Source organism: Coffea arabica, chromosome 2c (assembly GCF_036785885.1).
Source record: "Coffea arabica cultivar ET-39 chromosome 2c, Coffea Arabica ET-39 HiFi, whole genome shotgun sequence".
Lineage (NCBI taxonomy): Eukaryota > Viridiplantae > Streptophyta > Magnoliopsida > Gentianales > Rubiaceae > Coffea > Coffea arabica.
Window position 1 is genome coordinate 12,485,026 of NC_092312.1, and position 71,252 is coordinate 12,556,277.

The following is a 71,252-nucleotide window of genomic DNA, read 5'->3' on the forward strand; positions in this document are numbered from 1 at the left end:
TTTCTGAAAATATAGAGGAGCAAGGAGCACAAGTTTTTCTCATTGGAAACAGCAACATGGCCATCTTAATTTAGAGAAAATTGACAAAGCTTACATGCCATGCCATGAAGGTAGATGAAAGAAAAACAGAAATCAAGCGAATGTAGGCAGCTGATAGGCTGTATATGAACAATTCCAGATCAGTCTCAGAATCTAACAACTAGTATCAACTTCAGATTGATCCAATCATTATCAAATCGGTAGTCTGGCAGGTTTCTTCAGCATATCAGAAACAGCTTCACCAAAAATCTCATCCCCTTCAAAAGCATCTTTTGGGACAGATTCAAAATCTTCATCATTATCAGTAGCTCCCGCTTTCAGTGCTAAAACAGTCACCCCCTTCATCGCATTGCCTGAAAAAGGCAGCCTAAATAACCACAGCGGCACTCCACACCTTGAGCTTCCCATCATTTCGGGTCATAACCGTACTTCTACTCCGCAACTCAGCAAGCCTTTCCGCCCCCAAAACAACCTTCCCTTGTTTCATTGAATCAGTAATTACAATGCTTTGAAGCTGTTCCGCCAGAAAAGGAGCGGCTTCTGTAAACGGAATCAACCTGAGAAGAGCATCTTGTACAGCATCCTTGAAGATGCACAGGTGTTCGCATGCGCCTCGTCGGGCCGTCAGTTCTTCTCCATGATTATGATTCATGCTCACCACCACCATCAGCCACAGGAGCAAGACCCTTTGCAAGAAACATTATAAAGCTTTCTGAGCTTTGACTCTTGAACTCTCTCCATTTCGTGCAACTCTCTCAATCCTCACGGGCAACTGCTTTCTGATTTTCTTTGCCATGGGCTGGAAGTGGAAGAGACTAGCTGAGACAATCTTTGTTTTCAGATTATAGAGTATAGCGGGGCTAATCGTGATTTGGTACCCAAGAACATGGTAGGATCATGGAGTGGAGAGGTTAGAGCTAGTGCTACAGCGCTGCTCTGTCATGTTTTGAGGGCGTTGTTGGTTTTTGTCTCTTCTCAGGTGTCAGTTAGTCCCCGAGCTACAAATTTGGATAATTCAGAAATGGAAAGCTAATATGCGACTCATGCTATTTTATCAAGCTACGCTATCATAACCGCTTGGTACTTTCACAAAAAGACTCGAAACAAGCGACAATCATTTGATTGTGCTTTGCAGCTAAATGCCCATGCAAAACAACCCGAAAAGAAAGTTGACTTGTTTTCTCCTCTCTTCGTTAAAGTCCACGTCTAAATCACAGGTGACAAATCTACAAACTTGGGGAGAAGAAAGGTTACGAAGAAGCAAAACTTGGATGATCCGAATACAGTAGTGTGGTGAGCTAGCAATTGTAAAATCCGTTTCATCTACTTGAATGGGTTCAGAATACTCCTCGTGTGTTTTGCTACAAATTAAAAGAGGAAAAACAAGATGAACTCTTAATACTCGTAATGAGACGGAATCAAAATTCATCTGCTCGAAACATTTCCTCAGAACTCCCTGTTGAGCATTCTTCACTGTATAGCTAGCTTCTCTTATCAAGGACATACAGTTTTAGAAAAGGCGAGCATGTTTATTTCAATCTCATCTATCATGACCATGGATCGGAATTTTTTTGAGAAATATATTTGCAACATTTTGTATGTACGCTCCAATTCACTCTAGTAACTCACGTGCATCACATTTTAAAAAAGTACTTGGAAAATGCAATTGAATGAATATCAATCATCAGGAGACGCAACTGGAGTTTATATAGACGTCATTTGTTGAAAGACTTGAATCAATGGCCTATTGATTTCTGTTATTAAAATCCCAAAACAGCATAAAAGCTAATTTCTTTTTGTACCCTGTTAATAAAACTTTTTCAACTTTTTGATTAAGCATATAGCACCTACTAGGTCAAGAAGATGAAAAGCATACTGTAGTAATTTGACATACATACATACATATATATATATACATATATATATATATATATATATAAAATAAAATAAAAAAGTGATTAAAAAATATATTAACAAAAAAATATAAAAATTTTCTGCAAAAAATCACAATTCAAGCAAGGCCTTATTTTCTGGCCCACTAAAAGTTCACCACATATATTTGCTGCACAAAATGACTAAACAGTCCACGAAATAGAAGCTCCAAAAAAGTTCGAGACTCCTCTCTCAGTACAAGCTGAGACGAAATGAAAAGTCCTGTGCCGGCAGAACTTCATGTGAAATCAAATCCCTCTTCATCATTTCCACTGCAGCTTCCACATAAACTTGGTGATCATCTTCCCCATCAAAAGCTTCTTTGGCAATCAAAAGATCATCATAATCGCTCCTCTCGTTGCCTTTGCTAATAAAAAGAGTTACAATCTTCATCACACCGCCTGACGATGGAAGCTTCAGAAACGGTGCGTGCCACACTCTGATGCTTGTCTCTCCATCCCCAAAATTACTATTTCCATTCCTCATCCGAATAATATCCCTTCGTGCAAAACGAACCTTTCCTTCCCTCTTTGAGTCAGCGACCACAACTTTTTGAAGGGATTCTGGCAGCAAACGAACCAGCATTTTCACGAAGTTGAAGCGCCAACAGGCCATGTTCATACAACAATTGAAAAACCGCCTAAGCAAACTTATTAGATCAGGATTAACCGCATTGCCCTGATCATTATCGTCGTCAGTAGTAGTTAATCGAAGGCTTCTAGCTGTAAGGACGATGAAGCTTGCAGATTCGGAGTCAATCTTCCACTTAACTACTGGTGGGTCCACGTCGACGGTGAGATTCCGAGAATAGTCAAGTTCGACATAGAGGGATTTTATGGAGCTGAATTTAGCCAAAAATTTGGCAGAGGTTTCGAAATCGAGGACTTGCCCGGGGGCCCTGGCCCAATAAAGATCAACTCTGAGGGAAATAACCTGGGTTTGGTAAACTAGAGAATAAAAACGCCTGGAAACTAATGAAATCAAGCAGAGGGACTTGGCCTCAGAGATTTTGTCCAGAATATGGGAAACTATCAAGTCGTCTGGCAAGAGTTTGAAGGGATTCTTTGACGATTCTTCTCGTTTCAGAATCGAATGTGGCGGTTCTTCAGCTGCTAGCACAGTCTGGTGGAGTGAATCCTCCATTTCTCACAGAAATTTGAGTCTGAACTCTCAGATTGCTGAAGCAGAGAACTGATCTTGCAGCATTTAACTACACTGATGATTTTTGGAGATTTTTTAATATTTGTTGGTTCTCGTGCCCTAGGTGTATCGTGCAGTATAAGGCTATAAGCCACGGACTGACCAATCCCGGTCACGCAGAGGAGGAGAAGAAGGGAAGAGGAATTAGTCAGTCCGGGAAATTGAAATGAATGGCGGGAAAAAAGGAATTCTACTATCTCTCTGAAACAAGCTTTGCTTTGGGCTCTCTCTATGGGGACTGGGCTCCCAGCTAAAGCCTATTGAGGAATTTCCACTTTGACCACCAATTGTAAGATTCGAAAGGGCAAATGCACTGCAATTTTCTTAGTGTAACTAAAAATTTAATTAAATTTTCCTTACCATTGCGCATTTTGCGTACCACAAGCGATCCCATTGCAACCAAGCTCCTGTTGTTAAATTAGGGCAAATAACATTTTAGCTCCTGTTGTTAAATTAGGGTTTTTTCCCACCTAACCAAATAAGCAGCCAATGCAAAATCTTGCGCCTTTGGGGGTGCGGGTGGTGATCTTCTGAGAGTAGCATTCTCCCCGAAGAAAATAATTCACTTTGAATTATAAACTATACAAGAATTACGTAAGGTATAAAAGTGATTAGGAAATGCAGCTACAAAAAATATAAAAAATTTTCTGCGTAAAAAAGATGACTAATCCTTTTCTCTCCCATACATAATTTCTCCGAAAACATGAAATCTTCTTTTCTGTTTTATTTTGGCGAAATTTTCTCATCTTTTTTACACTCAAATCGAAATGTTCTCTTCTTTTGTTCTCTTTTCTGTGCACAAGTGTATACCCCCAAGTTATAGATCACAATTAACATATCCCGCCAGATCAGATAAAGTGAAGAAAATCACGAAGAAGCGTATTAGAATATTACAACATGGTTGAGCTAAAAATTTTAAACTCAGGTGCTTAGAAAATTTCGGTGGAGTGGATGTAGAATTTAATTTGTTAATGTATTCAAAATTGGTATTTTCAAGGAAAATACAAGAAGAAAATATGAGACACAACTAAAGCTTCATTGTTTACACTTGACATTTGATAATACAGCTGTTACATGTTTTGAGCATCTGGTGAAAGTCATACTTCTGTTATTCAAAAGTTGTGTGCAAGAGAAGTCGATAGTTGCATCTTTTGTTGAAGTAGTTTAACATAGTTGTATTATCTATTAGAGCTGTATTATCTATTAGGGTTAATACCACTTTGTCCCCCCAAACTTTGGACGATTACCCACTTCAGTCCCTAAACTTCAAAATGGGACACTTAAGTTCCTAAACTTATAAATACCTCCCACTTAAGGAAAATTGTTAACAAATCCTGAATACCGTTGGTGGTCGAAGTGTCCCATTTTATAAGGGTTTAGGGATTTAAGTATCCCATTTTATAAGTTTAGGGATTTAAGTGACAGGTATTTATAAGTTTAGGGACTGAAATGGGTAATCGTCCAAAGTTTGGGGGGACAAAGTGGTATTAACCCTATCTATTATGTCCTTAATTATACTTTGTCGGAAGAATGGATTATAGACCACCAGCCTCAATTAAAAAAAAAAAAAAAAAAAAGGGTTGATGTTCAAGGGTTTGACCAGCCCCGAATGTCATCAACACCGCGAAAACAGGTTAAATTAATTCTAAGCCCAAGTCATCGTATTACTCGGACATGATTATGATTTACTGCAAACATTCGCAAACAGTCTTGTAAATGTGGAAGAATGACTTGCACTTTATTCAACCTAATTTAAACTGCTCATCAAGATTCAGTTTTAGATGATGAATTGGTCAGTAATTTGCTCCTACAAGAAATTTCTGTTAAATAGAATTATGTCTTTGGAAGCTGCCACCAAATTATGTTTCTGCCCCAAAAGGAAATTGCTTGCCGTGGCTGCTGACCAGCTCGAGCCCAAGCCAACGTAATTTAGAAAGAGTTTTCGGGCAGCTTCCCGTGCAACTTCGAGGAAGGCCTACCACCTGACGCCGCCATGTAACGGCCAAGAAATTTAACTGCAAAAGCGCCCCGAATCCAACGTAAGACACCCTCATCTGTACATTAGTTGGCATCTCCTTCGCCCCTACCACTCCTTCCACCAAGAAATTTCGCTCTTTGATCGATCTTCTGCCCATCCCTTGTTATTTAAAGCCCTCTAGCACCATCCCTTCCTTCACATCAACTTCTTGTCTTAGGCTCTTAGCCTCTCCTTCGTGCATCAATATTTGGTACCGAAAATAATGGCATTAAAAGGGTATCTTGTCGAGTTTGAAGACTTCTTCCCTACAATGGTGGAGAAACTTGGCGCAGAAGGATTCTTGGATGAGCTAGGCAATGGGTTTAGGTTGCTGATGGATGAAGAAAAAGGGCTGATCACATTGGAGAGCTTGAAGAAAAATTCAGCCTTGTTAGGTTTGCAAGACATGAAGGATGACGAATTGCGATCTATGTTAGAAGAAGGGGATTTGGATGGCGACGGGAAGCTGAATGAAATGGAGTTTTGTGTTCTTATGTTTAGATTGAGTCCTGAACTCATGAAGACTTCAAGAGTGTTTGTTGAAGAAGCTATATTAAATGAGTTATAGGCTCTAATTTAGCAAGTAATGGTACTGTAGATTAGTAGATAAAGCAAGGGCCTCCATCCTATTGCTTGTGTTTACTAGAACGTACTTCTCGAATTAATTTTGTTTACAATAGGACTAATTACTTTCTGTAAATTTTGTCTCATGAATTTTGGCTCATCGGCAGGTACATGAAATCCTAGATCAAATTGCAGTAACGGCGTGACTTTGGAGTATATATTCTATAGTAATGTGCATATCGGAAGCCTGATTGATTAAGTTTAATTAATTGTTTATCCACCGACAAAGTTCGGAGTAGCATCTTCCCAAAGAAAGCACAGCCAAAAAACAGAGAAAGATCGTCCAACCATATTATGCTTTGTCATTTGAAGGCAGTCCTATTAGGCGCACTAAAATAATGAGCCATTTCTAAGCTACAAACACGTACATGTGAAAGTTGAAACCATTTTCGTCATTCAAAAAGGAAAACGAAGACTTGTGAAAGGAGAATAGGGAGATTAAAATTGACCATTAAGGTATGCACATAATGTTGCATGACGTATAAACGAGTACTACTATAACAAGGAAGCTCGACTTTGATCTTTGGCTTCACTATCCATTAGTTTACAGTTAAGTAGTTTTCTCGAGTTTTCGTAAGAAGGAAATTATTCGAGTAGCCACTAAACTTTTCAAATAGTCGAGTTTTGGGTGTTCAATTATTAATAATATATTTGTACCTACTAAATTATCAAAAGTGTAAATTTTAGGTCATACAATCTATTTTGTTGTTAATTCTGCCATACCTAACTATTAATAATACGTCTCATGAATCGTGCAAATCCTTGAATCTAGCAGAGTTAACGGTGCAATCAAATAAAATTGTCCAAAATTATACTTTTAAATTTTAATAGTTTAATGGATAAAAGTATACTGTTAATAATTGAATGGCTAAATCTTGACTATTCAAAAAATTCAATGATTATCCGAATAATTTGCTCTTAGTTTTCTCGCACGGAGTTTTCACTTTTTTTTTTTAGGTTTTTGTTATCCCATTAACATATGGTTACTTGTGTCAATGTAACTGATCATCTTCTTAGCTGTCTGACTTTAGAGGTTGTACTTGTTTGGTATAGTGTGCAAATGAAATGTGTAAAACTCAAAATGCATAAAAAAAAAAGATTCAAAATGTATAAGTGAATCTTAAGAGATGCACGAATAAGATTTATATTGTACAAGCGAGACTTGAAAATAACTGTCAAAATGGACTAAGGGTCCGTTTGATTCAATGTAAAATATTTTCAACGAAAAATGTCTTCCATGAAAAATTTTATCAAGGAAAATAATATCCTTCTCCATGTTTTTTCCTGTGTTTGGGAGGAGATGGAGACTACAAACCTTTAGTGGACTATTGCACAAGTGGTGGGTTTTGTTCTGAAACTTAAGGCTGGTGGAAGAGCTTGAATGGATAGTCTCACGACTAACGATGCGGACATAAAAAATAACTTCAATTCATTTATATGGGAAGTCATTTTACACCATCTAATGTAAAATATTTTCGACAGGAAAAATTTTTCCCAAAACAATAACCCAACCAAACAATAGAAAATCAAGAAAACATTTTCTGGAAAATATTTTCCTTCCAAACAAACAGACGCTAAGGGTTTATTGATTGCTGTGCAATCGCATCCCCGTCTCTAGAATTCAGAGTTTTTCAAACCACCAAAGATGTGTGAGCAAATTGAAAATTATCTTTTTGTTTTCTTCTCCCAAGTAGGGCTGCAAACGAGCCGAGCCGAGTCGAGTTTTGAGCTAATCGAGCCGAGTCTCGACTAAATTTTACCGAGATCGACGAGCTGGCAATTTTCGAGCTCGAGCTCGACTCGAATCAAGTCGAGCCGAGCTCGAGCTCGAAAAAAATAAAAAAAAATTATTTTATTTTTAAAAAAATAAAAAAAATAATATTTTTTTCTGAATAAATAATAAAATATTAAGGATATATACGTAATTTCACTATGAAAATAAAAAATTAAAATATATTTATATATAATATACGTAATTTTATTATTAAATAAAAATAAAAAATATATATAAATATATATACTCAAGCTCGCGAGCCTAACGAGCTTAATATTCTGAGCTCGAGTTTGACTCGAGCTGGCTCGAGCTCGATTAATCACGAGCTCGACTCGAGCTTGACTCGAGCCGCTCGCGAGCGGCTCGATTCGTTTGCAGCCCTACTCCCAAGTTACAGAAAATTATCGATCTATTCACTTAAGGGAAGTTCTGAGACACGAGAGTAGTTTATGATCCAATTTCTTCTTCTTCTTCTGTCATTTTGTTTTTTTCATTTTATTTGATTTAGGGTCCAATTTTTTCTTTCAAAGCTGTCTAAGCTCGCAATCCATTCTAGAAATCGTCACGATCATCATCATAGCTAGCACTTTTATGTCCATTTCACATAAACAGAGTAAACCATCTACGTAACTGAGCCAGATGATGGCAGTTTTTTAAGTACACCAGCATGCCTTAGTCTGATCCTCCTCAATCCATTCTAGAAAACTTTACCTCCAATTCGATTCCTCGTCTCATCAATTTCAATTCCATCGATAACAAGCCTACCATGCTGCTCTGAATCAGTGACAACTACATCTTGAAGGGATTTTGGTAAGCAAAGAACCTCCACTTGGACGAACGAGAACCAGAATGCAGCCATCTTCAAATGAAAACTCAAGCAAGTCCAGAGCCAGTCAATTTGGTCATCGTCAACATGACCATCATCCTCTTGTTCAGTGGTTAAATCATGAATATAACTAATGTCGCCAATGGTTAGTAAAGTAAAGCAGTTGGATTTAGAGTTATAATTCCACCTTGCTGGTGGGTACTCGTTCATCAAAACTGAGATCGTCATGATCGAATTCCACAACAAGGGATCTTAAGGACTTGAATTTCCTCTACTGCACGAGTGAGCTGAAGCACTCAAGTATGAATTTCAGGGGAGCTGAAAGGAGTTGAAGGAATTTCACTTTTCTGGGGAAAGAAGGAAGACAGAGATGGAGAAAAAGGGTACTCGTCTGTTCTAGTTCTTTGCGGGAATGGAATCCGACGAGGGATGGTGAAGAAAAGAGTATGAATTTGGCAAACAAGAGAAGAAAAATGTTCGGAGACCAACGAACATCTGTACAGGGACTTGGCCTCCCCGATTTTGTTAAAAATTCATCTGGTAATCTTTCGAAGGGATCTTGTTCTTTTTTCTTTTTTTTTTGGTCCTGCTTCTATTATACAAAATGGAGATTTTTGTTCTTCTACTGGCAATATTTCATCAGCCAGAGCTTCCATTCTGTTTCACAAGTCCGGAGGAGTACTTTGCAAATATCTGTTTGCTTTGTGTTTTTTGGTCTAGCTTAGTGTCAACACTGTGAAGTCTTAACTTTGCTTGAAAATTTGGTATGCTCTGACGTTTCGTCTTTCTGGGTAGCCAACTTGATATGGGCTCTGCCTGGTGTTTGTTTTTCACTGGAAAAGGAAAAAAAAAAAAAAACTTTTTCACAAGGCCTAAGCAATATTATAGCAAACAAAAATGGAACATGTTCAAGAACAACACAAAAATTATGTATTCAAACAACTCGATGGATGATATTGAGAGTGACGGGCTTCAAGAAATCCCCCATTATAAAGTGAATGGCTAACTCCACCATGTTGGGGGGGCGGAAAATGCAAGTGGGATTTTACAGGGTTTAGATTTTGTCACTCTTGATAATATGTGTTTCAAGACTGAGACAGGCTCGCGTGTATTTCGACACGATTGTATGAACCAAACTCAAGAAATTTAAAAACTAACGTGAAAACGTGGCGAAATCACCGCCATCAAATTCCTTGAACGGGTTGTTGCCTTGGCATAATTATTCTACTCTTTTGTGGGTAGAGGAAGACAACATTTTGGAGTTCTGATAGAGTTTAAACTATAAAGTGGCGAAGCAATAGGCCCAAGGCCCAAGGCTTCCACACGTCTCAGAAATGTGAAGCACGGTACATAGATAGATTGAATGCTTCATCTTGGAGAAAATAAACCAGCACTGCATATAAATAATAGACACTAGAGCAGTACTGCTTTGGATTGTGATTTTTTGACAGAAAATTTTTTTTATGTTTTTCGAGAAATGTATTTTTCAATTATATTTTTATTTCACGTACATTAAATTGTTATAATATATTTTTTTACAATAACCCCTAACAATAGCAATCCAAACAGGAAGGAAGGAAGATGATACCCAATGCTAATTCAGACAGAACGCCTTTGCATGGATTAAATTAGTTTGAACAAAAGGGGACACATTGTAAAACAAGTAAACAACCGCAATGTAATTCTCTGTTTCACACTTGATTTTCATTCTTCACTTGATTTTCATTCTTGTCTGTCCTTCCCTAAAAATACAAGCATAACTAATGACTAAACTTGAGCCAGAGCAAATATGCTTACATGGTCAGGTACTGACCACTAGCTCTAGAAGATGGAATCTGATGCTTATCCTGACTGATTCAAACGATCAACTGAGTTGCAACCTTTCTGCTCATGTCACTCAGTCCAAGTTGAGATAAAATGAAAAGTCCCGTGCCGGCAAAACATCTTGTGAAATCAAATCCCTCTTCATCGTTTCCTCTATAGCTTCCACATAAACTTGGTGATCATCTTCCCCATCAAAGGCTTCTTTGGCAATCAAAAGATCGTCACTATCGCTCCTATCGGTGCCTTTGATAATAAAAAGAGTAACAGTCTTCATCACATAGCCTGACAATGGAAGGATCAGGAATGGTGCGTGCCAGGCTTTGACGTTTGTCTCTCCAACCCCAAAATTACTATTTCCATTCCTCATTCGAATAATATCCCTTCGTGCAAAATGAACCTTTCCTTCCCTCTTTGAATCAGCGACCACAACTTTTTGAAGGGATTCTGGCAGCAAACGAACCAGCTTTTCCACGAACTTGAACCACCAACAGGCCATGATCATACAACAATTAAAAAACCGTCTAAGTAACCTAAAATGATCAGGATTAAAAGCATTGCCCTGATCATTATCGTCATCAGTAGTACCCAATTGAAGGCTTCTAGCTGTAAGGATCATGAAGCTAGCAGATTCGGTGTCAATCTTCCACTTGACTACTGGTGGGTCCACGTCACCGGTGAGATTCCGAGAATAGTCCAGTTCAACATAGAGGGATTTTATGGAGCTGAACTTAGCCAAAAATTTGGCACAGGTTTCGAAATCGAGGACTTGCCCAGGGGCCCTGCCCCAATAAAGAGCAATTCTGAGGGAAAGAACGTGGGTTTGGTAAACTAGAGAAGAAAAACGCCTGGAAACTAATGAAATCAAGCAGAGGGACTTGGCCTCATAGATTTTGTCCAGAATGTGGGAAACTATCAAGTCGTCTGGCAAGCGTTCGAAGGGATTTTTTGACGATTCCTCTTCTTTCAGAATCGAATGTACCGGTGCTTCAGGTAGGAGTATAGTCTGGTGGAGTGAATCCTCCATTTCTCACAGAAGTTGAGTCTCAACGCTCAGATTACTGAAGCAGAGAACTGTTCTAGCAGTATTTAACAACTGATTTTTGGAATGGGGGAGAAGCTAAATGATGACAGTGGCCAGAAGCCAGATGAAGTTCGCTTTCTCTGTTTCTTGTGGGTCCTCGTGCCCGAGGTGTATCGTGTAGTATTAAGCCACAGACCACTCCCGGTCACGCCGACAGAAGAGAAGAAGGGAAGAGGTATTTGTCAAATCCGGGAAAATTAGATCGTTCTCAATTATATAATTGATTTAGAAAGGTCTGAGATTTACTGCCGTTAAATACTAGGATCATGGTGGGATCAGCGATGACCGGTTACATACATCCTATCCTAATCAACATATCTAGTCTATGCGGGAATGGGGAGCTTTTCAATCGAGTTCTGATTGCTGACGTGGCGAGCTTCCATTGGCCGATTGGTGGTCGTCTGCCTCGTGTGAATTCGCTCGCGTGAATTCGCTCGCGTGAATTTGGTCCGTCCAGCCGATTGTTTCTTTCTTTTCTTTGTTTGCTTGGATGTCTACATTGGAGCCTGCCGCAAAATTGTGGTCCCACGTCCTTTGGTTTTTTTTCCCTTTTTTTTTTAAAAATTGGATGGAAGTGCTTGTTAATAACCTTTTTTTGGATGCTACAGCCCCTCTCATTCCCTTGTTGGTTTAGAATTATCCCGGCAGAATTATCCAATAATTCCCTTATTGAATTGGAATTATCCCTCTTTTTAAACTATCTAATTAGCATTTTCCCCAATTGTTAGCTAAAGAATGCCTTTTGTGGTTCCTCAAAAAAACGCACATAATTATCAAATTCTTTCCAATTAATTGTTCGTTAACTGATTAATAAACTCGATTTTTACTTATTACGTAACGAATCGCATTTAGCTATCCCCCTCTTACAATTATTGACATATTTGGACTTTCCAACTAAATCGCAATTACTTATCGATTTCTTGTAATTGCCTTATATTAATTATTGGCACATGCTTTTTTTTTTTAGAATGAGAGGGGGTTTATTTGGAATCGATTTTACGTAAACAATCAACAATGTGGTGCGCTTCCGTTGGTGTCATTTATTGTTTGTCCACGCCGCGCACCGCATTTGATTATCGATTCTCCGTTGTTAATTTTTATAACTATTTATTTATCTCTTTTTATTTGGATTCCCTTTTTTTAACCAATAAATCACGTTTAATTACCAATTATTTATTCTTAATTGTTAATGACTTATTAATGATGCCATTTTTTCCCTTTCTCAACAATAGATTGTGTTGCCAAAAAACTTGATATCCCGGTTCTTTACAATTATTACTACTTTCCCTTTGTTTCCAGATAAATTGCACTTATTAATAATTACTTTTTTTTTGCAATAATTGCTTATATATTATCTTTTTTTGCAATAATTGCTTATATATTATCTTTTTTTAAAATTGCTTTTGTTATCCTTCAATTGTGAAAATTTTACACTTCAATTGATTTTACCTGGTCACGCCACACACCATGCTTAATTATTGATTCCCGACTATTAATTGTTATAATTATTTGCTTACCTATTTTTATTTGTGTTCTTTTTTTTGTTAGCAAACAAATCATATTTGATTACCAACTTTTTAGAATACATTGTTAATAACTGATAAATAATACCATTTTTTTTTATCGCCATTTTTTGTTACCCAACAACTGGCATTTAATTCATAACTTTTTTGCAATTATTAGCAACATTTCTTTTCTTGTCAGAGATATCACATTTAATTTCCTTTTTTCCAAATTTCATTAAGAAAATGTCCTCTTTTGTTTTGGGTTGCCCAACAAATGGACTTTAATTATCAGTTTTTTTCAATTACTCTTTTATTAATTCGGTTCTGATTTGGCAGTTTTATTGCTACAAAAATCACATTTAATTGCTGGCCTTTTTTAGTATTAATACTTTTTGTTACCCACAAAAATCGCATTTAATTACCAATTCTATGTAGTTATTAGCCAAGAAATATGCTTGTCTTATTCTTTTCTTTCGTTACTTTTCCTGTCGTAACCAAACTCCTTATTGCTAATCTGATTGACTCATTTTTACAAACAAGCCTGCATCTTGTTTGTTTAGTTCTAGAGCAAGCTTTCTCGAGTTCCTCATCAGTCACTACTTGTCACCAGCCTGTTTCTGCCGACAAGTGACTGTACTTGACCTGATTAATTGCTACCTTAATTTTCTATATTACCCATCCCTTGTGACTATATTTACGATTCCACTCCATGGACCTTGTCGCCTTTTGTCCTTTACTTGAGGTTATGTTTGTAAATCTATAAACAACCGTCATTTTTCGCCATTGTCTACCATCAGCTTCCTTTTGCTGCGGTTGATTGACACTGTTTGGTGTTTTGCATTTGCACAATGGATACAGAGTTTCTCTGGTTTTCCGCGGCGGATTTTCTACTGAGCATCATCATGAACAATGGTAATTGTGCACCCGCTGCATTCTTTTCTCTATTCTAAAACTCTTGTTTCTTTGTTAGCCAGAGGGAACTACCTCATACCGATTGTTCTTCGTTTTCTTTGGCTGTTTTGAACCTTCATTTTCCCTAATTTATCAGTTTGGTTTTAATTTGCACTGGTGCTGTCGTTTTTGCTTTCCTGGTGAGCATGTTGGTTTTATAGTTCGGCTTAATTTGTTGTTCTTTAACTGTTTATATATTTCAAAGATTGCTATCAGGCTGCTTTGCTTTTTATTTCTTCCTTGCTTCTCGGCTTTCTAATGCACTGGTTCAACTATTTTTTCCCTTTTTTTGTCTGCCCCTTCTAAATTATTATCACCGAATTAGCTTCTATTTTTCTCTCCCATTTTTTTCACCTTTTCTTATGACCTCTTACATGATTGCCATTTCTTTGATAGTTTCTGCTGCTATTCACTTCTGCGGTGTTGAGCTTCTTCGTGTTCACAGGTTAGCTCTTCTGATTTTGTTCTCGTTTTACTCTTTTCTCTATATTTTATCCTTAATTTATGCATCTTTGGGATACATTTTCTGATGCATCAGCACTTATGGCCTGCTCCAGCTTTTCCTTTTTTTAGTTTGGGACTTTTTGACTTCCTGTATCTTTTGTGATCCTTATTCTTGCATATACGTGTTATTCTATTGTTTCTGCTGCTATACTTACATGCCTGATTATTTTTTATGTAAGCATTTGTTCTTTGCTCGGCTGCCGCTATTAACTCCTTCATCTCTTTGTGTTCGCTTGTTTTTTGCCTGCTCTGCTTTCTGCCAGTTTTCGATTTACATTCTTTTTTGCTAAGTTAGACATTCCTTTCTTTATATAGTCCTTCGACATTTTTTGCTCTTACTAAAAAACGATGGATGGAAATGCTACTCGCCGCAAAAAATACGCAGAAATGCCATCTTCGAAAAAAATGCAACTTCTGCAACGCCGGAAAGAAAATAGAGCTGCCAAGAAAAAGAATGCGCATTTACTCCCACGTATTCGTAAGGTTCCACTAGGTTATATGGAATCGGGTGTTTCTTTCCCTGATTCGCATCATGAAACCCTTGATGGTGCGAATCACTCTTCTATACATAGTGAAATCTTAGGAGCCGAGGCCTTGAAGAGCGGTAATGACAATGCTGCTGTCATTACTGAGGCATTACAATATATGTCCTCTCATGAATCCGCTCCTTTTATTCCTCGCGTCCATTCTGCTCCCTCTTCTCAGACTGCAAACGACATAGCGGGAATCTGATATTTGATGTTATTCACTTTTGTGAACTACAAAAACAAGTTCTTCTGCCTTGGACCGTCCCCCTACCAGATCTATTGCACATGAATGCCATTGCATCAAGAGGTCAAAATACCGCTGTACCTATCTCATATCCTCATCTATATAGTATATTATTTTTAATGTAACACAGTCATTTGATGACAGATGATATCCACATGGCCGCTACACACCAGCAAGTTACTTCCTCGCTAAGACCAGATTTCTGTCAAGATCTATCTGATTCAGTGTGCTTTTATCAAATCTTTAACTCCGCAACTCCAAACAGCTTGGTAAGCTATTCTATGTTTACCTGCATTCTCTTTTTTCATCTCAACTTTCTCGCAAGCAATTTCCTTTTGTTTCTGCATATCTTCTAATCTGCACCTTTTGATGATAGAAAATTCCGCGCTTTGTTGATCACTTCATCAATGATATCAAGACTCCCATGTTACTTATCAACACTGGACAAAAAACTACTCAAATTGCTGTAAAGCATAAACGCCTTCACCGAAACTGGAGAGATTTCGTTCTTCAACATCAATTGCAACACAATGAAACTCTGGTCTTTGTTCCGGAATCTGAAAATATATTTACAGTTTTAATCTTCGATGATACCGGAGTTGAAAATATTTTCCTTGGTATCACATATTCAATATTTATTCGGATGCTTAATGAATTTAGCTGAACCGTGCAGTGTAATTTACCTATCGATTGAATACATTACTGGTAGTTTCTACTTCTTCTTAGCTAAACCAAGCAACCACTACCCCCACGATCAGTGTTAATGCATTGATTCTTCTTTGAATTAACTAATTTTACAAAATTAATTATTCAACTGGGCATTACTGGGCATCACTGCTTTCACCCACCGCGCATAGCGCGGTGATCCCCTCCTAGTCCTATAAAAGAGCGAATGGTCCTAGGAACACTGATTTTGGTCCCTCATTGGCACCTTAAATGTGTGGGTAGTTTTGTAATTTTTGAACAGGGGTGGTGCGGTTATTGTGTGCTGCTTTGAGGAATTTATGGCTGGCATTTGTTGTTGGGTTGGCTTTTGACGGTGGTGCCCTTATATGCCGATCCTGCCCTTGGTTCACCTATTTGAGAATAGTGAATTTGGTCCCCTATTGGCACCTTCCGTGTGTGGCCGGCCAATTGTGGAATTGCACAGAAACATTTGGTCATCATCCTAGGCTGGTGCTGGACAATTGCATGGCTGTGAATGATCATTGTATCTGGACAATGGCACCTTCCGTGCGTGGCCATCTGTGGAATTGCACAGAAACATTTGGTCATCCTAGGCTGGTGCTGGACAGGATAATTCAAAAAGATGCATATATTAATCATGCAGTGCGATTAAGCGATATTAATCATGCAGTGCGATGGTGCTCTGTTGTTAGACCAGTTCTGCCTTTCCTGATGTTAATACTACTTTTGTCAATGCAGTATCTTTTGCAGTGTAAATACACTTTGATCATGAGTTCCAGCAAAACTAACAAACTAACCCCGTTGCAGAAATAATTTATGTCTGGCGGCGCACATCAACTCGTATCTTAAAGGGTATGAATATTCACCTAATCTATCGCGCGCATATATATATATATATATATATATATATATATATATATATATATTATATTAATAATTATTATTCTTTTTATTTAATGTTATCTTTCTTTCCTTGTATTTATTTAACTTTTTTAATTAATCTTATATTTTTAAAAATATAGCATTTAAAATATATCTTAACGAGTGTCCTATGATTAGAGCACCCATTACATAAACCATATATTAAAACTGCCTGCATGTATCGTTTGGGAATTTAAATAGTGGAGACACTGACTAAAACTCAGGTATAAGGAAATAAGATAATAATATATTTGCAAAAAAAATTTAGTGGTTAAGGGTGATTTGTAACTTTTAAAATTATCACGATATAGCCTTGCAAAAAATAATGACTAAGAGTGATTTGTTAAATCCAATTTTAGAATGTCTGTAACATTTTTATTAAGTTTCGATTTTCAAAAGTGTAGAACCAATAAAATTCATCAAAAATATGTAGGAGATATATTTCATAAAATCAATTTATATGGGGAGGCAATTCATACACATAAGAATATGTGTGGGACAAGAGGAATAATACCAATAATAATCTATTAATCACATCATAAGAACAAGACTCTTAATCCTTCACTCTTCTCAATTAAACACAATAATATGACTCCCTATTTAGAGATTAGATGACTTGATAATTAAGTCTTACAACCATAAGAAATTTCCTAATAAGATACTAATTCCTAAACAATAAAAAATTCATCAAAAATATGTAGGAGATATATTTCATAAAATCAATTTATATGGGGAGGCAATTCATACACATAAGAATATGTGTGGGACAAGAGGAATAATACCAACAATAATCTATTAATCACATCATAAGAACAAGACTCCTAATCCTTCACTCTTCTCAATTAAACACAATAATATGACTCCCTATTTAGAGATTAGATGACTTGATAATTAAGTCTTACAACCATAAGAAATTTCCTAATAAGATACTAATTCCTAAACAATAAAACTACATAACTTAACTCCAATAGAATTACTAAAATTCTAATTTGACTAAAACACTACTAAATAATAATATGAAACTTTCTAATTGTGAGCCTTGATTGAATATGCCAACAAAAAGAATATGAAATAAAAAAAAATGTGGTTAGTTTACTAAGTTTAGTTTGCATTGAATTTCTAAGTGGGGTAACATGGAAAAGTGTACATTCCCGGTAGAAAAGTGAGCAGCCGGGGAAGTATTGTTTCATATGGAGTAAATGGGTGAGAAATCATTTTTTCTCATTTTCATATTTCACCCATGAAATGGTACATATTTTTTAAAGAAAATATTTTATTGAATAATATTCAAATGAATATATGACCACGGGAACATTAAGTCCTACCTCCTTCATTTAAGAAAATATAAGCGTGAAATAAATTTAAGGAACAAAAAGGTTCAAATAAAGGCTTTCCGTATAGTATGGTCCAGATTGATTATATTGTGAAGGTACATGAATTGTGGAGACTTGCTCTTTTCTGCCATGAAATAAACTATTCACATTTAAGTATAATTGATTTAAATACTGAGTTGGTCCGGTGATTAGAGGAGAACTCTTAGGTTCTTTTCTACCTTCAAGTTCAAAATTCGAATTTTATACCTGCTAATTAAGAGTGTAAAAGGTGTGTGGAAGGATGGGAAGGTTAAAAAAAAAAGGATTGTCTTTGTTCATTTAATTTAAAGTACATGGAATTGCAAATGAAATTAGTTACGATATTGATGTGGCTGGTTGTTTCAATAAATTAATGTTTCTTAGTCTTTAAGTATTAGTCATTTCTTATTCGTTTATTTGTCATTTAGTAGTATTAGTCGGTTGTTGCTGCTCAGTTGGGTCGATTGGTGACGCCTCTCTATTTCTCTCTCTCTCTCTCTATATATATATAAAGAGAGAGGGTGACCAAAGAGGATCTTTTTACTGAAATCGGCAAACTTAACATTTAAGCTAACCCCACAGGAGAACTCCAAAAGACGCTAATTTTTGAAGCTTCCTATTAAACTTAAATCCTAAACCCACAAACCCCAGCAGATCGATGTGGGGCGCGGGACGGGGAAACAGGAGGTTGCTACTAAACCCACTAATGGAACCCACCCCACTTTGATTTTTAGCCCTCGCCACTAGTCAGTTTTCTTTCCACTGAAAATCGATAAACTTAACATTTAAGCTAACCCTCGACAATAAAGGATCAAAATGATCCATTTTAGTGGCACACATACCATACATATGATCAATTTTGTTATGATTTTCAAATTTTCATTAAAGGTTTATTGTACATAAAGAATTAAATTAATTATAATATAAAAAACGAGGGTCCAAAATGACCGTTTATTCTTTGACATTGACTAAGCCAGCGTCTTCCACGGTTTTGACTATATGGTAATTTATCCCTTAACAACGGATCAATCAGCCTCATGTTTGCGTGTCCGACAACAGTGTGTGTTATCTTCAAAAGCTCGAAGATAAAGTATTAATCCTTTCATACTCTTTCGTCTTGTTGCAGACATATGTGCCATCTGCCAGTCAAAATTTTGGACTCAGAAGATGGAGTTGGAGTATTTAATGAACTGTAACATAGATATGCAAATTCTTAAAGAAGTGAAATACCGAACAACCACAAAAAATTTGACGCGAAGAGAGTAGTTTATATGGGGCCAATTGCTTCACTTTGGAAGCTTTTGCTCGATCTGCATCATGCAGGCATCCGTCATATGATATTTGTTTCAATTTGAAGCTTTGGATGAAGCTAGGGGTGGCAATTTTCGACACGACCTGAAAACACGACACAAACCTAACACGAAATTAATGGGTTTGGGTTGAGATTTCGGGAATTCGGGTCAGAATCGGGTTGAACCCGTTGAACATGAAAAAAAAACATGCCGATTTCGGGTCAACCCGTGGTGACCTGATATGACCCGTTTACGAATTAAAAATAATTTAATAAATATAAAAATAATTTTATCTAACTAAACTAAGTTATTCTTTTTTTCAAAGGCATTAATTACTTAATCCTAAATGAATTTATTTAATTTGTGTGAAGTTGAAATTATTATATTTGGACAAATAATATATTATATTATTTTTTACTTTTATACTGTTTTAATTTATTTTATATTTTATTAGGGATAAAACACTTTTACGGTGTTTAATTTATTTTAGATTTGGTTTGGAATTATTTATTTAAATTTTTATTACTTGATTATGTAATTAGTTTTGTGAGAAATTGATTTTATTAGAAATTATAGTGATAAATTAATAAATTAAAATTAAATTTCGAGTCATTCCGGGTCGACCTGCCAACCTGAAATTTTTGAGTTCGGGTCAGCGTACCTGACCCATCACAGGTTGACGGGTCGGGTTCGGGTCAACAGATTTTTTGACGGGTCAGGTCAGAACCTGATTGGACCCGAATTGCCACCCCTAGATGAAGCTATGTGGCTAATTTTTTTCTGGGGATCCATCGACATTACCAGGCAACTCTTTCCAAGTTTTATCTTATTTTCTTGTTTCCAAGGGCAAATCCAAGTAACGCAAGCAGGAGTAGTGCAACAAGTAGCAAGAATCAGAAAATAAAAATTTAGTTCATTACTGCAAAAAGAAGCTGATTTAGGGTCCGTTTGGTTGGACTGAAAATATTTTCCCTAGGAAAATATTTTCCATCGAAGTCATTTACCTGGAAAATCACTTTCTTCCCCATAATTTTCTAATGTTTGGTTATTAAGTGAAAATATTTTTCAAATTTCTTTTTTCATAATTTTCCGGTGTTTGATTTGTCAATAAAAATATTTTCTGATATATTTATTAATATGTTGTAAATATTTTTCTACTCTCAAAACATTCATTTTATTATAGGTTAATTTTAGTTTTTATCAATTATAATCATATTCTCATTTTTATAAAATATTTATTCATATTACACCATGAACTCTTAAATGGAATTATGAATGATACTAATGAATTGGCTTTTTACCTTCCTTCTAAAAAAAAAAATCATTAAGGGCCGAGAGTCTCTTCATGTAAGCGAAGAGCAAACATCAGTTTCTGAAGACCAAGATTTGGATATTTATCGGCTTCTTGGATGATAATATCCATTCCCAAGCATATTAGCATCCTCTTGACAGTCTCCTTTCTGTTGTCCTCATCATCGTCAGCCTGCTTTGACAGACACACCCAAATCCTGGGGAGGAAATGATCCCTCACCTTCCTATTGTTGAAGATTAGCTGACACAGGGTCGTCTTCCCGACCCCGGTCATTCCAACTATTTCAAATGCCTTGAATCCATTTTTACCCTCTTTCCTGAGAAGCAGCCTCTCCAAGAATCTCTCTTTGTCCTCGAATCCATGGACTTTGCTTGGATCCACCGTTCGCGAGCTCTACCGATATGTATCCAAATTCTCTATTAAACTTGCGTCTGCAGCATCCTGTCCAGTTGTAGCAGCAGCAGTAGACCCTGCTCCTCTTTCACTGCCTTCCCCACCTTCTAATTTCTTAATAATCTCCTTGAGTCTCTTGTCAAGTTTATAAGCGAAAGCTAGTGCATCAGGACTGTATATACTCTGGCCTTTGACCCTCACCTAATTGGAAGAGTTGCTTACCTCTGAAAGTGGGTCTTGGCCGGAGCTGGAGATGCCGCCGGCGAAGAAGGGATTGGTTTGCCGATGAGCTGTTGCCGGAGATGGTCTTTTATCGCTGCCGAAGAAGGGACTGGTCTTTTGTCGATGGTTCACCATTGGAGCTTGTGAAAAGAAGACTGATTTTACGGAAGGAAAATAACTTCACAACGATGGATGAAGAAGTTATTTTCCTCCACTTGGTGTAACTTATTTTCTGTCAGAAATTATTTTCCCAAATTAATTGACAACCAAACAACAGAAAATGTGGAAAATGTGTTCCGGAAAACATTTTCCATCCAAACAAACAGACCCTTAAAGGCCATCCCTTACACTGTGTGCACTTGATCATCTGAAGTTTCAGCCTTTCAGGAAAACTGTTGGGCTTATGATGTTTAATTAGCTTTCGATTTTGTAGTGTATCTTTTGAAAGAAGACCACCTTCATGTGGTGGAGACTAGATGTGATGTCCCGCATAGGTGGAATAGAGTTAAAATGATATGTACAAGTTGCTTGGTCTAATCCATACACAGGTGTACTTCAGAGTTTGATGATGCAAAGTAGAAGTGATTGCGATATCTCACATTCATGAGATGGAGTATTGAATGCAAGTAACTCCATAACTAGAAGTAGGTGTGTGAATCGAAATTAATAATTTGAAATTTTGAAATCGAAATTTTGGTATCAGAATTTTTGAAACTGATACGAATCCACCACGAAAGTATGAACTCGTATCCCACCAAACACTGGACCAAGATGAAGAAATCAAGTTGGGATGCGGAATAACACTTGATCCGTCTAAACCTTAATATTATGAATCTTGAATTAAATCTCAACCCATAATTAAATGATTAAGTGAACCAATGTTATTAGTAGAAGAACGCCACAACTAAGGTGTGTACTTGATTGATAAGTTCAAATTGAATAATTTAACAAAACTCTCAAGTATTCAAGAAATGTTCTCTTGGAGCAAGAGAAAAGTGATAACTCACATATTTCTGAAAATTTTCAATAATAATAAATATTGGAAAAACTAGGCTATTTTTAGCCTTACAATGACTCAAACCCTGATGTGATTTGGACTAAAAATCCAATTAAGATTCGGCATCTTTGAAAACTAATCTGGCCGAATATTTAACTTTATAATTAAACCACTAAAACAGCAATTAAATTGACAATTAAACCCTTCATTTGACACTACCACTAAACAACATTATTTACTAAAACAACTAACTAAACTAACTTGCTTCTACTCTTTATGAATGATAACAAGTTGTAGTAAAGTAACATTACCAATTCAGTTTTGAATAATCTTTATAAATTTGGAAGGGAGCAGGTTCTTCATGTTTGCATCATTTTTCTTCTCTTAAAAGTAATTTATCCACAAATTGACAGTGCGCTTAGAAGATAGTAACGTTGGAAATAGATGAAGGATCATGAGCCAAGCCATATGTCGTTTGGTCAGCCTCAGGTTGCTTTCGAACAAAGATATTCGCCAAGATAGGAACCAACTTGTATATAACTTGTGAAAATTCCAAATTGCACTCCAAAACTCTCTTGTCGACCTTTGGTCATGGATTTGCACATTGGGACTTTGATTGTGCAAAGGTGTAAAATCCATCACTAGTTGACATTGATTTGGATCATCTTGCATGGACAAAACGTGGAGCAACTTGTTGTATGGATGAAGTGCTAAATAACTCGTGGAGGACAGTTTTGGAATCTTGCGTGACACACAAATTCTCATTTTCTAACATATGAAGCAGCGAACAATTGAATTCTACTTCATGAGGGTTACTCGAACTAGTACAAATTGAAGTTGACAAATTGAGCGCTTGGCCACCAGCTTTTGAACGTGTAAATAAGCATGAAAGATCACCACTTTTAGTTGGAATAAGCACAGAATTTTGGTGTATATAAACAACATTTATATAAATAATATATATATGTAATATAATTTTTATATTATAATAATTTTTATATTCTTGAATTTGGTAATTCGGAATTTATTATATTTCGATTTCAATTTCGAATTGTGAATTCGAAATCGGAATTTTCGATTTAAAAAATCCCATTACCAAATTCGACCCAATTTCGTCTAATTCGAAATTAGATATTCCAATTTTCATTTGCGAATTACCGAATTCAAAATTCTGAATTCGATGGATAAATAAAAATTTTTCGATTTTATACACTTCTAAGTAGAAGTGAAGGTCCTTTAGAGTTCGAAAACACAAAGTAGAAGTGATGGTGATATTCGAAAAGTAGAAGTGACGGTGATATCTCACATCGGTGCGATACAGTAGAAATTTGACCTATGTCGAATGAGATAACGTCCCCAATTATGTTTGGACCTATATGTTTGCAAGTAATTTGAATTAACCATTTTGAACTTATAGTTTCATTCATAAGTAACTTGGGTCAACCCCTAAACAGTAATATAAAACCCAAGTCCCTTAAGTTGGGGTTCTAAAGAAAATAGAGAAACTCTGAGATTGAAAGTTAAAAGCCAAGAAAATAAGAGAGACTTAATATACAAATAGGAAAACTTTGTATATATGTGTGTGTGTGTGAAAGAGAGAGAGGTTAGTGACATTTTCTTATTCTTATTAGTAAATGAAAGTCTTACAATTTAGGTAACTCAAATTATATTTAAAAAAAAAAAATTGAGAACCGGGCAATTGAGCCAAATCAATAGTTTAATTGATTTTTTTCCGATTTTGATTGGTTTTTTACGAAAGCAATTTTGTATTGCTAACCAATTCAAGAAGAAAGTTAGTTCGACTGGTCCGATTCGAGTCTAACAATTATGTATTGCATCTCTGACACTTTTTTTTTTTTGTTTACCTCAACTTCAAAATGTGACGGGATTGGCCATATTCTATCTAAATACTAGAAAGAGTTGTAGTAAGATGGTGGACGCTGTGGGATTAAATCTCATAGATGTCTTCCCAGCCGGCTAATGCTAAAAATTTGGGGGTTAAATATTCTTTTTCTTAATGTAATATATGCAAAAGGCAAAAAAAAAAAAAAAAAAACCAACAACCATTCCATGCATCAACACCGGCTCACTGCAACAATAATTCCATTGTATCCTAGTTGGCGGCCACGCCCAACAACAACACCCTCGAAACATCCAACAACCACCAATATAATCCCAAATCAAGGTAATTTTCCTGATTCTCAACCCCTCGCAAACTACAGATCCCAAATTTCAACCCAAATTAATAAATTCTCTAGCCATCAAACTATAATAAATTGGCATCCAACAAATTTCATGCCAATCATTTCACTTTAGCAGCGAGTCTAAATTAAATAATGGGCTTACGAGTGTGTCTCGAAAACGGATCACAAATAGGAACGAAGCCAAACTTCTATGAATAGTTTTGCTTTCTTTTGCTCCTTGAATTATACAAGTTGTTTTCTTTATTCGTTTATTTATTTATGTATCAATTTTTTAAGGGGGGTAAATAAATTATAGAAGTTCTGAAAAAGAACATTAATGGGAAAAAGAAACATTTAGGAGATGAAGTGGAATATACAGCAGACATGAATAATGTGGTTGTCCTCGGAGAGATTAGTCCTGGTGGTTACAGAATTCTGGTGCAGAACCGTGCCGAGCAAAGGTGTTGATTCAAAAATAGAGAAGGGCAAATTAGATATCCATCCAGGAGATAGTTGCCAGCTTCCCAGTTAGAAATTAGTGGTGATGATTTGTCCATCACCATCTTATTTTCTCTTGAGGTGATTTAACAGCAGGCGGCTGTATCACCAAGTTTTTTTTTTTTTTTTTTTTTTTTTTTTTAAAGGCTTAAGCAAATAGAGGAAGAAAGTAACTACTAATAGTTACAGTGTTTCCCCACTTGGACTTCACCTTTTCCCTTGCCTTTGGCTTTGGGCTTGCGCAAGAAAAAAGCAGCCACCTTCATATCAGGAGATGGTAATAGTGCCATAGCATCGCACATTGCTCCGTTCATCTGAAGTTCCTCGAGGGTAGATTCCTCCCATATTTTCGGCAAAAACTTGCTTTCTTCCTCTGGGGTCATAAATGGCCTTACTTGACTAGCAATCTCCAGAAGATCCGCTTGTCCAAAACCAATCTTGCCTTGCTTCTTCGAATCGGTGATTACAACTCGAGCAACGGATTCAGGTAAACAACGGAACAGGCCTCCCATAACTATGCAAGTGCAAACAAATATCCCAAAATGGATATCAAACACAACCTTGTGCAAATCAGCTTCCCTAGCTTAGATGTTTTTACCCTCTTCGTCAATGCTTCTCGGGGCCATTACTAGAATAAAGCACCAAGAATTTGAGTCAAACGTCCACTTTACGGCTGGCTGCTGGGTGAAATTGAGGTCATTGTTGTTGCCCCCGCCGGAAGCGGAATAATCGAATTCTACGACAAGGGATTTCAACCGAGTAAACTTACGAAGAAATTTTGGCAGATAATCCAGCACTAGGAAGTGATCGAAGGCACAATAGGGTGGCGAAGATGGCCGCATGACGAAGTCATAGGCTGCCGTCTGAAGAAACCCCATAGGATAGGTGACAGCATGGACCAGTTTGCCGGGAAAAGCAGCCAGTCGGGGTGTGGGATCACATTGGACGAGTGGGATCTGAACAGGGATTTTGAAAGAAACAGATTCGGATTTGTAAACAAGAGAAGAGAATCTTTTGGAGACTAAGGAACACCTGCAGAGGTATTTGGCTTCAGAAACTTTGTCAAGAATGAGGGAAACTATTGCGTCTGGTAATCGCTTGAATGGATCAACAATTTCTTTTCCTCGATGTTCTTCTGCAGCAGCTGCTCCTAGTGTTGCATTAACAAACCCCATATCATCCATTTCTTCCCCTTTTTTTTTTTTTTGATGGGCAGATTTATGAGTGTGAACTGTGAAGTAGCAGCTACTTAATGCTCTTTTCCAAACCAAACTAAGAAAATTTCCTTTCTATGGGTATGAGTTTTTAAAAAGAAAATTATTCTTGGAGACCAAGTAGCTACTACTAGTACAATAATGATAATAACGGTGTATGTACCAAATCACAAACGAGAGGCGGTTCCTCTTTTGTCCGCGTGCAATTGAAGCTCAGCAGCTTTTTATCTCTGCCTCTCGCGGTGAGGCGAGAGAGCTCATCTTTTATGGTCTTTCTGATTTTACCTCGATTCGACATGGAGTACTATAACGGTAAACAAGACATCGGCCCTTTCTTTTAAAGTGGAGGACCGCAGGACAGCTATATTAGCTTTTAACAGCGGTGAAAATAGATATTGATCACTTTATATTTCAAATTTACCCAGTCTCAAAAAACTCCTAGTTCTTATTAATTAGTCAATAACCAATTGTTAATCCGTTTGACTAGTTACAACATGAATATTAAGATATTTCCAATTTGAGTTGTAGTAGCATGATTCAAAGATATAAGTCGCTCTACTTATCGACAAAACACACCGGAAAAGGGATCTATTATTCAAGGATGATTGGTTTCGTCATAAACCGTTTTCCTAACTTTTGATTAACACGGTAAATTCTTTGTTACGTCTTTTCCAATTTTTGTTATGGATAATAACAAAAAGATATAAAGTAAAAAATTCACTTAGACGAACAAAAGAGTTCAGATTTAAAAGCATCAAGGACTAAATTAGTTTGTGCTGAAATTTCTAATGACCAAATTGGTCCATAAATATAAGAGGACTGATTCTCGTTTGGATTGCTATTTTTTTTGAAATTTTTATAGAAAAATGTATTATACTGATTTGATGTACATGTGAAATTTAAAAAAAATGATTAAAAAATGCGTTCACCGAAAATGTAAGAATTTTTCATTGAAAATTTGCAAGCCAAAGACCTTTGATTCCACAAAGTTTATGGAAGAGCCTAATGTTCATGTGCGAACAAAAATAGAGCCATGTTGGTCTCAAGTTTAAATTTAACTAATTTGTGCGTTTGTGTTAGTTGACTTCATCTATTTTGTTGCTAGCTTTTTCAGCGGAGAGAAGGTAACTCACCTAAATATATGTTGAAACCTGTATAAAAGGCATGCTATTTTCACATTTATGTCAACCAAAATATAGTGGCAATGTGACAACAACAAACATATGTTTTTGTGGTAGAAAATAAATTATTACAATAAATCTGTGGAAGAGGTGATTCTCTGACGCTAACAATGAAATATTTTTTCATCCACATGTTGGTGTATTTACATAACTTGTATGCTACGTCAATCCTGGATTCCTTTTTTTTTTTTTAAATCAAATGGCAACAGTTAGTCTAATTTAATCCTACTTCTACTCTATTCTAGCCTACACTAGGAGGGGGAGGAGAGCCCCATTGGGACCTAGAGAGATTAATGAGGATTAAACCACCATTGGATTAAATGGATGTACTACGCACGTGTACAAATTTAGAAAAAAATCGCATATAATGACACATTAATGGGACGTAAGGTTTAAACCCTTGATCTCCTATCCCACTAAGATTTAAAGTCATTGGTGGTGACTAATAGCCCAAAGGCCGTTGGTTACTCCTGCATTCTTTCGATAAGCACAATTGAGCTACAACCTACATGTCATAACCAAAATTAGACTACCCTTTCCATTTATTGCGAGATATATTATCTCGTTTGGATTGTTATTTATTGCATGCTTGGTTTAGAAGTATTTGATTAAAGAACATTGAAGATGAATAACAACTTTTTTATTTAAATTGTGTTGGAGATTTTACTAGCCTTGGATGCTTTCATATTTAATTTTCATACTTGGTGGGCATCGACCTCGTAAGTTGTACCCACCCACCCCTAATTCAAAAGTGGCATTTTCCTTACCATTGATTAAACCATTTTCCAACTTTTAATTAATTTGGGGAAATTCTATTGAATTGATTTCAATTATTATATCATGAATAATACTTAAAGGTATAAAGGACTAAATCCACTTAGAGCGTTGAGATTGAAAATATGAGGGACTAAATTAGTTTGTGCAGAAATTTAGAAGGACTAAATTGGGCAATACTATGGCAATTACAATAATATTATGATAGATTGAAGGTACTAAGTACTAATTCTCTTCAGTAGAATAGAAACTCCCCTTCCGATTTCATTCCGGAAAACAAAACTGTTTAACACCACATCAGCAGTATCTTTCAGATCCCTTAGATTAAGTGCTACTACGACTGCAAATCTCAAGAACCATACCTTCCTTTCTTTCTCCCAAAACTACCTTCCCTTGATTACACAAAAGACTAATAACAATTTAACAACCCCAGATTTGATCAATAAAAAGAACAAAAAATACAAAGAGAGAGGGAGAGAGTAGCAACAACTAAAAACCCCAGAACGAAAAAAAGCCCGAAATCAAAATAACTGCTACTAATTAACGACTTTTCACTTCACAGTTCACATCCAACATCCTACTGCTGCTATTTTTTTTTTGCTCAAAAACTTCCTCTAATCTCCTTCAGCATCTCCATAACAGCATTGAGACAGAAAGCCTGTGGACCTTGGAAGGCTTTTTTAACCTCCTGGTAATCATCATCGCAATCACCTTCGTTACCGCGGGCTTTACTTTTGCCTTTACCTTTATTACCCTTGCCCTTGCCTTTGGCTTTGCCCTTGCCCAAGAAAAAACTAGTCACCTTCATATCAGGAGCTGGTAATGATGCAAATGCTGCGCTTATTGCGTGCATCTCCTGAAGTTGCTCAAACGTAGATTCCTCCCATATTTTAAGCAACAGCTTGCTGTCCTCCTCTGCAGTCATGAATGGCCTTACTTTACTAGTAATCTCGACGATCTCAGTTTCTCCAAAATCAATCCTGCCTTGCTTCTTCGAATCCGTGATTACAACTTGAGCAAGGGATTCAGATAAAAGACGGACCAGACCTCCCATAATTATACAAGAGCAAACAAATACACCAACATGGACATCAGACACAATCTGATGCAAATCAGATTCCCTGGCGTAGATGTTTTCACCCACTTCGTCAATGCTTCTAGGTGCAATCACTAGGACAAAGCACCAAGCCTCCGGGTCAAACGTCCACTTTACGACCGGCTGCTTAGCGAAGTTGAGGTTGCCGTCGACCCCGGAAGCCGAATAATCGAATTCCACGGCAAGGGATTTCAACTCAGTGAACTTACCAAGAAATTTCGGGAGATAGTCCAGCATGAGGTCCGCATCAAAGGCACAGTGGGGTGGCGAAGATCCCCCCCTGATGCATTTGTAGGCCTTCAGCTGAAGGAAACCCATGGGATAGGTGACAGCATGGACTGGTTTTCCGGGGAAAGCAGCGAGTCGGGGAGTGGGATCGGGCTGGACCACTGGCATCTCAACCGGGATTTTCAAAGAAACAGATTTGGATACGAAGACTAGAGAAGAGAATCTTTTGGAGACTAGGGAACATCTGCAGAGGTATTTGGCTTCAGAAACTTTGTCAAGAATGTGGGAAACTATCAACTCATCTGATAATCGCTCGAATGGGTCATCATTTGCTTTTCCCTGATGTTCTTCTACAGCTGCAGCCGCTCCTAGTGTTAGATTAGCAAACCCCAAATTCTCCATTTTCCTTTTCTTCTTCTTTTTTCTTTTAAAATCAGAGAGTGAACTATAGCAAGTCGAGACCTTTTTCTGATACTTCAAAATTTTTTGTTCCTATGGGGTATGCCTTTAAAGGAGGAAGCTATTCTTGGAGCCCAAGTAGTGGGCTAATCCTATAGCTATAAGGTACAGTAACAATAAACGAATCATTCGTCCAGCATACAATTGAAGGACAGCAGCTTTAAGTCTTTTTACCTCTGCTGAAAAATTTCCCCCCCCAAACCTCTTCACTTTCACGTGATTCTCTATCATTTATGGTCCTTGCATTTTACCTCCATTCAACACGTAGCTGCATGATCGGCAGTTTCTTTTTTTCTCTTTTTTTCCCCCACAAAGTGAAAGACCGGCTGACAGCTACAGTATATTTATTATCTCCTCAGGATGAACAAAAATGTAGAAGGACAGCTATTAGCCAATGCAGCTTCTTTCCACTGCGGTGAAAGAACTGAGGAGTTTGTACTGTAATTTTATTATGAAATGTAACGGGTTTGTTTGGACAGTGTATTATTTGAAATATTATTTAGAATAATTACTGTAGCATTTTTTGTAATGTGATGTATATGAGATAAAAAAGTGATTAAAAATATAAAAAGGTAGGTTGAAAAATGCATATATAATGCAAGCGAAATATTATTTGGGATAATTGGGGTGTCCAAACAAACTGCAGTTTTTGTTTTATTATCACACTTTTATCATTTATTTTATTATATAATTTAATAAATAAAAATTACATGATTAGAATGATCGTGTGAGTGTGATTAATAAATATGAGAGTACAAATAACATTTTTTTGATTGAAATTTATGTATTGCAAAAAAAAAAAAAAAGGCTCAGAAACAGGATTTTATTTCTCATTCCAAGTGGCCACACCATTTAGACGATTTTATTTCCCATTCCAAGTCGCCACACCATTTATTTTTAGCTTTCTTGCAGTCAAAACGGAAGCAAGAGCTGAGAAAGGAAATGGGTGGCCCAATAAGCTCGCTCACTTACTCATGGCAATAAGAAGATTACGCTCCTCTCTAAATTGTCACAAGGCCCACGACTGGTAAACGAAAACAGCCCAAGAGGCGAGCGTAGTCCATAAAACGATAATGGAGAAAATTGATTCTGTGCTCCATGGATATGACTCAGTGGTCTTGTTCTCCCACAATGACAAAAAATTCACGATAGTTTCAAGGAAAATGTTATTTACACTCTAATTTTTACTATTAATTATATTTTTTTCATTTATTTTATCATATAGTCTAATAAATAAAAAAAATATATGATAAAAATGATAGTAAAAGGGCGATTAACAAAAATGGAAACGGAAATAACATTTCCCTAACATAATTATTATGTGTTTCAATTTTCAATAGTGGTTGAAGACCACTTGTGAGAGTGACACCCAATGTTGAGTATCCAATAGAATGGCGTTATGTTATTCCACGTGAAAAGAAATAGTCAGATATGAAATCATTGTGCTATCTTCTTCTTTTTTTCTCTTTTTTTTTTTTTTTTTTTTTTTTGAAAAGGAGGCATTGTGCTATCTTAGCTACAAAAACTAATATTAATCAAAATTTGTTCAAATAAGTTATGGTCTAAGATTTGGCCATATTAGTGTTCAACAGATACTAATTTCAAGAAATATGGTTGCATTAAAATTTTCGAGCTTATTTGACTGTTTTTCATGGAATCTGCATAATAACCTCAGCATCCAAGTGAAAAAAAAAAAAAAAAAAATTTGTACGATAATACTTGTTGATTTTTTAGTTTAATTTAGAACTAACATTTTATAAGTGAAACGTTATGAAATTCTCGCTATCTCAACATCTCAGAAATGAAAGCAAACTCCCATATGCTAAGACAAGAATGATCCCATCCAATTGCTGCCTCATACACAAATTTGGGGGGATCCCAAGTGATTGTGTGCTTATGCAGCTGCTCATCTCCTGATATGAAATAAATTGAGGAAGCAGTGCTTCAATCGACTAGCAGCCTTATGTTCTACCAGCCTGTCCAAAATTTACTCAACATTGCTAGTGCTAGCTAGATGTTTATATAAGAAGAAAAAAAAGGCCGATTTCAAATAACCTCCAAAAGCATGATCTGGTACTCAACAAGGACAATTGGAGCAGCAGCCTTTAAATGTTACGCCGCAAGCTGGGATTTCTTGAGAACAATCTCCCATCTAGTATAGTTTATCATTTCCCATAAATGTTGTTGCTACTCTCTATCAATCTTCCACACCCTTTCCTTCAAAAACTTACAATGATTGCATTCCCGGGATCAATCTCATGATTTTGGCCTGCAGCATCAAATCTTCCAAGCCATTCCCTTCAAAAAGTTACTCAAAACTGTTGCATTCTTCCCATATCGAAGCCCTCAAAAGATCCCACCTTCTCCATTTGCTTTCCAGAATCACTAGTGTCATCATCTTCTATCTCAGCTGATATAATGGACTCATCGGCAGCGTATCCTAGTTCTACAGACAGGGATGCGTCGAGAGTGCTGAAAGATAGTGAAGTAAGTGAAGCATCTAACGAAGCGTCTAAAGAAGGGGCGTAATGGCTCCTCCTGGCTATCTTTTTCCTGGCTTTTGCTCGCCATCTTTTCAGGCCTCTGACCACTGCCGCCGGAAATGCATTTCTTAGCGTTGATGTGCCCATCTGCTCAGAATTAAATTTCATCGCCTTAGCCATTTATCTTCAGACTAGTCAGATGGTGTTGATTTCAATGTTTCATGGTACAACAGTTGCATTGATAACATAGTAACGTTTGACTAATTCTACTTGCCTGAGTTACTAGAGCATAAAGAGGAAGCGTTACGTAGCCACAGAGGAATTGAACAAGCACTCCCATGGTGACTCTTATTACAATGTCTTCAGTTTGTCGGTGGAAGCAAGATCTCAGTCCAAACTTGTACTGTTCATAGAGGGCTCAATTTTTAGCACATCTCCTCTAGGTTAGGAAAGGAATGCATAAATCATTTCTTCACAAAAGCTTACCCAAGTCCATGAAAAAAATGCCAGCTGAAATGAGTTCTGCAATGATAAAGACAGCTCGAATTAAGTTGTGAAGAAAAAGAATTGGTCCAAGAAGTTAGTACTAGAGTATGGTTGATGAAATAGAAGGCTGTCGATGGACGGAGTATCAGGTTTTTACTTTTACCAAGTCATTTTCGTTCAAGAACTTTGTACTCATATTTTTTGCTTTTTATAGTCCTTTTCACGAAGTAATCTACGCTCATTACAACGAAATCATGCAGGATTCTGCATAGCATAGTAAGAGGAAAAGGTTACCTGGAATAAAATAAAGTGCATTAGGTGGAGAAGCAATTCTGGTCGATCAAACCAGAAGAAATGGTCACCGGGCCTAACGAGAAGGCTTCCTCGAATCACATAGGATTTGTCATTGGTGTCCAAGCACATTCTCGTTATAATAGCTTGTAGATTTGTCCCAACAGCCAGCAGAAACTGAAATGCAGGATATCAGTATTCAACAACGACTCCATTGCAAACTTTGGAACAGGAAACTATTTATATTGACTTTGCTTACCAACAATGGAATGAAGGGCAGCCAAATATAGCTGTGAAAAACTGCACGAAGAAGGCAATTAGTATATGTTAATTGTGGCATACAATTTCATCTCGCCAAGAATATATAGTATTATGGATAGTGGAGTAGGTCTAGATTTTACCGTATGCATTGAAGAATATGAAAAGTACTGAGAAAATCCAGATACAGAGGCTGCAAAAGATGTCAATTTTAGGAGTTATTTATATGGCCTAAGCGTCATTCTAAACATAAATAAGGATGATGCAATGACATTTTTTTTCAAAGTTTATATTACCTCATCCCAATAACCACTCCAAAATCTTTCTCCAAACCTCTCCTCAGGTATTTCTGGAAGTCAAAGCTACTTTTTTCTTTACAATGAGCCTGAAAGAAGCATGTCAAAGCAGGGTATTAGAAACTCTGAAGCTAACTGGCAATAAAGCTGTTCGATATTCTGAAGACACAGAGGAAGAAGTACCGCGACAAATCCACGCCGCAGAGTTAAATAGTCAACTTTGGAAACGGAGTTAAAGAATTGTCGAAAGAAAACAACCTGCAAAAGAAGTTGCCAACAGAACATCAGATCCAAAAGGAATGCATTGGATAAAATGCCAAAAAGATTTCGAGTGAAGCACTAACTGGTAAACGAAGAATTCGGTATTCACTCCAAAATCTGAGATGCCGCCTTCCAAATGTTGTTTGATGAATAAGCTGGAATCTTCTTGGATCTAAGTGAAGATCATTGAAGTTCAACAATGAGCTGAAGAAAAGTCATGTTCAACAATGAGCAGATTACATTGTCTAAGTAAACTCGTGGTTCCATATTAACTTAGTCTGATCAGAAGAGTTCAAGAACTTAGCCAAAACTTATTTGCATGCTTCCTGAAATTGTTTGCTATTAGACTTCCTGAGAGATATAAGACATTTCCTGAGCTGTTCCAAGAGTCTAATTGACAATTACATCCCGTGTTGCCATGTAATTGAAATTTCCAACTCTGCTTTTCCGAGTTTTGGAGCAGTTAACTGATGATTTTCAGGTAATAGAAGGAAGAATAATAATATTTTTAGCATCTCAGAAGACCAACAAAAACAAATGAAAAGTCTACCATTTGAAAACTGATATTCCATGGTTCTTGTTTCTGCCTCCCAAGATTCCCATTTTCTCATCTGGAAATTGTCAGATTGACCACAAAAGCCAATGATATTGATCAGATACAGGTCTTCAAGTTTCCTCTTCATGAAAGATACATAAAAAAGTCCAACGTATGCATTTGAAAGCTAATTTGGATTTGTATGGTATAACAAGATCTAATCAATCCTTAGTCAAGCCACACCACAGGAATATTTGTAAAAACAGTGAATTCTTACCTTTGCCATTCCAAGACTGAAAGTTAGAAATGAAGATAAAACGTGGACAAAAGCAAGCACAAAAATTAACATCTGGAGTTGCTGCGCACCTTCTCTTGACATGAACGACATTTTTCCCTGTCATCACAATTTCAAAAACCACGTAGTAAAGATTCAGCTCTTCATCTCTCAAGAAACAGGACTCCATTTTTATCGATTCATAGTCACCAATCAAGATACTTGATTAATTAATGTGGAAAAGAAACACGAAGATAACTGCTGCCTCATAAGGGTAAGATTCTAACCCAAAATATGAGACTTAGATCCCATAAGTTCAATGTCGTACACAAGTTTCATAAGCATCATAGTAATGATTTCCAGCACAGGATAGGTGAAATCTTGGAGAGATATATATATATATATATATATATTTTTTTTTTTTAATATGATGAACATATTCATTTTTCAACAAAATTTGTTGAAACATTCAGTAAAAAACCTGTTAGGTCGATACCTGTTCTTGACATTTTGATTCTTCATCGTCTTCACTAGTCAAGCTTTGACAAGGTAGGAAGGTCTCAACAACGCCCTTTGGAATACAGATTTTTGCAAGCGGCCTTTCTCCCACTGTCAGCATCAAAGAGATGAATCCCAAGAGCAGTAAATCTGCACATAACATCATATCCATGCAGAGCATTGGCAAGGAAAAAAATGTTATTTCAACTATCTACTCAAAAGTACAGAATAAACCCTGGTATGTGTAGCATAATCCCATGATACTCGAGAAGAATACTGGGCATACAAGTGTGGCTGATTTTTTTAAGTGTCCTTACCTGATTTGATTTTGCTCAGAGCATGAAGAACATACTTTTTCCTCTTCCTCTGTAAGTACTGTAGGAATCCAGAACATCAAATATCAAGCAACTGCAGGCGTCTGTACTGTTGATCAGCTAAAAATGTTTGAAGTGAAAGGAGATTAAGAAATGTATGACTTACCTTAGCTAGAAGATGAAGACCATGTTCAATAAGTATGGAAACAGCAATCAAGATGAAACAAACAACTGCCACTGCCCATGTTGATGTATGCTCAAGAGTTGTCTCCTCATGTCCACTTCCTTCAGCCATCTCTGGGTGGAGTAGTCCGGCTATGCTTTGGTAGACAATTACTTAGGTTAGTACCAACCCTTCAGAAGAAGAGAAGACAGCCCAAGAAATTGAAGGGATTGAAGAAAAGTGTATCCGGTAATGTGGGGAAACAGAAATTTTTGTTTCCAATTCTTGAGCATTTGAGACTGGAAAATGCTAGGAAAAAATTGCAACAATAATAATAACACCCCGGGAAATAGAAAATGTCTGCTGATTGGTTAACACTTTTAGAGTAATTGGTCTATATTTGGTCACTGCTATTTTCTTTGATTTTATTTGAGTGCTTGGTCAAAATATGAAATCGCTTTTGGGGCGATGGTTGACTACTATTCCCCCGGCGTAACGAAAGCGGTGACGTGGGTCAAGTGTAAACGGTGATGCAGACGACAATTAAGAATGTCGTTTTTTTGTTTGGCTTACCTCAAACCGGTCCAACCATAAGGGCCGCATGGCTAAAAATAAAAAATAAAAAAGCCAACCGCGGTCTACATGGTGGTGCGGAGGGGTGAACCAGGCTTTAATTGGTGCGGGCATGATCGGTGGTGACTGTAGCCTCAAGGTCCCACTATAGTGTGAAAAGGATTTCGATCAACGCGTGAGGTAATCCTCGTTGATGGTTTATGGTGCACCGGCGGCTTTATCCCCCGTTAGTCTTGTTCAATTCGGGCATCACAAGTTGTACTTGCTACATTTCGAAGTAAATTGGTAAATTTTATAATTTTTTCTGGTTCTAGGTGAATTTATAATTTGTTATACTATCATATTTAAATTTTTGTTACAACTATTTTCAATTCAATTACAAAGGACAATTTTTGCGGGAAATGAAATTTATGAGGCCGACTAGTTAACATATAATGTCATTCCAGCAATGATACAACACCCAAGTATAATGTCATTCCAGAGGCTGTGGCAGGGAGTTAGTGGGTATATAGACCCAATTAAACCAAGGGAGTGTTCTAGCACAACCCTCAGATTTTTTTCGCTGCAGGTGAGATTTGAACTCTCACCAACAGCCCAAGGGGAACTCAAGCCTCTCCCTGATGATGACCACTGAGCCATTGGCCTAATATTCAAAGAACGTTCAGGTATACATATATATATATATATATTAGTTACATCAAAATTATATGGTGTCATCTGATTTCTACATTTTGAAATTTTGCCATAGTGATAAAATTTAGACTATAAACCTCTTCCAATAGTTGCTATTGACAACCGTTTGTACCCTTACTCCCTCGAGGGCTTCAAGTGAAATTCAGTTTTGAAGCAGCAATGGTCATCAATGACTTAATACTGCGTAGGATCCATTCATAACAGGTGTAAAGCTTTGATAACAAATTGTAATTCACTGAACACAATTAGTACAATCTTGTAATGGGAGTATTAAAATCTTGTACTGTTCACCAAAGAAAAGTATATGTTGAATTTTTGTATTGTTGGCAAAATTCACGCTATAAAAAGTTTGGGGCAATTGCTTGTGACAATCGTCCTTGCCCTAAGCCCCACGTGACTCAACTCCGACTGCATGTTCAACCAAACTGAGGTCTCGAGGCAGTTTGCAATCCAGATTCAATTGCTTCTCTTCCAGTTCAATCTAAAGATTTCAAATTTTAAATTAAAAAAAATTTAAAAAGCACCAAATTTATAATTCATGGTTCAGATTGGGCAATGTATGAGTTGCAAATTGTCTAGTGCACTTACATCTATAGCACTACTAAGGCCCTATTGGATAACCCAATTCAACATTTAAATTTAATGAATTCAGATTTTAGCATGTTCAGACGTGTTTGATAATCAAAAATTAAACATCTGAACTAATTTAGTGGCACTGAATTTTCTAGGCAAACTTGCTTTCAAAATTAAGTGATAAGCTATTCATTTATCACTGAATGTGATATACACTCAAATCTATTAAATTTAATAATTAACAATTCAATATCTTAATGGATTCAAGATTTAGATTTCAATTTTATCAAACATACCCTAAGTCCATGGTCATGGAAAAATATCTAAGCTCATTTTTAGTTAAACCTAATATAGACGCAAAATGTAGAAATTTTTTTCTCCTTTTTTTTTGGGTCTCGCATTTCTTTGTTTGGGCCCATAAATTAAACTTATACAGTAATATTTTCTAATCTGGTCCGTATGGTTCAAGATTTGGGTACTCATCTGATTAGAGCACTTCAAACTTTTCATTTGTATTCTTGTAAAGGATATAAATTTTACATTTGTATTCCACAAGACACTGTTGCTAACTGGTTATAGGGATACAGTAGGATCTGGATCAGAATAAGACTGCTACAATGCATTGGCTTGATTCGGCGAAATACAGAGCCCAAACTAGAGAAAATACCATTCTAGATGAAGAAAGAAACTCCACCAGAGAATAGTGGATGGCGGAAATATACTTAGCATTGGACACTGTTATCGCGACAAGTTCCGCCAATGCTAATTTGTCAAAGAAGATTCAAGAACTGGGAGATACTCAAAAGCAAGCTCCAAAGGAAACAAACAGGATGAAAATTTAAATATTACTTCCCACACTCCACAGTTCATACAGGATATCAGCGTGCATATAACCATGTTATAGAATCGCAGGTCATACATTCTGAGGAAGAACTTTTTCCTATGAACTGAATAAAGAAAACAATAGAAGAAATCAAGCCCCTCAACTCACAAATCGTGTTCATACAACAAAATCCAAGGAGCTTAGGGACAGATGGCAAATCTAGTTGAGCCGTTGGCACAACTGCTTCAAAAGTACATATCCATGGGGAAGAACTTGCCCCAGAAATAAAAGCTACTACATAATTTCTTCTTTTCAAATTGATTGTCATCAAAATGGACATTTAAATCATAAACAGAACCATGCAGAATCTTTCTAAGAAATTTAGAGTTTTAAACAAGCCATCGGAGCAGCTATGCCTTTCATGCACTGCATCATATAACTGAAGCCTCAGATGCCTCACTTACCTTCAGTCATTCGGTCTAAGGAAATAGAGATCAGGAAACAAGCTGGCTGCTGCTCAGAAATAGAGCTGACCAATTTTCTTAACTACCATTCCCAATACCACGACAAGAGAGACTAAAATCTGTGCCTCTGACGTTTGCTGAAACGTATCTTCATACAAATCCTAAATCACGCTTGCTTTGGGATTTTAGCAAAACACCTATCCATCTTTACTTCATGGCATGCCTTCCATTTTTCACCATAGTGGTCAAAAGCAACAACAACTAATATAAAAAGTTCAACTAGTTATAAGTCATTTCATCATCTGCTCATTTACTTGTAACTCAGATGTCAAAACAGATTTGCACTACAAAGCTATATCGAGAAGCATATCTCTTACATTATAGAGGTCACTTACTTTAGTGCAACTGTTTCCAGTTACCTTAGTGACAAGTGAAGGCTTTGGGTGCAATTGCACATCATTCTCGGGTACAAAAGCTGCGTCATGGTCATAGGGCATTTTGACTTGAATTTGGTTTTCTTCATTTGTGCCATTTTTCCCCTCAGCCAAAGGAAAACCAAAAAGCCTGCAACTATTTTTGCACATGGAAACTGCAGTCTGGCCTCTTCTATGTGATGATTCATTTGGAAAAGCAGTGTCTGCATAACCCAAATTCCTATGGTCTTTCAAGAAACCAGAACTGGATCCATATACATCTTCCCTCCTAGAGCTACTCTCAGGAGAACACACGCTGATCCGCCTAATATACCTTTCAGAAGTATCAAATAAACCCCGGTTGCAAGCCTCTAACTTCTCCAAGTTACCACCACATGGTGCATCACGCACTTTAGAAACTGGATAGCTTGCTTGATGAAACATCATAACAGAAGATGGTGATGACAGCTGCCCTGATGGATTGGGAGGTTGAACATGAGTAGGATAACCCCGAATAGCAGACCATCTGTTCCCCTGGCCTGGGACCTGCACACCATTAAGTATAGAAGACCCACTACTTTCTAGCACAATATCAACAGCAGGCCCTCTTCCATATGATTGGTTCAGAATAGTTTCTTGACCTTGCAAGACCTGATTGAACTGAAAAGGTTCAACAAAGCTCACTTCGTGTGAAGCAAAAGAGTCTCCTTGCAGGGATTTAAGCTGATTTGGCACTACAGAAATCCTGGAATCTTTAGTATTGGGAAAAGATTTCATTTCTGATGGATGCTGACTCGAGGCATCAAAACCATCATATGGATTATTCAAACCTACAATTTCTTGACCTTGCAAGACCTTCTGCAACCTTATATCTCCATATTCTGATATTCCTGTTGCATCTGCACATGGCATGGATTCATTAGATCCTCCTTAGTTAAGTACTTATAAACAACAAAACAGTACAAGGGATGGCAGAGACCTCTGGCAACTGAATGTTCAGGTTTGGTCGTTAGCAAACCGGTCCTCGTCCTTTTTGTTCCCAGGGTCACTAAGCTGCTGTGACCAGAAACTATACCAGATGGCTCAATCTCCCAAGGGGACACTCGATTATGCCGAGACACCTCCATATCATCCCACCTAACCTGTAGAAACCAGCAAAGAATACGGATGAATCAATATCAGGATGTCAAAAAACTATCCCTCACACAAGAAAAGTTGACCCACTGACATGAAGACGAACACATGTACAAGCATTAAATCTCTTTACAGACAGAAGAAAAATAGATTATTGACCAATATCAGAACATGAATAAAGGGTTCCCTCTAGCAAATGGAGTCGCAATCTCAAACAACAGCAAAACTTGGAAATAACCTCTACCTCAGGCATAAAAGAAGAGCACTATTTAGTTTTCCAGGATGACAAACAAGACAAGCATATGAATCAGTACATGAGATTATGTTGAATCTGCATACATTCAAGGTGATGATTACCCAGAAGGATCGCAAGTATCAGAATTACCGAATTACAGGAGTATACATTTTGCATTTAAAAAACAGCTCACTTGGGCATAAGCAGGTTTATGAAGGTTCATACAAGTGCCACATCAAAAATTAACTATCAAACTACAGTTCATAATCCAGAAGTTTTAAACACATCGAAAATTTTCTGTTTTCTGTTTCTTTTAAAGGATACTAACCACAGTAAATATTGCCAATCTTTTGAACACATACAATATTGTATAGGCATGTAAACTCTCACAAGTATTGAATGGTTTGCCACCCACTGATACCTCTTGTATAACCAACCAAAAAAAAGGAAAAGCTTAATCCTAGTATATCGGAAGCCATGTATTTCACATCTCTGAAATGTGCAAACATCATGTTTGGTACCCTATTAACTTCACTTAATCTCAGGCCACTCTAGTTTTTACTTTTCTCAAACTCAATAATGCAAAATCCTCCGTATGCTTGACATCTGTTCATTTTCTTGCTTCGTCCCATCTTCAACAATATATTTAAGAATAAGTTATTTGGCAATTTCTAGACAGCAGCTGATGAAATAACTTCCATAAAGATGCTACAGTGCCTTTCTTTGCAATTTGAAGCAGCAACAACCTTGCATATGATTTCTAGCTGTTAGCAAGAGATTAGGTACCAACCAAAGGGATGGAAAACCTAGTCATCAAAAAGAAACTGTGCTACAGTTGCAAAACTAAAATTTCCCAAAATTCTTAATGTATAGGAAAAAAGTTAAAAACATTTTAAGTTTCTAACCTGTATGGAAAGACTACCAATTCAGATAAAACATAGACATTTTGTCAATTGAACTTCTTAAAAGTGGTAAAATGCATAATCTGGACATGCGCAAGCCATATTACCTAGGTAACAATTTACAGAAGTAAACCATAAAAGGAGAATCCAATGTTTAATTCATGTGGATCCTACGGTTGACAAATTTAAAATGCATATCTTGCAACAGTTTACAGCATGAAGAGACAAGGTGCAGGCCTCTAAAGCATCATTTGAATCAGAAACTCTCAAGCTAGCTAATAATAGAACATATAGCAATCAAATAAGATCATACCAATAGACACCTCCATCTTGAACCAGACCACCTAACAGGATCAGCATCACTTATCCCAACAATAAGTCCAGTGCACCTGCCATAGCAGTAATAATTAGTTGAGATAGTCTAAGCCTTTGAATCGTGCAATGTAGTTTCAAACCAACCTTCTCTCAGCTGCATCTTCTGTTTCAAAACGCATTTTAAATCTCATTCCCGCTGAAATAGAGTGTGCAACACTCTTTGAGAATCTTTGGTAAGGTACAATAAACTCTGATGAGCCAGCCCTACAATATGCAGGTGCAAAAGAGAAGACATTCTGGGATAAACAAACTGGAGAACACTATTCAGCTACATGCCACACTAAAAGAAATTTCAGACCAACAGTTACGAGTGTTTTTACTCAACACAAGAGTAAATGTTCCTGTGGATTTTTATCATCCAACCACAAAATTTCATGAAAACCTCCAACTAGTACAAGGAACTATATTGTTCAAGAAAATCGCCAAATTTAACTTTATTCTACTACTTTAAAGGGCACGCATACCATGAACGTTTCCAAAACTTAAATAAATACATTCGTGAAATGACAGTAGTAGAGTAAGGCAATGCCCTCACGAAAATCTTATTCCACATTACTATTTGTGTTTTTCAATTAAGGATGAAAACAAATGAAGTAAGATTTTCAAGCTAATCTGACAAATGCAATTATCAATATTTTGGGACAAGTTTTTAGCTTGCACAGAAAGACTAGGAAATGAAAATATCAAACATGCAGCTGATGGAATGAGACAAGTATATATTAAAATGGTGGAAGCAACTAAATTGAAGAAACTTTTGCTAGGAAATCAACTCAAACCATCTATGATTCATGTCCATCACTTCGATCAGAGAGCAGGCCAGTGGAACTGCTTGTGTAACATACCTTGGATTGTAACAGACATTGAAGACCCTTCTCGTGGTCACAGCATTGACCACAGAAATGATGCTGCTGGCATTGAACTGTTGGCTTGCAGTTGGAAATGTAGAACAACTTTTTAGCTGAGCAGCTCTTCGGATACCAAGCCTAAGTTCTCCATCACCACCCCTGACAGAAAAAGATAAAAAGCAAGCAGTTTTCATTTTTCTGACAAGAGATAGTATCTAGTACAAAGAAGGATAAACGACAAAAGCCAAAAAAATTCTTAGCATTTGGCACCTCAGAAAAAGAACAGCATCTCCAGAAACAAGCTTCTTCTTATTGACAAATGCACTCCAACCGGTTGTCAGTAAATGCCTTCGGGGCTGCCCTGTTCAAACAGAATTTCAGACCACAAAATTAAGCAAGCCATCTAGCATGCATTCTTTAAAATGTATTTGGATCCAGTTCCAATAAATGATCATTTCTACATACCCCGGTATATGTGCCGAAATTTCCACTCCATTCCATGCAGATCCTTAGCTACAAGCTCCTGAGAAGGCCTCTGTTGCTCATAATCCTAAAATTGAAACAAATATAAAGGGAAAACTCAAAAGTCAATCAAGATATGAGCGCGCATGTTTAGATATGTTTCAGTAAAACCGTTAAAATTTGCAGCTTAGTTTGGTAAGCAAAAATCATCGTGGTTACCAGAGGAGGGAAACAATCTTCAGCAGCTCGACGAGGGACAGAGAAACCCCCATGAGTGCTAGTATCTGAAGCAGTAAGGGTCTTGCAGAACATGTGGGGCGTCAGAGACTTTCCAGCGCCTTCAACATCTTCTTCAGTTTCTACTTCAACTTCCCCTTCCTTCCATTTATGCTCCATCTGCAGAAAAGGTAGCAAGATAGACAAAATTATTCCCCCCAACTGTCAAAAATGAAGAATACCAGCTACATTAGGAAGGAAAAGCAAATACTGTTTCTGACTTCATATAGAACCGTGAGACCACATCTCATGATGAAATTTTACCTTGAAGCAGAGCAACAAGTTCAATACAAAAACGCTTTCCGCTTGAGGATAGCAGGAGGAGAGTGGTTTACTCTTAAACGAAAAGCAAGTTGTATGAAATAGACGAGGATACTTCATTTGGCTCTAATTGGAACCATTGCCTTCCCCTTACAGAATTCATTGAAAAACAAATACTTGCATGACACTTAACTTGGTTTTCAAAACCAAAAGGGTATCTCAAACAGAGCCCAATTAAGCTGTACCATAACCACTTAAAAACAGAAGTTTTGCAGCGAACCAAACCTGGTAATCTGGAAGCAGAGAAACTTGTGCATACACCTCATCAGTAGTTGCCTCCGCCTATCCCAACAAACATTTTTCACAACATTATCACAAGCGTACAAGAATTTTCAAAAAGAAAATGCATAAATGCAGCAACTTACAACTGGAAGACCATAAATAGATTTTCACCTTTAAATAAAGAAGACAATACTACTAAAAAAAAAAGAAGAAGAAGAAGAAGAGAGCACACATTTCAATATATTCGACAAAAAATTACTGTACATGCATTTGTAAAAATAAAATAAAATAAAAGAGAGACTAAATTACATGGAGCTTGACATCGACGACGCGGCAGAAAATGTGAGGAGGAAGATCAATATTGGATAGAGAGAGCTGATCAGCGAGCTGCTCCAGGTGGCCCTGGGGCAAGTACACCACTCGGCTCCCTTTCTTCGGCAGCGAAATCAACGGCCCGGCACAAGCGTGCCATAGCTCCATACACACCGACTCCGAAGCAGAAGGCGTCATTTCACTTCCGTTGCCGTCGTCGTCGTTGTTCACCGTGTTCAAGTCAATTAATCCACACATCGTCTCCAACAACCCACAACCCTAACCAAAAAACAAAAAGGTTCAAAACACGACCGCAATTTAAACCAACTCATCCAGCTCTACATGAATATGCATCCAAAGACAGCTAGCTACGAAGAGAGAAAATCCAAGTGAGAGAGAGAGAGAGAGAGAGAGAGTGAAGAAGCTCCTGCTCACCTTTGTTAGTTGCTAGTTGCCAGCTAGCGAGAGGTAATCAACAGAAGTACGGAGTTATCAGCCCGCGCACTTAACGCATTGTTTTAAAAATAATAATAATAATAACATGACCCAGAGATGAGATGAGACTTGAGAGAAAGAGACCCAGCAAGATTTTTGTACTTTCTCTCTCTAGAAGAAAAAAAAAAACAAAATGGCTTTAGTTGAGTTTTTCCGTCCTTTTTCTACTTGTCGAAATTATACTCCGCCGGCATCAGCATGTCGCAAGGTATGGGACTTGTGAGTGAGGAGTAATGGACACAAATATACACGAATTATTTAGTGGAAATTCCTCATGATCTGATTATTTAACAGTAGCTGAGCTGGTGGTGGAGGTGGTGGTGGTGCAAGTGGCAGGAGGCAGCAGGTGCAGAAGACCAGCAACTGCCGCTACTAAGAGAGAGAGGAAAGCAGGAGAGAGAGAGAGAGAGAGAGTGTGTGTGTGTGTGTGAGAGAGAGAGAGAGAGAGAGATGGGGGGAAGGAAAAGGGAATAAAAGAAAAATTAGAAAAGGATGGAGGATTTTGTGAGAGCGAGATTGAGGGGAAGTGCGTACTATCGCCCTGTATTTTCGGGCGGATGTCTATTCTGTCCCCCTTCTCCTTCTACAATTTTCTCTCCTCACCCTTGTACACCCTTTTTTTTCTTTTCATTTCTTCTCACCCTTCTAATACCAGTTTTTCCAATCTCTCAATAATTTTAATTTTTTTTTGAGAAATAGTTATCAGCTATCCAAACAAATTTTTGAAAGCTTCCGATGAGTTTAGCAGCTAATTCTAAAATTTGTGCTCTTTTCAATAAAATTAGCTGCTAAATTTGTAATGATTCCTGTATCTCGTTTTTTTTTTTTTTTTAAAAAAAAACAATGATCTTTCTACCTTAAAAAATTTGGTGATAGATCGGTACAATTTTAAAAATATTTGGTGACTTTTTTTTATATATTTAAAATAAACTTTGCAGAGGCATCAGATATTTGCTTGCTGTATTTTTGTTATATTTGCAGTTACAAACGTAACATTAACATGATTATACTCTTTTTTTTTTTTGTTTAAAAAAAAGGAATCACTTTTGCTTAATTAAATGCATTCTAAAAAAATTTACATGTATATAACCTTATTAGTTTATTTTGATTAACTAGATTATTAGGTATAAAATGTTCACTTGAATTGCTATTTTAAAGAGTTTTGTAGAATAAAATTAAAAAAAAAAGATTGAAAAAGGTGTTCATCCGCACCATCAAAACTTTTCTTTAGAAAAATACAATCCAAAGACTTCTTTATCATGTTATCTTACAACGTCGCGTCACAAACAACAAATAGTATGACAGTATGGATCTCAAGATAGATATTTAATGGGATTAACTGCGAGGCTGTGCCGACTCCAGAGCTAATACGTGAACTCGTTTCGCCACCGTCCCCCCTCCTCATACAACCAGTATAAGATTTTCTTGTGCTGGGGGTCCCTCTTATCCTTTCTGTCATTATCTTCTCATGCATTTATGCTTATGGCCTTTTAGCCCGGAAAATGTGGGTTTAAGTGCCTATACATTTATGTTAAATATGAAAATCAAGCGATCAAAAATTTAATCAGGTTACCAATTACTTTCTTTATAGGGTTAGGACTGCAAGTCAACCAAATCAAGTAGAACTTGGATCTAATCGAATCAAATCTTAACTTAATTTTACCACACTCGAGTTCGAACTCGGCGAACTCTTACAATAAAACTCGAACTCGAGTTTAAAAAATAAAAAATAATTATTTTATTTTTAAAAAAATAAATAAAATAGTAATTTTTCTTAATAAATTATAAAATATTATGGATATATATGTAATTTTATTATTAAAATAAAAATAAAAAATATATAAAATCGAATTAATTCGCGATCTAACGAGTTAAGTATCTTTAAATTAATAATTAAGTTCGAGCTCGATTTGATCAGTTGGAGGTCGACTCCAACTACTCGCGAGTGGTTCAACTCATATGTAATCTTAGTTAAAAATATAAGTCATCGATATACTTTATATCTACCATAAAAGAAGCTAAAATGCGGCAACGGTAACATCCCCAGATTGTAGCCATGGAATTAATTCTACTAATTTGGTCTCGATATGGCCTTTGTACCTAAAGTTTCTTCCTAGACAGTTGTACTCTCGTTTCTAACAAATATATTAAAAGCTAATAATTCCAACTTCAAGAGAGCGCAAGGGTACTTGGCCTTGTCGAGTTACCATAATATTAAATCCTTTTCTTCCTTTTTCATGTGGATATTTTAAGAGGTATAGGGGTGGCATGTCATAAGACTAGTACTTAGCACGACAATTATTGGGAAATTGGTGGAAGGAATGCAAAACTCATGAATGCTGTAAATTGGGATATCATTTCATATTTACAACTACATATATTTAAACTTCCGCAAGAATTAATAAAAATCCCGTCCACCTCCCCTTTTAGGACTACATTGTCAATGCATATCTACCAAAGGAAAAATGCCAATTCTGATCCAGTATGTATTTTAGCAAATATGTGGTTCAAGATTTCGGCTGATGCCACCTTTCGCTGAGAGAATAACTTGAACAAAGGTGCTTTTGATATCTAAGGATTGCGTCTCACTTGCTCAACTTTTACCAAATGATGATGTTAAGATATTTGCTTCAGCCACACTCATGCACTGAAGTTGCCGATATTTTTTGGAATAATTTCAGAAACCTCAGCACTTAGTTTTTTTGAATTTTAAAAATTACACTTACCTTCCTTAATTTGATACTTTGGTAACTAAACCTTAAAATAAGGTCAAAAATTTAATGAATATTCTAAAATGCCCTTATTTTATAAAGTTTGATTCATTTTTCTAAACATTTGTAAAGTAATTTGACATGATTATTTTGAAAAAAAGACTCTCGAGTTTTTTCATACCAATATTTGTTATTTAATAATCAAATATAACAATAAATCTTTTGCTATGATAAGCTATTTTTATAGTATTTTATTGGGGATATAGATTATTTTTAAGATAGAGAATAAAGTGTTATATTGTGTTTTTTAAATTTATGGACTGTTTTTTAATAAAAGTTTATGGACTTGTTTAGTGATAGAACCACCATAGTTTGGTAGTGATTTTGAGCCATTTATTTTTAATTATTGTTATTTATTCTTGATTTTGATACAAAAAAAAAAAAGAGTTACAGAAAAATTGCATGATATTAAAAGTCATCAAAAAATTACTAGTTTAACGTTTGATCTGAATAGATATTAGCAACAATATTGATAGTTCTTCTATACTTCTAATGAAATACAAGAGAAATAAATAAGAATGAAAAAGGGAAAAATTATAAAATCCATCATTTGTATAAACATGACAACAAGAGACTTTTATTAAAATGTTAATTGTCATTTTAAATGGGTAAGGAAAGAAGGTATAATTTTTAAAACCATAAGGAAACCACATGAAATTATCAAAAATCTCAAGAGAGGTTTTTGAAATTATCCCATAATTTTTAGCATGGGATGGATGAAAACTTAAGAAGTGTGTGTGTGTGTGTGTGTGTGTGTGTGTGTGAAGGGGATGGAAATTGAATTCAAAACCTCTAAATCCCTTTTGTTTGCCTTGTCTTTTGGTTAGCATTTAATAGCCATTAATTTCAGAAAATTTATTCAACAACTTGAAAGAGCATATATTATGCTCCATGTTTAAAATGACGAACACAAAAACTATAAGAGGAAAAAGAAAAGTTTACAGCAAGTACTTTAAACAAAAATAAACTAGACGCAACATGCTAATTGAAACTAAAATAAAGAGCCTTGACAAATAAAAAAAAATTAACCTTAGATTCCCTCGGATCAATCCTAATGAATTCGGAGTACTATTACTTTACTAGAGAACCGAGATGGACAAAGTGTCTGTTGGACAAATAAAAAACAAAGGAGACCACAGATGAACTTTTTATGTAGGGGGAGACAGGATATGGCTGTGGCCCCCGAGGACGAAACAGGAGGGTATTAACTTCCGCACATAGTAATTATCATCATTCTGTTTTTTTTTGGGACCAAGAACTCATCATTATGGTTACCCTGTTGGTGAATTGTAGCTTCAAGATAAGGGTAGACTTGTCAATTCATACAAGGTAGGGACAAAATTCTCAATAGTGAAATTTTCTTTTTCTTTTTCTTTTATAGTAATGGCCGGGTACAATTCCTTTTATAAAGATGCCAATCTTTGATAAAGGCCAAGTCAATTTGGGAAACCAAGCAAAAGAGGTCTAGTAGCAATCTAGCTAATAGCTTGGTACACCTTGTTGCAGAGAGCCGGACATATGGGGGTTACAATTCACGGTCGCCAGGCCCATACTTTTAAGTTCTAACATATTCAGAGTTGCTTTCTCCTCCAAGTGGCGTTTGCTTAAGTCACTTTGAATCATTTTTAATAATCTAATTCACACCATAAATATGAAAAAAAAAATTTTAAAAAAGAAGTTAATGGATTTCTTTTGAACTAAGTTTGGTTATGTTATTGCCACGTTTCCCTCGTAAGTACTTTTACTTTCATGGTTGGCATCCCTTATTTTCATTTTGTAACGATCCAACACTACAATTTTAGTGTTAAGCAAGTCAATCGTTAGTTTAGCATTATGATTTCATAGTTCAACATGCATAAATACGTAATTTTGTTTTGAATTTTTAGCCAAGGAATGAAACCCTGCAATAAACACAAACTCATGGATATGTTCATCGCAATGATTCGGTTTGAACAATTCATTTATCAAGTATGAATATCGAGAATATTTGGATTGTATATTATGTGAGATTAGTAAAATTTATAATCTTATTTGAAGAATTTTTATTGATTAACAACTAAATAATGAACTTGAAGAATCAAGACCCTTTTATATATAATACTTTCTATCTTACCATCCAATCTAATCCAACGTGTTCCGTGGGCTTGTTTCATATTAGTTAACCTTAGCATATATTTTTAGGATTTTTGAAACACCTCTTCATCACGCGCTCCTCGTGAGCATGGTAAAAACCCTCCGTAAAGTGTTGACAGAAAATAGTGTGCTTAGATTGTAAATTATTTGAAATAATTTTATGAAAAAATGTATTATAACACATTTTTGATATGATGTATATGAGATAAAAAAATAATTGATATATGTGCTGATGATGATGATGCAAGAAAATCAGAGTGTATATAAATAATGTGTAATAATTTACTATCCAAACAGTTCGGTATAGAAGTAATAGGACAATTTGGCCTTTGTTGCCTTGCTTGGTTCTATTTTGAGATAGACCCACCCAACCAAGTCATGAAATCATCAGACCTATTTTACACATCAGTCAAAGACCAGTATGTCAGTCCATAATCTGTTGGTTAAGTCATTTACCTCCTTTATTCTAAAAAAAATAAAAAGTCATTTACCTCCTTCTTTTTTTTTTTTTTTTGTGTTTTGATTGCTTGAAAGTTCAACACTACCCTCGCCTCTTCATGCAAAACGCAGCACCTTCGTTCCAAACCGAGACAGACAGGTCCTTTCTTGGGAACAGAACGTCCCAAGTAAATCTCTTCTCCTTCTTTGGCTACTTGCGAAAACTTCACATTATCGTCTGTTTGTGTTTTTACTTTTTATCTTCAGGGTAAATCAGGGATCCGCAGTAAATCAGACAATCCAATAGAATCTTTTGCCAAATTTTATAGTCTTCTTGTTTTTGGAGTCGAGTAATATGTTGGCGAGTTTCCTAAACAGGAAACCAGTGAGCATTATTCCTCTTTTCTTGATCTGCATAAGCAATTGGAACTGGAGCTTCCTTCGCCATTACCCTATTTGGGTTCTTTGTATTTCTCTGAATATTTCTTAGTTCAACCCAAAAGTATCAATGAATGACCAATGAATCAAGAAGGCTAGACTTCCCAGTTCCCACGAAATGCTAAAGTTTGAAACTCCAGAAACATAGTGAACATCCTCGTATTGCAATAAAAGCTTCTTTAGAATTACTTTCTTGTGTTTGTCTCGCTTCCCCAGCAGCAGCAAGCCATGTCCGGTCCCTAGGCTGTTGTCTTGGTCTTTCTTATTTTGGGAGACTCACATCTCATGCATTTTGAAACCTACAAATCCGGTTTTGCATGTAAATATAAAGTTTGTTTGGATGAAGAACATTTGGGAAAAATTTTTTGGAATTAAACACGTTTTCCATGTATCCCATCAAAAAGAGCATTACAAGAACTAATCACTGCAAAACATAATCCCAAATACTTTATCAAGAGAGTCAAATTATTTATGGAATAATTTCAAGCCATGATTTGGACAAAAAAGCAAGAAAAATAACTAAAAGTTGTTTCTTTTAATATATTTTATCTGATAGAGGAATGATGAAGTTTAAGAAGCGGGAACAAGGAAGATGGATTTGGATTGAAAGCCTTTGAGTCTCGAGATCTCAACTTTACCCATTGAATCAATACCTTCTCCGCTAACTCAAAATATAGTTTACAATAAAGAATATGCTTGGATAGGAAAGTATGTTTGAAATAATTGCTATCCAAATCATATTTTTTTAACTTGCAAAAATCTCAAACAAACTTTCAAATATAAAACCTTCATGCTTCTTGTTTTCTTTTAAATTATCATTAATATAATCACATTTTTTGTACTAAAAAGTAAGACAATATAAGGGCAAATTTTAAAATGAGATCATATTCTCTCTCGAAAAATAAATTTTTAATATTATATTAAGAAATAAATTACACGTCTCACAAACAAAAAGCATAAAAGGTAAGGGAGACTTGTTCAAGTTCGAGAATATCAAATGACATAAAAGGTAAGGGAGCCTTGTTTGGATTGCTTGTTTCCGTTGGAAAATATTGTCGTTTTCCGTGATCACATTTCCCTATTAGCTTTTTCCCTCACATATATCAAATCGCTACAGTAATTTTTCCATGAAAAATGACGAAAAATGCAATCCAAACACAACCGAAGATTTCTAAAATTATCCCATTACATTTTCAGATTGAGCATCTCGTGTTGCAATGATCGTTAAGTTTACATGTTCCAACACTAGCATAGCATATCAAGTCCTACATGGTGTCAAAATATCTCCATAGAATGCTATGGCATTCATTCTCGGATAATTGCTGCATTCTCCCCAAAAATATATATATATATATATATATATAGAAAAGAAATGGTCCCAAGTTAATAATAAGGTATATAAGTAGAATATCTCTTTCGTAGGAATCAATAATGATCATGAACACCAATCCAGGTGCAGGTTCACGTGCACACTAGCTCCCAAAGTAATTACTTGAATTAGCTTTTGGCTAACGCTGGTAACATCATATTGTTCTGCAAATCATATAATTTAGCCCAAAACCTTATCGTAAACAACCTTATAATGATGCCTTTGACCAAAGCACATATTAGTTGTGTCTTGGGCAAATGGTCGATGTTAATTGATTTTTGACACTCGGAATTTCGAATCATTGCTTATGCACGAAACCCCTAATTATTTACCCTAAATATAGTGCAAACACGGATGACGACGTATCTTAAAGTTATTCTTAATTTCGCGAAAGTGTACTTTACCTTTGTTGAATTGCCAAGAAAAGAAAAGGTAATAATGACAATGGGTCCCCTCCCTGCAAAGATAAGAACTAAGAAGAGAGTATTCCGCACATCGTTTATGTACTTTCCAGCAAACCAATCATTCATGGAGAAAATATATTAATATAGTTGTATTCCTTAATTAATTAAAAACACGAAAAAGTTTAAAGTTAAGTGCTCCATTTTCTTGTTAATAAGTAGCAGCAGCACAAGTTCCTACAATTAATAAATATTCTAGCCAACTTATATATATATATGTATATTCCAAGTATGATTTTTTCCCACTTTGATAGTGCCTAATTTAGCAAAGTTACTCCACTATTTAGCTGTTGAGATGAAACAATTGGGTTTGTTTGGATTGCTGTTTATTTGTCAAAATATATTTGCTTACATCATTATTACAATTTTTAATGCACCTTTTTATCTTCCCAATTAACCTTTTATCTCACGTACATCACATCACAAAAAAGTGTTACAGTAAAAATATCTCTAATAATGGTCAATGTCAAATTGGTGAAGTTCGCCTCTTATTTCTTTTGCTGGTAGAGAATTTCATCTATTACGATGAGAGTTAACATATATTTTGTCTTTGAAGTTAAGTTACCAATAGCTACTTTTCATATTATTAACATTAAAGGCACATTAACTTTTCAATAAAGCTACGTAATGAAAGTTAAAAGACCATCATTATCCAAAATTACCAAGCATATTAGACATCAATTATGTTGTTTCCCTGCTTTTTTTCGAGTACTAACTAAAGCACCCCTTTGTAGGCGTTGCCTTTTTACTCCAAAAGCAGGAGTTAACAACCAAAAAGATTGGCTATAATTCCGAAAAGTTTTAACACAGCCTTGCTGAAAGGCCATAAAATAGTAAAGAGTTTCGATATTGCTATTTTTTTTTAAAAAAATATATATATAATAATAATTTGATATATATATATATATATATGAAGAAAAAAAATTATTGAAAAATATGTTTACGAAAAACGTAAAAGCTTTTTCTTAAAAAATTACATTCCAAACACCACCGAAATCTCTTCCTAAAAACTTTGGATTCTCCACAATCATAATTGTGATCTAATACAATTTGGACTGTCATTATGGTTTCGTCCTGAAATACTTACACAATAATTTCCCATTAAAAGACATGGATAATTATGGCCTTCTTAGATATTCATGACCTTCTTATTTGTCGAAAGAGGAAAGGAGATTGAATCTAGTTTTCAAATAGGTTTTTTTTTTAATTAAGTGGATTAATAGTGGGTTTTTATTAATTGACTTTTTTAAAAAATAATTAATACTAATTTCCCACTTACTTTCGTGATGACTTAAACTCGTGATCTTACTAACCAAGCCATGCTTTGTTGTCAAATTGACTTGTGTTGCTCCATTCAAGTGATAGTTTAATTAATTTATCTATTTAATACTAGTAAATTTACTCTGATCAATTAAATCTTTAAGGAGATTTCAATGTGATAAGCAGTGATTACGAATTGGATGAGGCCCGACACAGAAGCACCCAGTCGGCCACTCGCTCGCTCCTTCCAGGGAATGGAGCGATGCGGGTAGCCGACACGCTCTGATGAGACAAAGACCGGTCTAGTTCCTTTTGGCAAGTCGTACAGGACCCCACAATCAAATCCCATCCCATTCACGCACCTGCCAACTATCTCTTCTTCACACTGCACTCACTTCTTCGCCTATAGTCTACATCTATCGTGGTGGATAAGACCTCCAAAATTTTCGACCCTTTTGCAATTTACCCCTTCTATCATGCCTCCCCTTCTCGTTTTACCCTCTATGTAGTTGCAGTAACTTTGTAACTTTTTTTTTTTTTTGTTTCAAATTATGGTAGTTGTTGTTTTAGTACATATTAAATGGTTGTAATTAGGTTGATTCAAGCTAAAGGGTTAGATTAAAATGTAGAATTATGGTAACACTTTTTTTTTTAGGTGATATGATACATGTATGATAAAATAGAGAGTGATTAAAAATATGAAAAAAAATAATAAAAAATGTGTTTACGATATAATCAAAATAATATTAAAATAATTTGTGCATCCAAACGTGCTTTAAGAGACTTTTAGTATCAAAAGTAAATAAAAAAATCTTATGTTACTTTTCATTATTTTTATGAATTAATATTCTATATATTTCCTGTATATATATAAAATTATTGTTGAATGTCTGACAATCAATTTAAATTTTACATATGTATCATGCATCAAACACGGTAGTGCATATAATACTACCGTCAGTGCCTATGAAATTAACTCTATTTTTATTTGACGCACATTTGTTAGCTAAAAGAAATTTATCAAACCAAAGTCCATTTGTAACTGCATAAAAACATAAATCATTCTATGATTGGTTTGCGTCTTATTAGCTATTCGCCTTCTCAAAGAACTCTTTTTTGTCTTTCTTTCTCTAAGAACTCGATAACGTACCTTCAAAAAATAAAAAAGGGGGAAAGAAAAAAGAAAGAAGAAAAATGGCTTTAGTCATGCCAAACATCCTGGATGATGAGCTGTGAGGGCACATTAGAGATTGAAAAACACATCACATGTGGGCTGTGGGCTAGTGGCTGATTTGAAGGCAAGGCAAACTGGCAAAAGGATGACTCCCTCAATCCTGTACTTTGTCCATTTGTTTGGGGTAAAAGAAGAGGGGGAAAAGAAAAAAAAAAAAAAAAAAGAAAGAAAGAAAAAGGGGAAAAAAACAAGGACATATGGGGGAGCGTGGACTTGACGTGACTAAAGTACGATGAAAGGCTGTGAGGGAGAGACCCCGTGGAGGTGAGGGGGGGAGCCACAGGCAAAACAGAGGTCAGAATCCTGAAGGAGTCTGCAAAGGCCCGCGAAAAAGTCGAGGGTCTCTGCAAAAAGTTGAAAGAGCCAAAACTTTTTTTCATCAGCTTTGCTCTGCTTTCATAATCACTGCTGCCTCGCAGGACCACAGACTCATCTCTCAATATGCCCATTTACCTCATGGCCTTTGCTTTTATGTTTCCATAACTGTTGGGTCTTTCAGTAATTAATAATATTTTGCCTTCCAAACAGTTACACAATTCAATCCGAAATAAAAAAATTTTGAATTCGAAATTTTTATTCCTTATATTTCATCTTCATATCACTTATATATTAATAATAATTTAAACAAAATTTTCTTGTACCATTCACAGTAATATGACGGATATGAATAAATGATAACGAATGTTAACTTAAATCGAAACTTTTTATATTTTACAGATGATAGCATTAATAATTTTATTTTCATAGATTGGATATTATTTTGTGAAAAAAATAAGTGGTTACATATTTACATGATATCCGTAGAATTCTAATATATTATTGCTTTTTTTTTTTTTTTTTTTGCTTTTAGGACCACAATTTAGACTATACGAAGAATTGGTAATAGTACCATCATCCCAATAAATTGCATGTGGGCGTACAATCCATTGAGATGTCGCTTTGAATTATACCTGAAAGCTTCCTTGCATTCACGGACACTCACACATTTGTTCACCAAAACAGTTTATATTTGTTTTTCCTTTTCGTTGTCCCCGAAATGATCTGTTCCTATTAAAGGATGGAAAATTGCATGCTGCAATTACTTTGACATGCGTACTCATAAGAATGAACAACGACGTGAATTTCTGCTGGTGTTGGTAGCTTATTTTACCCATTAAAAAATGCTGAACATTGGAAGATAAGGTGCTTGATCGGCTTGGGATTAATGACAACAGCAAAGACTGAGACAATACTGGAGGATATACAGGAATTAAGAGAGCTGTTTGATCAACGCTCCTTTCCTTTTGTTCATAGATTAGAAAATGAAGTTCGCCATAAGCTAGCAAAACTTGCAACTAAACCATTTAATGATGTAAAGTGGAATATTAGCTTCCCAACATGGGTCAAAAGAATTATTAAACAGTTGTTTCTTTTTGTAACTAACACTTGTATTATTGAGTTAATGATATAATACGATGCCATTTGACCAAAAAAATAAAAAATAAGACTTGGGATTGAGAAAAGAATGAAGATAAAATAAGAAGAAAGTCTTTTTGTTTTTGTTGAGGATATAATAAAATAGATTTCAGAGTGAAGGTATGCTTTAGTTGAGGATATATGTTTCTTCTTTATTTTACGTATAGTCTCTCCTTCTTCTTCTTTTTTTTTTTCAATTTTTTGAGAGTGGATGCCTAATTCTTATCTTCTTATAACCTTTTACGAAGTACGAGTGCATGAGAATTGGTACTGAATCTACCATGAGAAAGTGCTCAAACAGGCAACGTTGAGAAATGTGCTGATTTTCTACAATTTTTTCCCCAAGCCCACAGCTTTAACCATTGTGTTACCTAATGGGATGCAGCAATTGATCTCTAAGTCTTAAAGAGAAATACGAACCACAGATCTCAAAGTAGTCTTTTTACCGAGTCAGCCTGTACCCTACTCTGGGCTACTCTACTCTGAACCTGCCAGCAGAAATCAATCTGACCCATTCATTGCTACTAAAATTTTATATTGTGTGTGTGTGTGTGTGTGTGGGGGGATGAGGGGATTATGTTCATTTGGTGGAGAGAGGATGGATGGCTGGTTCTGGGCTTTGCTGCTAGCTGAATAGGTCTGCTAGACTGCTACTTATGTACTTTCTCAACGCTGAGCCAATGAGATCGCGGTGAGGAATCTGTACTTGACTGCATTTACGTTGGTTTAGGTTTGAAAGGACAATTTCTTTCCCCTAGAAAAATCGTTTTAAATGTGCCTTGTATTTTGCCGAATAAAATTTTGTATCCCTTTACTTTTAGGGATAATTTCACAAACCTCCTCTGAGGTTTCTGACACTTGCACTTAGACCCCTCCAGGCTTTAAAAACTTCACCTAGCTCCCTTGTTTTTTCAAATTTTGGTAACAATTCAGTCCAATTAGGATTAAAGTATTACTATCATGATAGAGATGACATTTATATTATATGAATACCCTCTTCCTTCCTATATTAATACAAGATTGCTTGTTATTTAAAAAAGTAGAGATAATTATCAAAGTTGAAAGGGTATAACTGTAATTCAGGAATATTTTTCTGTTACATGGAGACATCTTCAGTAGCTGACAGGAATAGCCAACGGCAACTTGCAATCTTCCAATGGCAAAAAATTTTGAAACCTTTAACTGCATAAAAACATCTGGAAAGCACATTTTATCCTCAAGCTAAAAGATTGTGAGGAGCATTAACAGAAGGCTATAATGAAAACATTTAAGCAGATTTAATGGCCTCTTCGAGCGAACCAGCAAAATCCTGGAACTCACCAACAACTTTCACTATTAAAAACAGATATTGCTATTGCAATCGCAAGGCCACAGTGAAGACATCGCTCTAGCGAAAAGAATCCGCACAAATTGTATTTTTGCTGCTCAAAATGCAGATATTTCAAATGGTATGACGGAGGAGAAGAAGAAGAAGTTAATAGCAGAAGAAGCAACCAAGACACAAACAGGAAAAGGGATATTAGCAGAGCTAGAGTACTTGGCATTTCAGAAAGGCAATCTGATATTGCCGTGGAAACCTCGTATAAATCACCAGCATTTGAAGGATATGGTAGTTTCCTCTTGGAAATTGTTGCAACGATAACTTGAAGCATTGGTGTAAATGGACTTCCACTTGGCTGCCGGTAGCGATAAAAAGGTTTTCCAACACAGAAGATCACAATTGTGGAAGCCATAACCACTGTAAGAATGATATCTGCCATACCCCAGCTGACGTGTTCTTGCACGTAAACAATAAGAGTAACTGCTAGTAACAGTCCACAGCAGAGACCAAAGTTCCACCAATTGAAAAATGACATTTTATGCCTTCTTTCAGCTGGATGATTACCATCAAACTGGTCAGCTCCAAAACTCTCCAATGATGGCTTGTGTCCTCCTGTTGCGATGGAGATCAAATAGATGCCAAGGAAGAATATCACTTCATGGACCTTCCTGGGGCTGAGGCAAATGCCAATATTGTCACTGGGTTTCAAAGCAGGGATCGTACTAGACATCGTTAAGAGAAGCAGACCCTGGCATTGAGAAAATGGAATTAAATAACTAAATTTGCTTCTAGGAGATCAGATCAAACAGTAACGCTAGAACAGGCATTCTAATAGTTCTCTATTATCTTTTGAGTAAATAATAGTGCTATTTTATGCCTTTCATATCTTTGTTATTCCTATCATCAAGACAGGCGTTTTTTTTGCTTCTTTTTTTTTTTTTTTTTTTTTTTTTGTACTTTAAAGCTAGCAGTTTACCATGATATAGATGATGCATGAGATGAGGACTGTGGAGAAACGGCCCAGGTATGCATCAGCTAAGAATCCTTCAAGAAGTGGCATCATGGTGGTTACCCCATACCAATAATTGACGCTCTTTGCTGCTGTTTTGAGATCTTCATTGGTCACTTTAGTCAGATAAATGATTAAGCTTGTTGCTATTCCAAAATAGCTCAACCTCTCGCTGAATTCAACAGTTGCATGTCAAAAGATTATAGTCCCTTGTGAGAATATAAGTATCATGCTCACGATATTGAAATCTAGTTACTTGGCTGCTATAAATCAGGTTTTCAGTTCTTATATTTTTTAGAAAAAAAAAAATTCTCTCCCATTTTTTCGTAAGCACTAAATGAGAGCCTAGTTTCTCAGCGACATTAAGTATTCTATCATAATTGAAAGTGCAGACATGTATTGCCAGCCTTCATGCCAAGAGCTCAGGATGGAGAGGCTCACTAAAATTTTCCTCTATGGCATTGAAAAGCTCACTGAACTGCCGGCGGACTTTAAGGGGACAGAAGATGAAAACGCAGAGAGTATGTGCAGTCCTAAAGCATGCTTCTCTTAATTAATATTTCTGCTTCCCAAAGAAACTATGTACGCTTGCATCAATGATATGCAAAGAAAATCGTTACTGTAATGCAACAGTAATCTTTTTCCAATCATCTCTAGTTACTAAAATAAACTCAGAAACGACCTGTTTGGAATGGGTAGTCAGAAATAATGGACGTAATTAGTTGGCTAAACGTCGTACCAATGATAAAAAGGGAGGCCTTCCAGACGCCTGTTGTAGCGCGACAGGGGACTCTTCCTTTATGATCCAAATTGGTGCCCAATTGTTTCTTCTATTGGTGCCTAGGAGTAATGGTTTTTAATCACCTTCATTAGACATTAAATTTCTGTTATTCTAGTTAAATGTAATTACTAATGTGAAGATGCATTTGTCAATTTAGTTAACGTCAGTCATCTAAACCAAACTCTGAGGACAAATTGGTCATTTCAGCGCTCTGCATGTCACCAATGGACCCCAATACTTTGCTAGGGGAGCTAGGTGAAATTTTTAAAACCTGGAGAGGTCTCATTGCAAGTGTCAGAAACCGCAGGGGAGGTTTGTGAAATTATCCCTTACTTTTAAAATATTAACTTTATTGTCCCTTATAAATTCAAATTAATAATTGATTTGTTTGGATAGTTCCATTATCCCAAATAATATTTCACTTACATCATAAACACATTTCCCAACCCACTTTTTTATATTCTCAATTACCCTTTTATCTCACATACATCACATCACAAAAAGTGCTATAGTAATTATTCTAAATAATATTTCAAATAATACCTTTTCCAAAACAAATTCAAAATTTCATCGCAACCTAGATTTTCGATCATCTTTTAATCTGAAATCACCATGTAACCTATGTGTAGTCCTTTTTTATGTACAAAAAAATAGAATCCCACATTTTTTAGTAGTAAAAATAAATATAGATTGAATTAGATCTCATTTTCTTAGGAGAAAAAAATATATAATTTTGGTCAAATCATACTTTTTAGAGGTAAAAATAAATATGGATGGAGTCACTTATTTAACTACAGATGGGGTCTTACTTTTTTATCCTTAAGAAAATAACCATGTGAGGGTCATGTGACATATTCATGATAAAAAATTGTCAAAAATCTTGGTTGGGATCAAATTTTATTGATCTAATTTTATAAAAAATGTAAAATTATCACTTTAAAATGAATGACAAAAAAATTTACTTGGCAATATATATGAGACATTTTACACGATTTTTTTTTCCATTTTTTAACTAAATATATTTTTCTTTCCTGTTTGAATAGTTTTGTGTTACTTTATTTTAACATTTTTTGACTCTTTTTAGAGCCTTAGGAGTGAATAATGGCTATTTTGTTTTGCATAGATAAGATATGGGCATCGCTTAAAAGAGGTACAAACAAGCCTACCAACACCTATATTGTATTCTTTACAAGAATTTCGAGTACAATGACTTTGTAATATTGCAAAAAAAAATCCGTTTAGAGTAGCTATTTTTTGGAGGTATTTTTGAAAAATTTTACTGTAACAGAGTTTTTATAGTATATTTTGGGATATTTTTAGAAAATATTTTAATATATTTAAGAGTAGAAGAGTTTTTAAAATATATTTTGGGATATTTTTTAAACATTAAAAAAAAATTAGACTACTTTTTAGAGTACCTTTTAAAGTACTTTTTAAAAATTTTAATAATATTTGAAAAACTAATTTTTAAAAAACTCTTGAATCCAAATAGAGCCTCTCTGGATAAAATTTCTTTATTCATATATGGCACTTAAATTAACTTAAAAATTTTCAAAATGTTATAATTTTTAGATCCAACCCTAATTTATGTAGAATATCCTCAAAGTCTGTTCTTTCGATATTATTCAGAATTTTCTATTAAATTCATGAAAGTATCAAGTGGTTTTATGTTCTATCAAACGTCCTTGTGTATTCTTAATTTCCTACACTCTAATGAAAACTGATAAAGCCACAGTTGGAAGTATATATTTCCACAGCTTCTTCTACCCAGAACCCCAACATTACCCCAGACCCAACCCGATGGGTGATATATGCTTGGGAATTGGGATAATATGTTACCCCAACCCTTGTCCTGCCTCGCTACTTCTGGGGGTGCTCCTGTTCAGCTATCATTTTTGTTTTTTTTTTAATCTAATTTTAATTTTTATATGTGAACAATACTAATAATGAATTTGCTCATCAATTTTTTTTTACAATTTTTAGCCAAATATTCAGCATGAAACAAAGTTTAAAAATTATTTTGATCTCGTGACTTCATTTATCTACATTTGATTTTACCTAAAATCCAACTCCATTATCGTTGTTTTTATTTATATATGCATATAAATAACATGTCACATGTCAAAAATAAAAAGAAAAGTAAATTAATATAACAAAATCATCATTTAATCACAACAAATTGACAACAAAGATTATATTATTTTGTCGCAGGAGGATATCAAATTATTTATTTTATATTCTATTTATATAATTATATTAAATCATAGGTAGGGGATATCAAGCACTTAGTTTACGAGCACAGAACTCGTTGGGTCATTATTGGGCCCAAAGGCCAGTCAATGCCCCATTACACGCAACGCTGAAAGGTCGACTAATTAAAATGCCGGGCCCTAACTTCATCATATTTCGCTTTGCTAAGGCCTCTTTCTGACGCCTTCGTTTGCGTCGCGTGATTTTAGCCGTTGCATAGTTACGCCTTTCGATCATTACACGGGTTGTCACTTGCACGCTTTCTTTATAAGTACCAAAAGCGTGACCTTTCAGACAGGAAAATTGCTTTTTTTTATATTCCAACAAATGAACAAGCATATTGGTACTGGAAGTGTACTGCTAATTGTTCCCGTAACCTCTCATTTTGTCTCCGACGGAGATTATAAGTCTAAATGCTCATCTCATCCATCGAGGAAGCAATTTTTGTTTGATTTTTCCCTGCTGATTTTATGGGTGTATTGTAGATTCTGAATTGCTTCTACTTTGTGCTGTTCGAATGATGATAAGTAAAAACTGGACAAACTTGATCTTTAGACATGATTTATATGCCTCGGTATATTGCAACATTTATTTCCCATTCAACATGAAATAAAGGCTTCAGGGACTTCAATTTAGCAGCTGAATACATCATGGTCTATTGTTACATTCTGTGTCTCGCCTTCTTTACATTTTATTTTCTTGCAAATATCGTTAGTTTTCATTTTGTTGCGCGTCTATGTTCCATGGTAGTGTCCATCCTAGGCAAAACATCAGCAATGCACCAACCAAGTATTGCCCCTGGAGCTATATAGCAAGGCTAAAGTCATGAACTCTCTGAAAAGTTTGATTACAGCATAGCATTGGTAAAGAAAAATAGCTATAACATAAGCAATCTAGACATCATTATAAGGACAACTCTACAATCTCAAATCGGGGGCCTTCCCCGAAGGGGGGTGGGTGGGTGGGTTAAGCTCTTGGACTTCATCTGTCAAGAACCTCAACAGCCATTGGAGTTCTGATCGTTGTTTGCTCAGCTCTTTTGAACGGTCTCTTTGCTGCAGAACTATACTGATGCAATGGCGTTTTGTTTGTATCAAGGTGATGCAGGAGACAAACCATGCTTACAGAAGTAGCAAACATTGGTATTGGACCAAAGAACCAGAGCAGCAGGGTAGTTGCGAAGTAAAGCGCTCTGAGCCCCAATGACCAAAAATCACCTCCTCTTATGACTGCTGATTCAACATATTTTATAGGAATGTCGGTATCTGGTGTACTAATGAGGTAATTTGCATGGATGAAACACCTTGATGATTGGACAAAGCATGCAAAAGCCAATAAGAAACAGATTAGAAGACTAATGAACTTGATTGACATTGTGGCTTGCCTTGTGTCTCCATAGATTAGTTCACTTTGGAATATGTTTGAATTGTTCGCAATCCAGGCTCCAATGAGAGAGCTAAGTGTCAGGGAAACTGATGCAAGGAATGTAGCTGCAGACACATTGGCTGAGAGCACATCTAATGCTGTTTTAACATCCTTGTTTTCAACCTGCAAAAATCTTTTCTCGCTATTAGCAAAGTAGTAAAAGATTGACTTAGCTGGGCATCAGTGCAAGGAAATTACAAACAAAGGTATTACCTGCATGACTTTTTCAACCCAAGCCTTCTTGTCATTGTTCTCATAGCCAATCACTGTAGTGTGTGGACGCTTGAGGCACCTGTATAGCAGGAAGAGATGGTAGGCAAACATGATGAACAGCCCACATGGCACCAACACCAAATCAAGATACTCCTTCCGGAAAATCATTTATTTGTTTTTGGCTTTCCCTGTGAGCCAATGTCCGGCACCAGATTGGAAGGTCTCGTGGCTTTGAATGTTTAGTGAATTCCGTTTTATGTCTAAAATCTCACTTAGAAGGAATTGATGGAATTTGTGATTTGTTTAAGGAAGTCTTTGACTTTGCGTAACAGAGTTGCAAAGACAACTTGCAAAATACACAGTTCCCCAGTTGGCCTTATCATATTCTTGCTCACCAAGTAGAGCTTTTAGTAAGGGACTGACTTCGACCCACGATATCTGCAGCTAGTTCCCTTCTTCTTCTTCTTCTTCTTTAAAAAAAATATAACAGTTAATTACCCATCTAAATGTCAATACACCATCCTGATTACTGATAAATCTTCTCCTTCTTTGCCTTGAAAGTGTATATGGTGTGTGTGCAAGAGCTAAACCTGTAGTAAATGACTACATTTTTGTCGAGCTTTTAGATTTTTCCTTAAAATTTTTAGAAAATCAATTGTTTTGAAGGAATAAATGTAATTGAGACAAAAAATGTGATATTTAATATATATATATATATATATATATATATATATATATATATTCTGAACTTGGTTTGCCTTAACTAACACAAATGCACGGTTTGTAACAATATTTTGTTTTTCTATTAAATTTGGATGACATGAATGTTCTCTTTCATGTCATTTGAGTTAACATTTTTAACTTTTTTGAATAATCTGTTGTTCCTCTTTAAGTCATTTTATGAATTTTTATTAGTTTTAGCAAAGCTTTTCTAATCATAATTATTGTTTTGCCAATGGTGGATAAGAAGTCCAATTACAGAATGAAGGAATTTCTTAGATTGTCCATCAATAGCAAAGCTAAGCTGCAGGGAAATTTTCCTTCAAAATACTTCTGAGCATGCATACTTCTAATACGCCTTTTTTCTTACTTGGAAGGATTCCCGTCTTCCTTCAACTTGAACCGGTCATCGTCAACCAGTAACGTAAGGGAAACCTCTTCGTTAGGAGCCTTTTTCGGGGGTTTAAAACTAGTCATTAGGAGCCTCTGAAAATGTTGCAAGGCATTTCTTTTTTATCTCTTTACGGTTACTGTACTTATTTGTCGACTGATGCCAGAGAAAAGCCTGAATTAAGTTCCTATTGCTTATTTATTGCATTCCATGCTTCTGCTTGAAGTTTTCTGCACCTTCTTCTGCTGCTTCTAAAATATTAAAAACTTACACAATCCAATTCAAAAGACTAGTATACTAAGGTCATATAAAAGCAGGCAAGAGCATTTTTTTTTTCTTTTTTTCATATTCACAGACCCTAAGCACTGAATTTACCTCAAGAGTAAGACAAAGCCGCTGCAGGTAGTCAAGTTTCTTGAAGCAATAGCATTCTAGAACTTTAACAGTGTATGGTCCGACCTGCATGCTGATTTGTCTGTCTTGCTCAATATTTTGGATTGGTGAATTTCGCTCAAAAACGCAGCATTGAAGTGATTTTAATACTCGAGCAGCGCCATTTTATCTGAAATTCAGGAATCAACGAAAGCTGTTTGTTTCCATGAACAATTTCTGTGATTCTTGTAGATAATAGATGTGGTTACGTATATAGAAATCATCTCTCTTTGTGGTAACTTTGGTTTAGCAACGGGAATATAAACACAGCATTGGGCCTAATTAAATAAGCTTCCATTTGGAAAAGGTCAATAGCAGAGTAAAAATCAAAAGACTGCGATGCTACAATTACTGAGGACCAGAAAGTCTTACAGACCTCAATACCATTACAAGGATTGATTCCTAAGAGATTCTTAATTCTAGAGAGTAACAAATCAACAAGAGGACATCTTTCTGCACATTTTACAAAATAACCGTATGTACAACTCCAACCTACTTCACAAAAGAAGCAAAACAAACATGACTCCTAGTTTAGACGCTATCTAGAAGACCTGAACTTGGTTGGCGAAACCAGACTCCTTTTGAATGCGTATGTAGAAAAAACCAGAAAAAATGCGGTCATGATTAGATGTTAGAAGCGACAACCTCTGTTATTTGAACTGAACGTTGTACCCCTTTGAATTGGCTCTTTTCAGTGTCCTTTTGACGATGAAAACTTCCTGGGAACTTGATTCGGAGGAATCAGGTCCAGAATCAGGTCTAGAAGAACCATGATTAGAAACTTCAAATCTTGCACTCGATGAAGACTTCAAGATTCCCTTCAAGGGTTTTCTTTCTGTACCGAACGCCTCTTTGCTGTGATTATCACCTGGACTACCATCTTTATGTTTCAGACAGCTGAAAGCATCACCGAAAAAACCTTGGCTTCCCTTGGCATGAAAAGGATGCCCATTAGCATCATGATCGTCGTCGTCGTCATCATCGCCGTAAGGAATATGAACGGATTTGCCATGAAATGGATCATCACCAAAAGCACAATAATCACCTTCGGCATCACCAAAAATCTCATATCCAGAGAAACCATCATCCACAAGGGTAGCGGTCGGAAGGGGAACTTTGTCACGGACTTTATTTTCCTCGACTTTATTCTTATCGCGTACTACTTTCTTGTATTTTGGAAGTTTGAACCACCCTTCCGTAAACAAAGGCAGTTGATTCAGATTCTTCAGAAACGATGAGCTTTTCTTTGAAGCATCGACTGGCTTTTTCTTCTCACTTTTACCCAGCAATGCCATAGCAATGGCGCTGGTTATGAAAAGCTGGCAAATTGCGCATTTGATTTGTTCATGCCTCTCGAAAGACGACGACTGTGTAAGGCCAATCATGGTCTTGACCCTAAGAACTCTGCGCGCCAGCTCCGCCAATTCATACTTTCTTTATTTCGGGTCATCAAGAATCTTGGCAGCCAGGTAACCGATGTCAACCTGATGCTTTGTCAACCCCAATTCTTCAAGGGGGAAAAGATCTTTCTTCTCAGGAATTCCGAACCCGACGAAGCGAATTCTCTCGTCTGTGAGAAATCTGTAGATTGATTCTGGTAATACATCCCCTGAAATAAACTTGAGGATAACGCAGCCTACACCAAAGCACAGGAGCATGAGAATATTGTTGGGATCGCGAGGGTGGCGCATTACATCGATGCCGACCACGGGCGGACGGGCCCAGGTCTTTCCATCAGGGAAAAGAAAATCCATGGAGCACATTGTTTCAAAGTCTTTTGCTTTGAAGGTAATGCCCTCCAGCTTAACTTCAAACTTATTGGTCCTCAGGTAAACGATGCCAGCCATATCTATCAAACCTTAACAATATGATCAAGTGAGGATGAATCAGGAACAAGATGGAATCAATAATTATTGGCTCGTCTTGATCGATCTAGCTGAAGCAAAAACTTATTCGGGAAAATGCCCAAAGGGTTGTGGCAAAACACCTGCCTTCACAAATTTACATCAGAATGAATCTTTTGCAAGGCCCATGGGGGTTGGGGGGGCACAATACCGAATTGAAATTGAAATTAGGAAATTCTAATTTAACAAAATGAACAAGAAAATGGACTAAAATTTGTGATTCTTCAAAGCTAGGGGCCTATATATGAGGACGTTCGCTCTGTTTGTTTAACTAATTTCCACACAACACTTGTTACACTCCCGTCAAATTTTGGCGACTACCGAAATTTGTGGTCAATCACAGATATTAGATGAGATTAACAAGCAAGTAATTTACTAATTTTACCGTTGCCCAGTACCACAAAGCGGTTGATTTGACCATTCTTGGGATCTGCAGCCGTAAACTTGCCAAGGCTGGCTTGACTAGGCGGGGGTTGCATAGGCTTGGATACATTATAGCCAAAATGCATTTTGACTCACGGCAAATGGAGTGACGACACACATAAATGATAAATCCCCCAGCTTGAAAAAAGGCGTTTATCCATTCCCACATCAAGAACGTGGCAAACTATTCTTCTAGATGAAAAGCATTAACCATTGACAAGAACACATTTTTCTCCAACAAATATGATTTTATCAATTTTATTTTTGGATAGGAGTTTATTTGGATGATTTATTTGAGATAATTACTGTGAGACTTTTTGTGATGTGATATATGTGAGATAAAGAGGTGATTGGAATTTATGAATCAGATTATTTTATTTGAAATCATCTCAATCCAAACAAATCCAGTTAAATGATTATTTTGGCTATTTCTTAGTCTATAAAATACAAATAGTCATAATACATAATGTTATAACTACGAATAATTTACGATTTAAGGAATACTTACAAGTTTGATTTAAAAAAAAATATGAACTAAGCAAATTACGTATATTCAAAAAATTTTATATTCATGCCAATTTAAATCTTCTTTGCCTACGTTATATCATTTAGCCGTAATCATCTTATTAATCTTACATGAACGACATCTGAATAAATTATGATATATGTATCATTGCCCTTTGAATTCAGTACAAAAGATACGCCATCATCTTTGCATAAATTTTACAATTTTTCAATAAAAAAATGAAGAATTATGCATAAGTACATGACACACCAAAAAGTTGATTGTATGAAAAGTAATAAAGAATCTGGGGTTTATAAGCTTAATCTTGGACTCAAGAACTTGGGAAAAATTTAAACTTTTGAAAATGGTAAAATTGTAAAAGTATTGATAAAACAAAGTGTACAAGTGTATGCGGTAATATAATATACTACTATTATTAGTTTTGTCATATTTGATGACTATTTCTTTGCAGAACGTACTATTATTTGTCTAATGAAAAATTCTTTCTAATTGTGGGCACCAAACACCCCCTAGTATAACGATATACGCATTACCGATATCAAACTCGATGGAGAAAGACGAATAAAAATGGGGATTATGGACAACGATGCGCGGCTTACGTGAGGCATGGTGTGGTTTTGCCATAATGTTTGATTTAGAGAGCAGATTTGAGGGACAAAAGAAGTAGAGCATGACGAAACCAGATCCAGGAGTTAGTAAAATGGTTTACTAATGGCGGGTTGAAGACCGAAGAAGAAAACAAGAAAGAAATGGCGGGATGCTGGAGGAAGGAAGCATTCCCGGATATGGAAGAAACAGAGAGAGATTGAGATGGAGATGGAGATGGACGATGGACGATGGAAGAGTGAGTTTTGACTCATTATAAATGGTTGGATATTCGTTGACCTTTGCAGAGGTAGTTTTGGCAGCTTGAGAGATATTGCTCCAACTGAAAAATTATTCTCGGACGATACCACCAGCCATATCTCTAACTACATAAGGCGCGGAAGGCTTTGCTACAGTGATTCCGCTGGTTATTTTGTAATTTGAGCGTTGATTTTGTCTTCATTTGTCTTTGTAGGTGTGATGGAAGGCATTGTGGGGTCATCTCTGTTTCATGCTTGTCGCCCACAGGTTCTAAATTTTGGTCGCCTGATTCCAATTTGACCCTTTTACACTGGTTTCGTTGTTGTTTCTCGGCAGATTTTGGCCTTTTCCGTCTTTTTATTGCAAGTACTGGTTGGCCCGTTGCCTGCTGCACATGCCTGCCCAGATTTCTTGGACCTCTCACGGTTTTTGTGAAATCTTTTATGGTCTGCCGTATTATGTTGGTTCATTGTGTTTGGATTTCAGAAACAAAAAAAATGCGACTGTATCCATCCATAGCTACTATATCCGTCGATATATAAAAAAAAAAAAAAAATTATGATAGGCAAACAAATCACCAACTTTGACTGCCAAATTACTCTTTACAAGTTTCTCGCAACTTTTGCTATCATAAAATTAATTAGAACCAATAATCAAATCATAATTAGACAAAACATAAATATACCGTAAACAAAAAAAATACCAAAAAATTGCAAAACAATTACTTACTCTACCAATAGAAAAACATATCAAAATCATAATCATTCAAAATAATACAAAATATGACAAATCCATACTACATTACAAAAATTATATTAAAAATCATGATTTGGCTGTTCGATTTGTGCTTCTTTGTCCTGTGGTCCAATATGTAGCCGTCAACGTCCTCTGCTCTCAATCTGTGCCCGTGAAGGTGTGAAGCTCCAGTTACAAGTTATAAATCAATTGTCCGGCTTTGTTCTATTAAATCACCCTTGCTCCCTGCTTTGTTCGATTAAATCAAGCCCTCTTCATTATTAAATTAAAGCTATTGCGTCGCTTTGTTCCATTACATCAACCTCTCTTGATTATTAAATTAAAATTACTCAATTATTAAATTAAAGCTATTGTGTTTTTAGATTGAGTAGCATAGCATAAATGTGCTCAACCTCTCTCGATTATTAAATTTGAACTACGCAATTATTAAATTAAAGCTATGGTGTTTTGAGATGAGATTTAGATAAGATTGATAAAATTTGTTAGCTATTGTTAGCTATAAGATTGAATGTCATAACATATATGTGCTTAATACAAAATGATAATTAGTTGTCTACCTTATTAAATCCATTAAATTAAACTCGCTCGATTATTAAATTAAAGCTACTCATCAGATCTTACGTGGTTCTTTTCTGTTACTTTCATATTACGTGGCGCAATTCTCCTTTGACTCTGTCAAATTTTGCCTTACGTGTTGCATGCTTACAGATTACACCTTGCAGATTGCACTGGGTCAAATTTCATCTTACGTGCTTACAGCTTACGCATTACAGCTATATTTGGTTCGTTCGGTGATTATAGATATGCTTGCTTCGTTTGATTCTTTTATCATAGTGGACTTGCAATCATTACGTAGATTTAATGCATGCATGTGCTTGCTTTTACCAAAGCACAGGCTCTTTATATAGTTAAGCACTCTATGTGCTATATTTACATTAGCTTTTCCACCGTCAGTTTCTTTGCTTAGACTTTCTCTTTTGTCCGGCGTCTTTCTATTAAGCCTCCATCTTGTGCCAGCTTTTGGTGATTTTTGTTTCCAGTTTCCTCCTTCTGGCTCACTTCAATCAGGTGCTGCCTATTTTCCTTTACTGTATTTCTCCACTTTTGCGCCTAATATAGCTGTTTATTACATTGTTCGTTCGGTGAACTTTTTGCTCTTTCACTGTGTTTGCTTATTTTTGTTTCGTATGCTTCAAGTTATGCTTTTATCATTTTCTTTTCCCCATCATTTCCATCTCTTTGTTGCAAGCTTTTAGTTTGCATGGACTCTGACTTTTCTTATGTTAGCTACTTCCATGTTATATTTATCTTTTCTGTGATCTTATCGGTTTATTCCATGCAGCTCAGCTCAACCATCCTATTCGAAGCTTATTGTTCAGGTAAAGCAATCTCTCCTTTACTTATTTGTTCCTCATCTGCTTAGTGCTTAGTCTGTTCTACTTCGTTGTGTTTTATCTTCTATGTTTGTTATCGTTTTGCTTATTAAATGGAAATCATCTCTTTCATTCACGCTTGTTTTGTCTGCTTCAAGAAACTTTAGATGATTTGTGATTGTTATTGTTGAATGTCATGGATAACAGAATTTTCTTAATTTTAGCTACAATTGCATATGGGTCGGAAACGTAAATTTCCTCAGAAGATGAATATCGTTTAGAAAAAAGCCGTCGTGATCGTGCAAGATAATCTTGCCAACTCCAAAGCTGCTAGAGACCTCATCCTCCATCAAGCGCAATCTTGAGGCAGATTTCTCTGAAAGCACAAAGCATCAAAAACTAAACTAGATAATTTACATTCCAGTTGGATGTAAAACAAAAAATTGTACTTTTTGTTTACGAATCACAGCAGCTTTCTAGAATTTTGTT

At 36.0% G+C, this 71,252-nt stretch overlaps 8 protein-coding genes and 1 long non-coding RNA gene across 11 annotated transcripts in view; 3 read left to right on the plus strand and 6 right to left on the minus strand.

The window, feature by feature from the left end:
* Positions 1–2,163: 2,163 nt before the first annotated feature.
* Positions 2,164–3,114, minus strand: LOC140035499 (F-box protein AUF2-like). The gene has a single exon (XM_072076755.1). The coding sequence runs from the start codon at positions 3,112–3,114 to the stop codon at positions 2,164–2,166; it is 951 nt and encodes a 316-aa protein (XP_071932856.1).
* A 2,162-nt stretch (positions 3,115–5,276) lies between these two features.
* On the plus strand, positions 5,277–5,888 carry LOC113721982 (calcium-binding protein PBP1-like). Its single transcript, XM_027245637.2, has one exon. It carries the CDS (start codon positions 5,412–5,414, stop codon positions 5,754–5,756), a length of 345 nt encoding a protein of 114 aa, XP_027101438.1. The 5' UTR covers positions 5,277–5,411; the 3' UTR covers positions 5,757–5,888.
* Positions 5,889–10,309: 4,421 nt separating this feature from the next.
* Positions 10,310–11,260, minus strand: LOC140035500 (F-box protein AUF2-like). The gene has a single exon (XM_072076756.1). It carries the CDS (start codon positions 11,258–11,260, stop codon positions 10,310–10,312), a length of 951 nt encoding a protein of 316 aa, XP_071932857.1.
* A 2,387-nt stretch (positions 11,261–13,647) lies between these two features.
* On the plus strand, positions 13,648–15,634 carry LOC140035833 (uncharacterized). The gene is made up of 4 exons (XR_011839747.1): positions 13,648–13,734; positions 14,170–15,111; positions 15,193–15,317; positions 15,425–15,634. It is a non-coding gene; the product is annotated as an uncharacterized lncRNA (long non-coding RNA).
* Positions 15,635–31,650: 16,016 nt separating this feature from the next.
* LOC113726085 (MLO-like protein 6) lies at positions 31,651–36,064 on the minus strand. Its single transcript, XM_027249600.2, has 14 exons — positions 35,720–36,064; positions 35,557–35,614; positions 35,238–35,389; positions 34,745–34,861; positions 34,483–34,543; positions 34,016–34,104; positions 33,855–33,929; positions 33,672–33,760; positions 33,519–33,568; positions 33,377–33,417; positions 33,121–33,294; positions 32,827–32,862; positions 32,615–32,743; positions 31,651–32,487 (listed from the first exon to the last, which is right to left on the minus strand). Exons 1-14 carry the CDS (start codon positions 35,846–35,848, stop codon positions 32,170–32,172), a joined length of 1,518 nt encoding a protein of 505 aa, XP_027105401.1. The 5' UTR covers positions 35,849–36,064; the 3' UTR covers positions 31,651–32,169.
* A 2,457-nt stretch (positions 36,065–38,521) lies between these two features.
* Positions 38,522–45,306, minus strand: LOC113726086 (auxin response factor 3). The gene is made up of 11 exons (XM_027249602.2): positions 44,775–45,306; positions 44,337–44,618; positions 44,031–44,087; positions 43,428–43,604; positions 43,212–43,296; positions 43,017–43,107; positions 42,744–42,905; positions 41,986–42,105; positions 41,840–41,915; positions 40,235–40,397; positions 38,522–40,154 (listed from the first exon to the last, which is right to left on the minus strand). Exons 2-11 carry the CDS (start codon positions 44,595–44,597, stop codon positions 39,187–39,189), a joined length of 2,160 nt encoding a protein of 719 aa, XP_027105403.1. The 5' UTR covers positions 44,598–44,618; positions 44,775–45,306; the 3' UTR covers positions 38,522–39,186.
* A 12,403-nt stretch (positions 45,307–57,709) lies between these two features.
* LOC113723917 (protein NRT1/ PTR FAMILY 5.6-like) lies at positions 57,710–58,878 on the minus strand. The gene is made up of 2 exons (XM_027246876.2): positions 58,691–58,878; positions 57,710–58,462 (listed from the first exon to the last, which is right to left on the minus strand). Exons 1-2 carry the CDS (start codon positions 58,775–58,777, stop codon positions 57,710–57,712), a joined length of 840 nt encoding a protein of 279 aa, XP_027102677.2. The 5' UTR covers positions 58,778–58,878.
* Positions 58,879–62,735: 3,857 nt separating this feature from the next.
* Positions 62,736–63,597, minus strand: LOC113721999 (uncharacterized). Its single transcript, XM_027245639.2, has 2 exons — positions 63,393–63,597; positions 62,736–63,302 (listed from the first exon to the last, which is right to left on the minus strand). Exons 1-2 carry the CDS (start codon positions 63,558–63,560, stop codon positions 62,736–62,738), a joined length of 735 nt encoding a protein of 244 aa, XP_027101440.2. The 5' UTR covers positions 63,561–63,597.
* A 6,595-nt stretch (positions 63,598–70,192) lies between these two features.
* Positions 70,193–71,252, plus strand: part of LOC113726087 (uncharacterized) — a 6,730-nt gene continuing 5,670 nt past the window's right edge. The window contains exons 1-3 of one of the 3 annotated variants that reach the window (XR_011839009.1): positions 70,196–70,458; positions 70,733–70,769; positions 70,988–71,252. The exon at positions 70,988–71,252 is cut by the window's right edge and continues 1,880 nt beyond it. The gene's annotated coding sequence lies outside the window, so the exon portion shown is untranslated. Of the gene's footprint in view, positions 70,459–70,732; positions 70,770–70,987 lie in introns of all 3 variants that reach the window. The other 2 variants (XM_072074434.1, XM_072074433.1) reach the window with 2 other exon arrangements.

Coding starts and splice junctions, on each gene's coding strand:
- LOC140035499 (XM_072076755.1), bottom strand. CDS start 3,114: ATGGAGGATTCACTCCACCAGACTGTGCTAGCAGCTGAAGAACCGCCA.
- LOC113721982 (XM_027245637.2), top strand. CDS start 5,412: ATGGCATTAAAAGGGTATCTTGTCGAGTTTGAAGACTTCTTCCCTACA.
- LOC140035500 (XM_072076756.1), bottom strand. CDS start 11,260: ATGGAGGATTCACTCCACCAGACTATACTCCTACCTGAAGCACCGGTA.
- LOC113726085 (XM_027249600.2), bottom strand. CDS start 35,848: ATGGCTGAAGGAAGTGGACATGAGGAGACAACTCTTGAGCATACATCA. Junction 35,615..35,719: donor GTCTTCATCTTCTAGCTAAG/GTAAGTCATACA, acceptor GGATTCCTACAG/TACTTACAGAGGAAGAGGAA. Junction 33,569..33,671: donor GGAGTGGTTATTGGGATGAG/GTAATATAAACT, acceptor CATCTTTTGCAG/CCTCTGTATCTGGATTTTCT.
- LOC113726086 (XM_027249602.2), bottom strand. CDS start 44,597: ATGTGTGGATTAATTGACTTGAACACGGTGAACAACGACGACGACGGC. Junction 41,916..41,985: donor GAAGATGCAGCTGAGAGAAG/GTTGGTTTGAAA, acceptor CTGCTATGGCAG/GTGCACTGGACTTATTGTTG. Junction 40,398..41,839: donor CAAGATGGAGGTGTCTATTG/GTATGATCTTAT, acceptor TGGTTTCTACAG/GTTAGGTGGGATGATATGGA.
- LOC113723917 (XM_027246876.2), bottom strand. CDS start 58,777: ATGATGCCACTTCTTGAAGGATTCTTAGCTGATGCATACCTGGGCCGT. Junction 58,463..58,690: donor CATGCATCATCTATATCATG/GTAAACTGCTAG, acceptor TCTCAATGCCAG/GGTCTGCTTCTCTTAACGAT.
- LOC113721999 (XM_027245639.2), bottom strand. CDS start 63,560: ATGATTTTCCGGAAGGAGTATCTTGATTTGGTGTTGGTGCCATGTGGG. Junction 63,303..63,392: donor GGGTTGAAAAAGTCATGCAG/GTAATACCTTTG, acceptor AGATTTTTGCAG/GTTGAAAACAAGGATGTTAA.